At 34.5% G+C, this 63,487-nt stretch overlaps 5 protein-coding genes and 2 non-coding genes across 12 annotated transcripts in view; 5 read left to right on the top strand and 2 right to left on the bottom strand.

Annotated features, from left to right (window-relative positions):
- Positions 1-8,000: 8,000 nt before the first annotated feature.
- LOC132059751 (uncharacterized) lies at positions 8,001-15,326 on the bottom strand. Of its 5 annotated transcripts, none has more exons than XM_059452514.1 (10): positions 15,002-15,326; positions 13,899-14,090; positions 13,513-13,632; positions 13,376-13,413; positions 13,177-13,285; positions 12,081-13,027; positions 10,596-11,709; positions 9,972-10,127; positions 9,300-9,445; positions 8,001-8,537 (listed from the first exon to the last, which is right to left on the bottom strand). In XM_059452514.1, the coding sequence occupies exons 1-10, from the start codon at positions 15,077-15,079 to the stop codon at positions 8,291-8,293; spliced, it is 3,147 nt and encodes a 1,048-aa protein (XP_059308497.1). In that variant the 5' UTR covers positions 15,080-15,326; the 3' UTR covers positions 8,001-8,290. The 5 variants fall into 5 exon arrangements, with proteins under 5 accessions (XP_059308497.1, XP_059308508.1, XP_059308515.1 ...); XM_059452525.1 differs by having other exon boundaries at positions 8,001-8,534; XM_059452532.1 differs by having other exon boundaries at positions 9,300-9,379.
- A 30,422-nt stretch (positions 15,327-45,748) lies between these two features.
- On the top strand, positions 45,749-46,105 carry LOC132067536 (nuclear transcription factor Y subunit C-2-like). The gene has a single exon (XM_059460804.1). It carries the CDS (start codon positions 45,749-45,751, stop codon positions 46,103-46,105), a length of 357 nt encoding a protein of 118 aa, XP_059316787.1.
- Positions 46,106-46,583: 478 nt separating this feature from the next.
- Positions 46,584-46,657, top strand: TRNAV-AAC (transfer RNA valine (anticodon AAC)). Its single transcript has one exon. It is a non-coding gene; the product is annotated as a tRNA-Val (tRNA).
- A 2,063-nt stretch (positions 46,658-48,720) lies between these two features.
- Positions 48,721-52,522, bottom strand: LOC132059744 (F-box protein At5g07610-like). Of its 2 annotated transcripts, none has more exons than XM_059452502.1 (2): positions 52,473-52,522; positions 48,721-50,018 (listed from the first exon to the last, which is right to left on the bottom strand). In XM_059452502.1, the coding sequence occupies exon 2, from the start codon at positions 50,002-50,004 to the stop codon at positions 48,910-48,912; it is 1,095 nt and encodes a 364-aa protein (XP_059308485.1). In that variant the 5' UTR covers positions 50,005-50,018; positions 52,473-52,522; the 3' UTR covers positions 48,721-48,909. The 2 variants fall into 2 exon arrangements, with proteins under 2 accessions (XP_059308485.1, XP_059308475.1); XM_059452492.1 differs by lacking the exon at positions 52,473-52,522 and adding an exon at positions 52,349-52,466.
- Positions 52,523-53,093: 571 nt separating this feature from the next.
- Positions 53,094-53,167, top strand: TRNAV-AAC (transfer RNA valine (anticodon AAC)). The gene has a single exon. It is a non-coding gene; the product is annotated as a tRNA-Val (tRNA).
- Positions 53,168-53,785: 618 nt separating this feature from the next.
- On the top strand, positions 53,786-57,399 carry LOC132031329 (LIM domain-containing protein WLIM2b-like). Its single transcript, XM_059421249.1, has 5 exons — positions 53,786-54,030; positions 55,015-55,114; positions 55,241-55,260; positions 55,808-55,897; positions 56,937-57,399. Exons 1-5 carry the CDS (start codon positions 53,896-53,898, stop codon positions 57,204-57,206), a joined length of 615 nt encoding a protein of 204 aa, XP_059277232.1. The 5' UTR covers positions 53,786-53,895; the 3' UTR covers positions 57,207-57,399.
- Positions 57,400-61,328: 3,929 nt separating this feature from the next.
- Positions 61,329-63,487, top strand: part of LOC132067524 (uncharacterized) — a 10,804-nt gene continuing 8,645 nt past the window's right edge. The window contains exon 1 of the mRNA XM_059460796.1: positions 61,329-61,898. Within this exon, the coding sequence (XP_059316779.1) occupies positions 61,381-61,898 (518 nt within the window). The 5' untranslated portion in view covers positions 61,329-61,380. The remainder of the gene's footprint in view (positions 61,899-63,487) is intronic.

The following is a 63,487-nucleotide window of genomic DNA, read 5'->3' as shown; positions in this document are numbered from 1 at the left end:
GAAATCTACCGCAATGGTTCACATAATCGTTACTATATGTACCTCTATAGCAACGGTTCTTAGACTAAAGCAACGGTCTAATTGTAGAAGTGTTCCGTTAGGTAAAAGGGGATACTGCAACGGGTGTAACCGTTGCAAGAAATGTTCTATTGTAACGGCTTGATAACTGTTGCCAAAAAACCGTTGCTATAGGCCTATTTTTTTGATAGGTACCTATCTTGTCTTTTTAATTGCATTTTCGTTAGCATGTTTGAAATTCAACTCCATTAATGTAAAACATTTGTTTTGACGCATATAAATTGGATTTTCAGTTTTTTAGACCGAAACGTTTAAAACCTCAAATCCTATTATTACGATTTATTTCAAATTAATTATTTACAATTTGAGTTGCAAATCAAAATGCATATTGAGTTAGACATAATTTAATATTATTTGAAGTTTAATCCCACTTATGTATTATGTTCGATTCATCGTTGTGCACTTGTGCTATCAATGCGACAACTTGAGTAGAGTCATTTTATTTAAGTTTAAAAAGCTAAAAAGAAAAGCACTTTTATCCACTTGGGACAAAAAAGCTAGATATAAAAGGACATATATGTCATTAGGGGATAATGGGATATAATCATGGATTATATTAGTACAATAGCTAGTTATTTATTGGCTGATTGCATCATTGCTTGCTCATTAGTTGATTAGGTTCGATATATAGAAAGTGATAGTGACCAACTACGCATTACTTTTTCTATCCCTTTTTGAGTGGGAGAAATTAAGGTACCATGATGACGTCAAAAGGAGTAACACTCCACATTTTAATACTATTACTGATATTATATTCATGGTGACATTTTTTATCCTTTTGTTTTAACTATTTGCTATTCGAAATTTATTTATTCAATTAATTCATATTCTTGTTGCGTAAGTCCATTTAAAGGGAGAGTGTTCCCACCGGGAAATTTCCCATTCCCATTCTCGACACGAGACCTCTTCCTCTTCTGATTAAGGGGAGGGATCCCATCCATCAATCCCGGCCCGGCCACCACATCCTTTAGTGGTCGTGGTGACATTCGCTATGTCACTATAATGTAATTAAGACTACAATGGGTGCAAATGGCACTTTAGTTAGGTAAATCTCACATCGCAAAGTAAGAGAAGAGTAAATTTACATTGTACGAGTGCTTTTAGATTTAATACCGACAATTTAAAGGACGGAATCGTGAGGATTGCTGAGCCAAAAGTGGACACTACGTGTTATGAGCTTGAGCTATAACAATCTCATATACTAATATACATTCCGAGCAGCCCCAGTTTCATTTTTTATTTAAATTGTTTTCATACTTGTTTTTGTTCATAAAAAATTTGTGGAAAAGAAAATTAAATCCTTTTTACTTATATTTTATAATAGTCCAATGACTCAGTCAGCGCTCATGTCAAGAGAAAAAGCAACATGCATTCATTTCCGTGTACCTAGAGTGTTGCTTTCCCTTATTAATACCATTAGGTCTTTCTTGTAGGTGAGGGCAAGAAAATTAAATTGGCAATGCACTTATTATTAAAAATGTTTACCATTAGGCATTAGCTCAGCTAAATTGGTGACATGATGTGATTCATTGCACTTGTAAAGATGATTAAACTTCAAAAGTTATTAACTTTACTTTGGGTATGCATAAATGATAGATGAAAAATACTAACTGGACGCCAATTTCAAATAAGTTGAGAACAATTATATGAACCCTGACTGATCAGGTTTCTCAGTTTAAATTCAGGCAACATTATATAAAATAAAATAAAAATAAGAAAATGCTAGAAATATCTCTATTTTTATTGGCATAGATATCCTTTTCTTTTATTGACCTCGTTAAATCTATTAAAAAAGCATGTCAAGCTTTTTTTGTCTTGGACGGTTTGCACTCATATAAAAGGAAGACTTTTTGGAGTCCGGAGCCTAAATGGCATAAATTTGCCGCAAAAAAACCAAAATGGTATGCCTTTTTTTTTTCAAACCAAAATGGGTATTTCGTTGGATAACCAACGAAATACCGCATCTTTCTTGTTCATCGAATTATTTCGGTCAAAATTTTTTTTTTTTTTTAATTTTGGTGCATTTCGTGAAATGTCGAACGAAATGGCATTAAAATTTTTTTTTTTTTTAATTTCGTTTATACAAAAAACGAAAGTAAAAAAATAAAAATATTTTTGGCCTATTTCGTTAGCCCAACGAAATAGGACAAATTTTTTTTTTTTTTTAATTTCGCTTTTGTTAGCCAAATAAAAAAATATATATATATATCTTCAAGGGAAAGTCCGCCTCCGCAGACTTTTAGTTGTGTTCAACTAAAAGTACGCCGGAGAAAGAGTATTTTTTAGTTGTGTTTAAGTAAAAAGCACGGAGAGGCGGACTTTTAGTTGTGTTTAAGTAAAAGTCCGATAGCGAGCGTACTTTTATTATTCATACAAGAACCATACATATTGCGTACAAACTATAAGATTTTATTATAGCCAACCAAACCAAACACGTAATGTTGATAACCAAATTCATATCAACTTTTCAACATTATTATTATTAAAATTGTGCTCGGTTTCTACACGTAATGGGCATAAAAGTTTGCCCATTAAATTTTGCCTTATAAGGCAAACTTTTGTTATACCTTAATAAAACTTACGCCTTAGGGCATACTTTTAGATATGTTTTTATGGGACACACTTTTAGCTAAGGCATTACTAAAAGTTTCCCTCGAAAAGTTAAAAAAAATATATATATGCTCAAGGGCCCCCCCCCCCCCCCCCCCCCACAGATTTTTAGTTGTGTTCAACTAAAAGTACGCCGGAGGGGGCGTACTTAGTTGTGTTTAAAAGTCCGCCGGGAGGCAGACTTTTAGTTGTATTTTAAAAGTCTATTAAGTAGGAGCGGACTTTTAGTTATTCATACAGTAACCATACATATTGCAGACAAACTATATATATATATTTCATTCATGTACCAATGAAATAGGATGAATATATATATATATTTGTTTCTTTTGATGAGTATCCAATCTCAATGAATAACATTTTCCCACTCAATGCGGATAAGTATTTGCCTACCGTCGAGGAAGTGGAATACTAGAAATGACGTATCGAGATCATAAAGTACAAAAATATTAGTTGGTGCCATGGCAATAATGGAAGCCCTATCTCTTATGGAAGACACAACAGCCCATATGACAACAATGCAATTAGCCGTACGTTACTTCCACTCTCTCGTTTCGTTTTTTCTTCTTTTGTCCTTCTAAGAAAATTGCTTTACATATAGTTCAAAGTTACTTCATGTTTTTACAATATTTCAATCTTTATATATGTGGAGATTGATACTCATCAAAAGAAACAAAAATATATATATATTCATCCTATTTCATTGGTACATGAATGAAATATATATATATAGTTTGTCTGCAATATGTATGGTTACTGTATGAATAACTAAAAGTCTGCCTCCTCCGGCAGACTTTTACTTAAACACAACTAAAAGTCTGCCCCTCGGCGTACTTTTACTTAAACACAACTAAAAATCCCCCCTCCGCGTACTTTTAGTTGAACACAACTAAAAGTCCATCGAGAGGGGCGTACTTTCCCTTGAAGCATATATATATTTTTTTAACTTTTCAGGGAAACTTTTAGTAATGCCATTTACGAAAAGTGTGTCCCATAAAACATAACTAAAAGTATGCCCCTATAAGGCGTAAGTTTTCCTTAAGGTATAACAAAAGTTTGCCTTATAAGGCAAAATTTAATGGGCAAACTTTTATGCCCATTACGTGTAGAAACTGAGTACAATTTTAATAATAATAATGTTGAAAAGTTGATATGAATTTGGTTATCAACATTACGTGTTTGGTTTGGTTGGCTATAATAAAATCTTATAGTTTGTCTGCAATATGTATGGTTACTGTATGAATAACTAAAAGTCTGCCCCCTCCGGCAGACTTTTACTTAAACACAACTAAAAGAGTCCCCCCTCCCGTACTTTTACTTAAACACAACTAAAAGTCCGCCTCCGTGACTTTTACTTAAACACAACTAAAAAGTCGACCGCCCTCCGGGTACTTTAGTTGAACACAACTAAAAGTCCGCGGAGGGGGACTTTCCTCGAAGATATATATATTTTTTTTTTTTTTTTTATTTGGCTAACAATTTGGCTAACAAAAACGAAATTAAAAAAAAAAAAATTTGTCCTATTTCGTTGGTAGTCCAACGAAATAGGCCAAAATATTTTTATTTTTACTTTCGTTTTTTGTATAAACGAAATTAAAAAAAAAAAAAAAAAAATTTAATGCCATTTCGTTCAGCATTTCACGAAATGCACAAAATTAAAAAAAAAAAAAAATTTGACCTGAAATAATTCGGGCATGAACAGTAAGATGCGGGTATTTCGTTGGTTATCCAACGAAATACCCATTTTGGTTTGAAAAAAAAAAGGCATACCATTTTGGTTTTTTTGTGGCAAATTTATGCCATTTAGGCTCCGGACTCAGACTTTTTGGGTAGGATGTCAACTTCGAGTGTTGAGTAGTCATGATAAGGTTAAAAGACAACAATCACGTTACGTTGATGAATTTTTCTTATAAGCATTCGATATTTAGTAGCTTAATGACCCTGAGTAGTCTAAAATTGCATTGGTTACGTCTATTAAGGAAATACCCTATATCCATTTTTTCTTTTTATCAGACTTGAATCGAAGACCTTTAATTAATATTGAAAGATTTTTAACGATTATAAGTCTCTAATAACCATTAAGAAAGGTGGTGTGATGGATGAGACCCGTCCATTCTTAATCAGTGATCTTGATTTCGAGTTCAGGATATCGAGAAATTTTTGTTAGGGAGCGCTTTCCCGTAAATAAACCCAAGTCCCAACATAACGCAAATCTGAATTAATCGAATTTGTCAGTTCCAAATACCACATAGTAATGTCCAACTAATAGATTTTAGCATATATAAAGTTGATGAATTGATTGTAGTACTACTATACTATTTTTGGAAACACAACACGTTGAACTTATTAGAATTAGTGAACCATAGTCCACATATAAATAATGACAAGCTGCTGGACGGCCATCCTCATCCTATCGTGTTCAACCTTTTTACGACGTCCCTACTATAAGAATAGACACCATTAATATTGTAACGGGTATGATATTTTCCCATGAGAATAAGAAACCACACATTTGCTTTGTCTCCTAATTAGCCATAAGTTTGATATCCGTATAATACTACATAAATTGTCTCATTTATTTTTTCTTTTTTTGTTGGGGTATTTGTGTGTGTGTGGGGGGGGGGGGGGGGTGGGTTCAAGGTCCTGAGGTAATGAGGTAATACTTGTTAAACTTAAAATTAATCTGTTGAGGCATGATCACATAAATTCGCTTTAATTTTAGCTTGAGGCGTGTTGTCAAATGTCAATGATAATGTCTTTAAAAATATTTCACACGGTGTAGGTGTATTTCTCAAAATTCAATAAGCTCTATCAATTAGGAGCAGAAACAACAGAGTAATGCCGATTAGAACGAGAGAAAAAGAATATTTTCTTCTCACATGAACAATTCTGTGTATATATGGGTGAGATATTCAGAACGTTAATGGATTAGGCCTCACGTATATTTCACAAGGCAATTCACAGAATTGCCCTTCTTTTGGGGTGGTCTTTAAATTTTACCCTCATATTTGAAATCTTTAAATTTTGTCCTTTGGCTAAAACCCATGGGTTACAGGTTCGAACACCCACACAGTCAAAATTTAAAAAAAAAAATTCGCAAGGCAGAGTTTAAATTTCGTTATGCCCCCACCGGCATACACTTGTGAAGGAATTACCAAAGTTATCGATCCGCATACTTATGCCTTATGGTAGAGGATTGGCATAAGTATGCCGGTCCGGCATAACTTTGGTAATTCTTCACAAGTTTACGGTCCCAGATAAAAGTTTGCCCATTAAAAGTATGCCCCCACCGATAAACTTTTAAGGAATTACCAAAGTTATCTCGGAACCGACATACTTATGCCAAGTCCGCCCATAAGGCATGAGTATCACCGGTCCGGCATAAATTTGTAATTTGACAAGAGATCTCGGTCCGCATACACGCGACCCAAACCTTGCCTTGCAATTTTTATTTTTTAATTTATGCTTAAGCGGGGGTTCGAACTCAGAACCTCATGATTTCTTCGTGAACGCTCAGAGTTGCAATGCGAAGGGCAAAATTTAAGTTCGCAATTTTTTAATATAAGTGTATAATTTAAAGACCACAAGTATGAGGGGCAAAATTTAAAGACCACCCCAAAAGAAGGGCAATCCGCGCAAAAAAATGTATTTCACACGCAAAGGGGCAAATCCACCTTTTTTGCCTTTAGGCCCATGTTTATGTACACTAGCCCACCCTTCTTTTTCTAAACTCTTTATAAGTCCACTAAAAAGACAATCCCTTAGAAAGTGGCGTGGGGGGGGGGGGGGGGGTGAGGGGGAGAGCTTTCATTTTATTTTTTTAACAATAATTTGTACTTATTTATAACCATGATTCAGTTTTAAAAAAAAAAAAGTATATGCATGATATACATATATTGATTTGATATACACATTCGATGAGTAAATATTAACATTAAGGAAATGGAGATATAATTATAAGTGAGTCAATTAGTAGGATGATCAGTTCCAACATTTAGGTCGTATGATGAGATTAAACAAGAAAATACTTAAACTCAAGAAGTGCTCTCAACATTACTCTCCTGGCCACTCAATTAAAATGGTAATTAAAACTAGACTATCTTTGTAGGGCAATGCAACCTTTAATTAGTCGGTGAAATACAACATATGTCCAATTGGAACGGATTCAAGACTCAACGTCAATGGATTAGATTCAACTACTCCTTCATCTTTAATATGAGGTTTCGGATTCAACCCTGATTATGAAGTCATTTTTATTAGAGAAAGCGGTGGGGGCGAAACTACAGCTCTATGTACGGGTTCGGCAAGTAACTTTGGCCTCGACCAAGACTTTGAATGAGTTAAAAAGATAACTTTGGCCTCGGCCAAGACTCTGTATGAGCTAAAAAAGTCCACTTAATACGTAGAAATAATTTATCAAGAACCCAGTAAATTACTTTTTTCAGAATTCGGGATATATAAACTCAAAATTCCAGCTCTATTTTTCCTTTCCCGCTGCAATCCGTTTTTTTTTCAACCCCAATGTGGGTACCGAAAACCGATGAAAAACCAAAAAAAGTGATTATAAATGTCTTTTTTAAGAAAATAAAAATAAAAGAAATATCTGCCGTTGTTCTTTTTCGAGCTAAAAGTTTAATTTGATGAACTGTGACCATAACCACGTGTATTAGCTGTCTAAGGAGGTCTATTATCAACTTGACATCAAACATGTAATATGACGATAAGATATAACAGATATACAATTCTACAAATGTGTTCTGTGGATTCACTTGCTGTCTAGGATATACATCTCTTGTCAGCAATATAGAATCCAAATTTCCATATCATTTTTTTTTTTTTTTTTTGATGAATCACAGTCAAAGAAGTTGGTTGGCAATTCAAATCTGAAAGGAAGACATTAAGGGCGAGCCGTTACAGACGATCTGATGCTTCTGGAGTTCGCTCATATGCTTTCTCAGCAGGAGGAAGGAAATAATGCCAGAATCCCCCTTTTCTAAAAAAAATTAAAAATTAACTTAACTGTAGTCTCTTTAAAACGGTCATTCAATTACAGAAAATGTAAATGAAAGAACAATAAAAGAAAACTCTGTTTATGGTCTTTTTACGTATGAAAACTCACGCAATTCGATAACAAATTTAAGAATGTATTACTCAGTCTTGGCGTAATGATAGAAGTTATCCCATGTAATCAAGAGGTCAAGGATTCAAGCTTTATATATAATCTTTCACAAAAATGTAAAAATAAGACTGAATGCAAGACAGGCAATGAAATAATTGCTGCCTGAAAAAACATAGGTCTGTCCACAACACAATAATTAAAGAATCTCCTCATAGATACAAAATAACACAAGTCATTACTTACAAAAACAACTTGAAATGCTCTTAGATAGCATCTTATTTGACAATGAATATAAACTATATGCTAACACTACTCATACTTTTTGTATCTTATCTGATAGTGTTAAGTCTAGCAAGAAAAAAATAAAGAATATGCCAAAAAAAAAGAGAGCAATTTACATTATTTTGTTCAATTTTTTTGAGGGGCCTTCACATCTAAATCTCCCAGCAAAAAAGAACTTCAATCCATTAACTATACTTGTATCTATTTTACAAGCTCTTTTTTCGCGCTCTTAATGTTCCGCAGTTTCATATAAAGCTTCTGTCTTTCTCCTTCTACCTCTGCAAATTTGAGGCTTATTTCTGAATATCTCCCTTGCATTTCTTTTAGTTCAACTTCCATTAACTTGTTCCTCTCCCACAGTAGTTCCGTTTCTTTTGACAGTTCTTCGAGATTTCTGTTATTCGATGCTGGGCTTTCCATTTCCTCATCCGAACAACAGCCGTTGCTGCTGCATTAATATAGGCATTACCAATTAGGAATATAGAAGGGAAAACAATTATTGTGGAGACATCTTGAGTAATTAGTTTTGGACAAGTTTATTCGGAGAAAATGACAAAAATGGTCCCTTATCTTTGGTAGTAGGTTCAAAATAGTCCCATAAGTATCACTTGAGCAGTTTTGGTCCATTAAGTTTGCCAAAAGTGAGCACTATTGGTCTCCCTTTGGTCAATATCTGACGGAGACCAAAGAGCTTACTTTTGGCAAACTTAAAGGACCAAACTGTTCAGTTGATACTTAAGAAACTATTTTAAACCTACTACCAAAGATAAGGGACTATTTTTGTCATCTTCTAGTTTGTTTGCGAAAACGTATGGACCACCTTCAAATAGGGTGTTAAGTTATACTTGTTCAAGTTGCCTCGATCAACGACGATGACTACACCTCAGTCCCAAATTATTTTGCTCGGACTCTTCAAAAATGTCGTCCAGTGCGTATTGGATCTTCCAAAATTACTATATTTTTGGAGGTTCTGACAGGGGTGCGACAGCATTTTTGGAGTCCGAGCAACATAGGTCCCAAACCAGTCGGGGTACGGCTAAATGAATCCTCATTATTCCATTTAAGCTCAATTTATGTCATAATCACATCAAATAAAAATAAAAGTGAAAATAACTTGTTCAAGTTGAGTCAATAGTGTGCTATGAAATGATTTGAAGAATATAAAGTCATCTTTGTCAATAGTTATTTGAACAGGATAACGATCTCGTACCTCTCTGTAGACAATGTTTGACTGGGATTTTCATCTTTCGTACATGTTGTAGTTGCGATATTTAGATCTTCCGTAGCCACCTGTATCAATGTAACATCAGACAGAAACTCTTTAATACGAGTCGAACAGTGTGTGCCGATAGAGACCTGAACTAATTATTTCAGTCACAAACTTCAATCATGACTAGTTCAAACATCATTCATGCTGATACTCAGTAGGCGTTTGGACATAAAAATGTGATATTTTAAAAAAAAAAAAAAAAAAAAAGAAGGTTGAAAAAGGGTATTGAAAGTTGAAGTTGTGTTTGTCAACTTTGGACATGCATTTAATTTGAAAAAAAGTAAAAGATTTGTGAAATCGAAAAAAAAAAAAAATCACTTGAAAAACTGGTCAAACCCACTTTTTCAAACTTGAAACTCGTCTTTAAAAAATTTAGTCAAATGTAGAATCAAACATTGTTCTGGAAAAACATTGAAACGGGGAGGGGAGGCGGGGGGGGGGGGGGGGGGGGGGGGGGTGAAGGGGAATTCACGCCCAAACGGACTCCTTGTTTATCCTCACCAAATTAAGCAGTCAAATGGGACAAACTGTCTTATCTCTGATATTTAGAGAAGGGAATTAAATAATCTCGGTGACAATGCTGATGCAGAAGATAACATTCTTGCTGCTAACCTTTTCGGACTTTTGTTCGAAAAGCCTTTCTGTGCTCTGCTGGGGTTCTTCTAATCTTCTTTCTAACTCTTCGATTTTGTCTTGATGATCTTTCTCCTTCTCGATAAACGAATTAATTGTGTCATCAAGTGCATCTTCCTTCAGCTTGATCTGACTCTGCGATGATGGAACAAAAACTAAAGATTGATGATACTCATCAAGATCAACTTTTTATCAAACACCTATGCAGGAGTAGAAATAGCAAGAGTAGAGCACAATGGATTTCTTACATTAATCTTATCTTTGTCAATTGAAATAATCTCAATTATGTTACGAAGTACTCCCTCGTTCGTTCCAATTTATGTGAGGTGTTTCACTGGGCACGGAGTTTTAGGGTGAAAGAAAGACTTTTAAAACTTGTGGTCTAAAACAAGCCATAATGTGGCTATAAATCATTTCAGTAACAGTAAAATGAGAAGTTTAAAGTTAAATTGTTACTAAATATAAACAGATCTCATTCCTTTAAGGACTGACTAAATAGGAAAGAGTGTCACATAAATTAGGACAGAGGGAGTATAAGAATAAATCAACTTCTACGATTTACAACAACATTTAGGTGGATCAAATGCAGGTAAAAAATATTACCTCAAGCAACTTTATCCTCTCTTTTAGACTATTCGCATCCATGAGCTTTTTGTCCAAACAATTCAGCATGTCCTCTTTCTTCTTCAGATCGTCTTTTAACACGGACACCTGCTTTCTCAAATTTTCTTTCTCCACTTCGTCCTCGAACAAAGATTTCTTTGTCTCATTGCAAAGTATATCCACTTCCAAATACAGTTCCAAAATTAAATTCTCCTTCTCATCCATAAGAGAACTCGTGTTGTTTAATTCTTTTTCCACTAAAGCTAGCCTAGTTTCGAGTTCTCTTCTTTCACCGTGACCTTGCTCGATAAGTAATTGCATGTCCTCAATTGATTTCCTCGTCTTTTCCAACTCGCCCATTAGCGTATTCTTGTCCGTTAATAGATTTTCAATATCCGCTTCAAGAGAGATGATTTTCTCCGACAAGCGCTGCTCAGTTTCTTTAGCCAGCTCTTCTTGTTTTCCCAATTGCACTGATTTTTCTTCAATTTCCGAGTGCAACTTTTCCATTCGACCAAACATATCCGTTACTTGGCTAGAAAGCTCGAGTATCTTTGCTTTATAATCCTCAGATGATTTTTGAAGCGTCTCTTCCAAATACAATTTTTGTAGGCGGAGTTCATTAGCTTCATGGAACGCTTTAGTAGCTAACCTTTCGTTCGCTTCTAATGAGAATTCCATTTGCATGGAGAGCCCTTTAAGTTCTTCCTGAAGCCGCTCAGCTGTACAAACATTTTGCCATCTTGTCTTCCTCAATTCTTCTTCAGCTCGTATTGTTCTCTGCTCTTGTTCGACTTTATCACGAGAAAGAGTATCGAGATCAGCTTCAAATCCCTCAGCTTGCTTTTCTAGTTCTTCTTCGAGCTCATTTATAGTGGCCAAAGAACCGGATAATTCTTTTGATTGCTTATTCAGCTCATTCTCTAAACTCGTAATCCGGGATTCAAGTTCAGTTACGGTTGCATAAGAAGTTGCACATTCATATTGCATCTTCAGTTGTTCTTGAATCTCACTTTGCTCAAGTTTGTATAACATGTCGTGGTTTTCTTGCTTCAGTATCTCATTGTCGAGTGCGAGTTGCTCCATCTGCATCTTTAAGTCATCTCTTTCTCTCCTGCATATAGGTGTGGCAAAATTAGCCAATGAAAACATGACCCACCCAACCTGTTCAAGTTTGACCCCCACCCAAATCAAATCCCAATCTATTTCAGCCCATCTAGAAATTGGGCTGATATAGCCTAAGTTGACCCACGGTAATCTTATCAAAATATCTTCATAATAATAAGAAAAAAATTAATTTTATTATGTACTTAAAAAATTATAAAAGAACAAACTAAGAAATTAAAACTTAGTAAGAATTGGGCGGATTGGGTTATGACTCGTTTTTTAGTCCATTTCAGCCCAAGTAACTTTTGGTTTATTAACTCGTCCCATTTTAACCCGCCCAAATCCAGCCTAACCCGGCCATTTGATACCCCTACCTACCTGTATATCTCGATTTCACCAAGCAGGTCCGTGATCTTTTGCTCCAGCATATATGTGTCCTTTACATCGCTATGGTCTCTCACGAGCTGCTCTAGTGCCTTTTGCTCTTCATCGTCTTCATTAGTCATTTCATGCTTCGAGATAACATCCGGAAACTTCTCAGTATCAGAAGATGTAACATTTTCTTTGTTCTTCTGATCTAACATTTCGTCTAGGTCACGTACAGCGAGAATTAACTCGGAATTCGCTTCTTGTGTCTTCTGAAGTTGTATTTCTAGATTTGCATTAAGATCCTTTTGATAATCCAATTCTTGCCTGAGTTCACTAACAATAGTTTGAAGATCCCCTTTTTCATAGAGCAACTTGTCTTTGGATTTTGCATCATCTAACCGTCTTTGGGAGGCTTTAAGTTTATCACATTCCTCTTTGAGAGCATCTCGTTCTTTTTTCAGGTTCGCAACCTCTTTCGACAAATCCTGACCTTTTTTACTCTCCTTGACGATTTGTTTACGTAGGGTTTGAAGTTCCAAGTCCGACACTTCTACCTGCCTAGCAAAAACCGCAAGCTCGGATTTTAGCTTTGCAACAACAACATCTGACGCCTCTTGTGATGCTAATCTTGAAAGAGCTTCTCTCGGAGTGCTCGAAGAGCCGTCTGTACTTACTTCGAGAGCGGGACCTACCAGCCATTCCAATTGCTGATTTTCTTCAGAAACTGTTGTAGAGGCATCAATACTGGGCTTCCGTATAACCAAAGCGTGATTTGGAGAGAATGGGAAGTTTACATGATCCTGATGGCCAATGTTCCTTTCCATATTGATTTCCCGAGGCGTATAAAGCCCTGAGCTGCTTCTGGAACTGGACATGGTAATATCCGATTCACCTGATGCTTGGTGGTTGCCATTCAGTTTGCCATTCTGCAAAATAGGTTTGTTGATCCGACCGTCCTATGAATTCCAAGCCCAGAACAAGAAAAGAAACAATCTTATCAGTCGAAAAGGAAGCATAAATTTGCTTCAAAACAAACTCATGTCTGAGGACCAATCCTCGGATATTTTCATTTTCATACAATGAGACCGAAGTTTTTATGTCATACCACTGAAGAATTGCTTTTAAGGCTAGCTTCTATGTCATCATTGCTTAATTGTGTGCTCAAGATCATATTGTCGGAATTTGGTTTTGCATTTTCGATTTCTTCAACAAAACTGAAGAAGCACCAAAAAATATTTCAGAAAAAAAAAAAACTAATTTAAATTTGACAGTAACCATGGAAGCCATTGGGAAATGGACAGCACCTTTGATCAGAAGAATCTTGAATCCTCTGTATCGAAACCTATAGACAACGACATAATTTTAAAATCCAATAAGGTCCAAAAATCTCGCAAAATAGCAAGCCTATGCATATTCTTGCACGAACGGATGAGAGACTTACATGCAATAAAGCTCCCGATTTTGAATTTTTGAGTGGAAGAGAAACAGAGGATATCTTAGACTCTGCATAATTCGAGAAATCAATCGAAGCTTCTCCAACAACTCCTGATTTTGAAGACCCCTATAAAGTACACACAGAAAGAAACTATGTCAAGTCACTGATAAGGAAGCAATGTAGACAAAAAAAGGATTTTCACACTGTATAGCCGTCCACCAAAATAATAGCCGACAAATGTATTTGTATATTAAAATTAATATACAATAATATACATATTACATAAGAATGTATATTTTTTGTATACTTGGCTAGTGAATGTAATTATTTTTAGCCGCCCAGCCAAATGTGTAACTTCCCAAAGAAAAAATGAGAATTTAAATGCAGCTTACAGTTCCCAGGATGAAGTAATAGATCTTTTCATGAATCTTCCCTGACTTCGGTTCTTGAATGAACTTCACGGTTTCAAGAACTGTTTTATCCCAGTAACAGCTCCCATCACGAACTGTCGCCTTCTCTAATTTTAACGTTGGCTTCCCCACATCTGCGGGAACCACGGATATCATCACTGCATCCCCCGCTACCTATGATACATATACAAATTTATCCGTTATCGTTTGAATGAATGTCAATCTTTCAGCTACCCTATAGAAACTTGATACCAAAAGAAAGACAAAAAACAGAAGAACAACAAAATTTTTATCCATTGCCTCAAAGAAAGTGTCTGATTTGAAGTGAAGCAAATCAAAGGAAAATACAAGCAGAAAACAGCTATTTCCTAATGATAATGCAGAGGGATCAATCAATCTATTCAGCAACTATGTGTCAAATCCAAGTTAGTTGGGTCGATTATATGAATCCTCTATATCTGTTCCACTTTATTCGACCCCATTTCATCCTAATACTAAATAATTATATTCCAATGCAAATCACGGGCATGACTAAATTTAAAGGTATTCACAATATTAGCATGTACCTCGTAGAATTAGTTAAGGTGCACGCAAGCTGGTCCGGACACCACGATTATCAAAAAAAAAAAAAAGTATTCACAGTGTAAAACATAAATCCCTAAAAAGAAGATACAATTCCTATAATTCTATCATAGTATATAGCAAAGACAATTATTTCAATGGAAAAAAATGATTTGTGTCATAAATATAATCTATTCCAAGTTTTTCTTAACTATTTACTTATAGCCGTGTTATCCAGGCCAGCTTGCGGACACCTTGACTAATTCCACTAAATACCTATCACCTCCCACCAGCACAAATATCGATAACTGTGTCCACCAAGGCTTAGACAAATGGTAAGAAAGTTTTCTTAACCTTTTTACTGTCTAATCAAGAAAATGATATCATCCAATTCAGATTGCAAGCTCCAACATTTTCAATACTATAATTTCCAAAAAAAAAAAACTACCAAGAACCAACAAAAAACATTAAAAAATCAATTTTTGACTGTAATATATATTTATATATATTATTTATTTATTTACCTGAGTTGCATGAAACTGCAATTTGAAGACAACTTTAATCTTGTTTTTCTCACTCTTCCACCTTGCTGACTTAAACATTTTTTTTTTTACACTTTTACCCCCTCACTTTAACTCATTTATTCCAACACACCCCAAATTCACACTTCTCGCCGGAGCTTCACCGGAGCTCCGGCGAACACTGCCGGAAAATCACCATAAAACTAAAAAAATACCAATTTCAATAAAATAAATAATACCCAATTTGTATTTTTCAGTGTAGAACACAGAATTGAGCAAAATAAAGAGAATGTTAATAGAAATGAGCTAAAACAGAGTTTTTTTTATATAAAAAAAAATGATGAAAATTTAATGAATTAATGGGTTTATAGGAGAGAATAGTATAGATCTGAAGTGGGTTTAACAGTGTTTTTTTGAAAGATTTTGTGATTTGTGAAAATTTATTTCTCTATTATATGCTTTCTCTTTCTCTCTCTCTCTATATCTTGTTGCATGTAATAGTTAGAGAAAATTTCACATAGTAGTAATATATTCCCTTTTTTTTTTTATTAGCAAAATAATGATTTGACTTTTTTTTTTTTAAATGATCATAAATTGGGGAAAAGGGAAAGACAATAAAATAGTGGAAGTGATTTTTTTTTTCTTTATAAGTGTGGAGTTTGGACCAGTTTGTGCGCACCTCGATCAGGGGCGGAGCCAGGTAATGACTAGGGGGTTCAGCCGAATCCCATTCGGTGAAAAATTACCTAGTATATAGGAGATTAAAATTATTTTTTATGTATATATAGTAGATGTTGAACCCCCTTAGCTTCTTCGTTTGTTTCGTGCTATATATTTTTAAAACCTTTAGTGAAAATTCTTACTCCGTCACTGTCGCGGGTATCTCTCACCTCCCACTAGTAAACAGATATTAGGTAATTATGTCCACCTAAACTATGACAGATGAAAAGAAATCTCATTAATTTCAACAAAATAAACAATAGCCGGTTCTAATTTCTAGAGTATAACACAAAAATTGAGAAAAATAGAGAGAAAATGAGACTCGTAAGCTAATATAAATGAGTAAAACACATTTTTTTTTTTTTGAGATAATCAAAGTTTTGAGATTGAATAGAGATGAATTTAATCAATTAATGGTGTTTTTTAAGAAGATTTACACACACACACACTGGTTCTATGTTTCTCTCTCTATATCTTGTGCATGTGAATAGTTTTGTGAAAATTTCATAAAATATATTCCCTTTTTTCTTTTATTTTTTTATTACTTTAGCAAAATAATGATTGACTTTATTGTTTTTTCCTTTTTTGGTTTTTGTTTTTATGATCATAAATTAGGGAAAAGAGAAAGACAAAATAAAGTATTGGAAGTGAAGCTTCTTTTTTGCTTTAAGGTACCGACAATTCCGTTATTAGGCAAAATCATTGGAGTAAGAAAGTTATTGTAAATGATTGCAAGTTTACTTTTTAGGGTTAATACACTTTTAGTTTCTTGGTTATTGATTAATTTTGATTGTAATCTCTTTGATGTGTGATTAAGCACATTAAACTTTCGACTTATTAAATTATGCATTTTTATTCCTTTGCTTATAATTTATGTACAAATTTACTGTAAGAGTGTAAGTATTAAACGTTCTACCACTTAATTAATAATGTGTTATGGTAAACTTGTACTTACTTCATATTTAACTGTAATATAGTTCTATAAATAGTCAAATATAACATACTTTCTACCTAAAGGGATCAAAAATACTAGTACATATTTTTATTATAAGGTGAAATATGTTGAGTCATATATCACAAGAACCAAAACATAATTTATTAACCTAGGAATGCTATTATCACTTAATTTTAGCAAGGTATTCAATTAAGTATTTTTAATTTTTTTTAATCGAAAAATGTAGCTGCTATTAAATCCAACGGCAATTAAAATCCTACTAATTTTAGAAAAACATTCTCTAAAATATCAATATGTATCGGAAAGATATCAAAATGTTAAGCTAAATTATGAGTTACGAAGTTCTAGGAAAGTATACTTCTTATTTTAAGTTTAAAGAGAACGTTATATGTGAAGAAAAAAATAGTTGTAATAGGTGGAGTAAGTTGGGTAACAATGTAGAATTCTAATAACAGAGGATATAATACTTACAATTAGATATCATAAAGATTAAAATACTTTTTTTCTAATATTTGAGGGACCAAAATGTGATTATAATTGTCTCATTGAAGACATTGAATGGGCATAAATTCCCTCAAATTCTTCCTAGGAGATTTTGCCTTAATAGACACTTCAATGTGTCAATATCCTACTTTGGCCATATTCAATTTTTTCAAAAAAAATGGTTGGTCCAATATTGATATCCACTTATGACTTTGATTTTTATTAGATTTTTATTAGACTAGCATAGGATCTAATATACTACAAAGAAATCTATATTTTTTTAATGTATTTAATGATTTTTGGGATTGTAAATCCATTTTTCATTTAGCAATTTAAATGATCTTCTTTATAAAAAGAAGTACTAAATTCTTCTTCACTCTATTTAGGAAGCAAGGGATCGCATAATTGGTAAATATAAAAACTTACCCGCATCAGATATTTACATCAATTCATACAAATTTATTATGGTTAAGTTATATAATAAGGTGAGAATTTGTATCAATTAACTGTGATTTAGTAATGTTAGTTAACTTAAAACATGTATCATGTATCTATATTGGATTGGTTTAGCGATTCATCCTCCCCAAACACGGCATACAACTCTCTGTTGTACTGCGCTTCACTAAGTGTGCTTGCCCCCACCCCCCATCCCTCTTCTTTACCCTTGCAAGTCTTTGTGAAATAACTCCGATTGAACAAGAGAATGAAAAAAAAAAAGGTGGCAATAGAAGAAAAAAAAAAGGTGGCAAGAGACCCTCGTAACTGGATCTTAGTTACTCGAAACTCATTTTTCATACCCGCCCCCATTTCAAGTCAAGAAAAAAGGGGTTGATCGGTACGATCCCGCTGTCACCCCAGAATGAAAAGGGTGATCTCATAGTTCTTTGGCTTGTGAAAATGCATTGTTAAGTGCTCCATTTTATTTTTTCATTGAGGTCAAATTTAAATTTCAAGAGATAGTTATCCGTATACTAATAAGGAAAATGTAGATCTCAAGAAGCGAAAAGGTGTGGCGGTCTTCCAGACCGCCTGGATCACCAAAAAGAAATTTATCTGGATAATTAGATGAAAGGGGCATATCACCGTCTAGTTGAATGGATTCTAAAAACTTAACTTAGATTCACCAATAATTTTTTTAAAAAAATTACACTACTCGTATATTTTATCTGCAATTACATGTCTGTTACCATGTTTTCTTGTTGATTATCAAGCTATGTGTCACGCCCCGAACCATGGCTCAGGCGAAACACGCACTCGGTGCACATATCGCATGTGACCGAGCGAACCACATGGCTTGCCGAATCATCATGAGGCATACATGAGCGGAAATATAGCATGAACTTGATGAGCTTTTATAAAACATGAGATGTCATAATAATTAAATGAAATACTTGTTTAAATCATGAATGCGGAAATAACATAGTTGAGCCAAAGATGGCTAAACAACTTGCATGTCTAACATAACTAACTTGACTAGTCTATGAAACCTTTAATCGTGAATCCCGACCGAAAAACATACTTATCGGGACAAGGCCCCAAAGATACCTTTAGATGCAAACTAAATAAAGAAAGACAATGCCTAAACCCCGAATGAGATGGGGCTCACCAATAAGCCGGTACGTGCGATCCTATCGTGAGCGAGAGGCGTCGTCCCGTAAATCCGTACCGCATCGTGAAATGCAGCCCCCGGCAATAAAGGGGACGTCAAAGACACATCGAATGTCTTGGTATGTAAAGCAATCGAAAGAAATAACATGGGACATGGATAATCGTGATAAGAACCGAAATCGAAAACGGGATCATGAACATGAGCATGATACGAATACATATATATATATATATATATATATATATAACGTAGTAAAACATGATAGTAGGGAGAGCATTCCATAAACCGACAACATGTGATATCACCACGTGGGTACGTGAGTCCGGTACACTCATACCTTGGACCGCGAGCCCCCCATACCTTGAGATTTAATGGTAACGTGAATGGATCCATTCAATGTAAAATTAAGAGATCGTCCTAAGCGGGCGGAGCGATCCTTGTCCTACGGTGGCTACGTAGTTTCGTGCTATCCGAGCCTTCTCGGTAATTAATGCAACTCCCAAAAACATGAACATAATATAGATGGCTAAGAAGCCCATGATTTTCGTGAATTAACTTGTACTTGTCTTGTAATCATGATTTCATGAAATAACTTGTAAACATGGTTTCATGAAATAACTTGTAAATAGCATGTATGTATTTTGAGTCATGGCATGAACATAGTTATATAATATAATTGCATGAAAACTTGTAGACATGTAGGATATTCATGAAATAAGTATTTTATTTAAAACATGCATGCAAGAACCCATGGAATACAAGATATGGTTTTCATGGATTAAGCTAGGATTCTCAATAATCATAAAGAAATATTAAGAACAAATGATGGAATTATAACAATTCATACATAATATAATCATGAACATGGACCTAGGGTTATCATGAGTATGGTGTAGAATAGAAACCCTAGTTTTGTAAAGTTTCATACTTTATGGATTATGAGGCGTGGGGAAGAACAATGATGTTCCCACACGTAGATAGTAACTCTACATACCTGTAATGCTCCAAAATCTTGAATTAAAGACTTGAATTTTGGAGAAGATTTCCTAAATCTTGATTCTTGAACCTTGAGATGGGTTTTCTTGAAAACCCTAGTTTATGAACAATGATTTCTTGCTTAGATTATTAGATATATATATGTTAGAATTGAGTTGGAAGGGTTTGGATTGACTTACCTTGATGTTTTGGATTGTTGCTAGGGCTTGGAATTGTGAATAATGAAATAGAAGAACTCAAGACTTGGATTTATACAAAAATGAGGCGGAGGTTATATGGACATATTATACGGTCCGTATAAAGTTATACGGTCCGTATAATATGACCATATTTTATCATGGTGGAACAGAACGTCGATTTGGAGCGTCTATACGGTCCGTATAAAATTATATGGGCCGTATAACCAGTTCGTATAACATGATCGGTGAACGGACTGCACTGCATCTCTTCAGTAAAATGGCCATAACTCTTTGCACAGATGTCCGTTTGACCCCCATAATATACCGTTGGAAAGGTATTTCAAAGGGCTACAACTTTCATTCAGGAAGTTTTCCCAAATTCCTAATAAATAAAGGGGTTATGGTCATTGGAAGTAAGACCTTCTATAAACTCACTTGCAAACATGCCCCGTAGAGTGGCTTCCAACTTTGCTTTGCCCAAAGACATTTCTTATGACTTGATTAGTTTTCAAAACACTTCCTATAACCCTCATATTGGTTTCATTATGTTATCATCTTATGAGTCAAACCTTCGCCTTAAGCTACGAGGTGTTACAATATCTCCCCCTTGGGATCATTCGTCCTCGAATGATGGGTCATGGTTAAGAATATGGCTGGACATGGCTTGAATACATGAACGTGAAGGAAACATGACATGAAACATGGAAACTGAACTAACATGACATGGTTACATGGAAACGTGAATACTGAGACATGAACATGGGCACTGGATACATGACATAAGCGTGGAACATGAGGCATAACATGACATGGGCTATGGAAAGTTACCTTGAAAGTTCTCTACTTGCTCTTCAAACAAAAATGGGTACTTGGATTTCATATCCTCCTCGGCTTCCCATGTAGCTTCCTCAACTTTCTGACTCCTCCACAAGACTTTCACTGAGGCTACTTCCTTAGTTCTCAACTTGCGAACCCTCGACGGTCAAGAATTGCTACGGGGACCTCCTCATAAGTCAAACCATCCTTAACTGTTATAGTATCAACAGGAACAACCAACGATGGGTCCCCTACACACTTTCTCAACATGGACACATGAAACACGGGATGTACAGCAGCCAAATCTTGTGGCAACTCAAGTTCATAGGCTACTAGACCGACCTTTCTCTTGCATTCTGTAAGGTCCAATATATCTGGGACTGAGCTTCCCTTTCTTGCCAAATCTCATAACACCTTTCATGGGTGAGACTTTTAGGAACACCCAATCATCGACTGAAAATTCTAAATCCCTTCGCCTCACATCTGTGTAAGACTTCTGGCGACTCTGAGCCGTTTTCAAACGCTCCTGTATTAACTTGACTTTCTCCATAGCCTGATAAACCAAATCTGTCCTAACAACTCTGCTTCACCAACTTCGAACCAACCAATTGGTGATCTACACCTTCGCCCATACAGAGCTTCAAACGGTGCCATCCCAATGCTAGCATGATAACTGTTATTATAGGAAAACTCGATGAGAGGCAAGTGATCATCCCAATTACCCTTAAAATCTAGGACACATGCTCTCAACATGTCCTCAAGGGTCTGAATAGTGCGCTCTGCCTGGCCATCTGTCTGCGGATGAAAAGCCGTGCTGAGGTTCACCTTGGTACCCAATCCTTTCTGAAAGGATTTCCAGAAGTTCGCTGTGAACTGAGCACCACGATCTGAAATAATGGACACTGGGGTCCCATGCAATCTGACAATTTCATTAACATACAACTTGGCATAATCTTCTTTCGAATCCGTGGTCTTCGATCGGCAAAAAGTGCGCCGACTTAGTAAGCCTGTCAACAATCACCCAAATAGAGTCATGTCTCCTAGATGAACGAGGTAGACCTGATACAAAGTCCATATTGATCATTTCCCATTTCCAGACAGAATATCAATATTTCGAGCCAAGCCACCAGGCCTCTGGTGTTCGGCTTTCACTTGCCGACAATTCGGACACTTAGCTACAAAATCGCCACATTCTTCTTCATATCGTTCCACCAATAAATCTCCTTAAGATCATGATACATCTTAGTGGAACCGGGTGAATGGAATACCCGGAATTGTGAGCTTCGACATGATTCGTTCTTCCGAGCCCATCTACATCCGGAACACACAATCTACCTCGGTACCTCAAGGTACCATCATCTCCCCCTTGTTCGAAAGCCGTCGTCTTATGCTTGTGAATCCCTCTTTCACCGCAACAAAGGGATCATTAAACTGTTTCTCCTTGACTTCAACGACTAAAGAGGAAAGAGCCCTATTCTGAACAACCACACCACCATCCTCGGAATCCAAAAGTCGGACTCCAAGACTGGCCAAACGATGAACTTCCTTGGTCATAACTCTCTTATGTGTGTCAACGTGGGCTAGACTTCCCATGGAACGCCGACTAAGAGCGTCAGCTACAACATTCGCTTTCCGGATGATAAAGATATCCACATCGTAATCTTTAAGCAATTCGAGCCATCTCCTTTGCCTAAGATTCAGCTCTCTTTGCTTGAAGATATACTGCAGCTTTTATGATCTGTGAAAATATCAACATGCACTCCATACAAATAATGACGCCATATCTTAAGTGCAAAAACTACGCCGCCAACTCTAGGTCATGAGTCGGATAATTCTTTTCGTGAACCTTGAGCCGACGAGACGCATAAGCTACAACCTTACCATGCCGCATTAAGACACATCCGAGACCAACTCCCGAAGCATCACAATAAACAACAAACCCTTCTTGGCCTTCCTCCGGGCGTTGTCAAGACTGGAGCAGAAGTCAATCTCTTCTTCAACTCTTCAAAGCTTCGCTCACAAGCATCTGACCATTGGAACTTAACTTTCTTCTGAGTCAACTTAGTCAACGGAGCAGAGATAGAAGAAAATCCTTTTACGAAGCGTCGATAATAGCCTCGCCGGACCCAAGAAACTTCTTATATCGAAACCTAAGGTGGGTCCGGGGCCAACTCCTTACGGCATCAATCTTCTGAGAATCAACTTTAACACCTTCACCTCGAGATCACATGGCCTAAGAACGCCACTGACTTAAGCCAAAACTCACACTTTGAGAATTTTGCAAAAAGTTCGCGATCTTTAAGAGTCTGCAACACTATTCTGAGATGTTCTGCATGGTCAGCCTCATTACGGGAATACACCAAAATATCATCAATGAAGACAATGACGAATAAATCGAGATAAGGCTTGAAGACCCTGTTCATAAGGTCCATGAAAGAAATTGTACCGGCGCATTTGTCAACCCAAATGACATAACAAGAAATTCAAAATGGCCATAACGGGTTCTGAAAGCGGTCTTCAGAATATCAACTTCCTTAACCTTTAACTGATGATAGCCTGATCTGAGGTCAATCTTGGAATAACATTGGGCGCCCTGTAGTTGGTCAAATAAGTCATCTATTCTAGGAAGAGGGAATATGTTCTTAATGGTGACTTTATTCAACTGACGATAGTCTATACACATACGTAAGGAACCATCCTTCTTTCGGACAAATAAAATCGGTGCCACCCAGAGCGAAATACTGGGCCTGATAAACCCCTTGTCAAGAAGATCTTTCAACTGGGCTTTTAACTCTTTTAACTCTGCTGGAGCCATTATGTATGATGGAATAGATATTGGCTGAGTATCGGGAAGTAGATCAATTCCAAATTCAATCTCCCTATCAGGAGGGACTCCTAGAAGATCTTCGGGAAAGACCCTCGGAAATTCATTTACAAATGGGACGGACTGGAGAGTTGGAGTCTGGGTATTTGAATCCTTAACTCGAACTAGGTGGTAGATATAACCTTTGGAAATCATTTTTCTGGCTTTTAGGTAAGAAATAAATCTACCCCTGGGTACTACTGAATTACCCTCCCATTCTATGACTGGCTCATTAGGAAACTCGAATCTTACAACTTTAGTTCTATAACATACTGTGGCATAACATGAAGCTAACCAGTCCATACCCATGATCACATCAAAGTCTACCATTTCTAATTCCGCTAAATCAGCTATGGTTCTGCGGTGATAGACTAAACCGGGCAACCCCTATAAATACGTCTAGCTATGACCGATTCCCCCACCGGGGTGGACACCTCAAAGGGTTCATACAATTTTTCGGTTCAATACCAAATTTTTAGCAACAAAAGGGGTTACATAAGATAAGGTGGATCCCGGGTCAATAAGGGCATAAACTTCAAAAGTGAAAACCGTGAGCGTACCGTGACAACATCCGCTCTAGCCTCTCGTATCCCGACGACGACCGTCAATGCATACAAACGGCTTCGACCACCGCCCGTATTTTCGGACCTTGTCGTTCCACGCCCGCCGGGCCCGATTGTGACGAGGAGCCGCCGAATTTATGGATCGCGTCACATTACCTCCGCACCTTGTCCTATTTGATGGACAATCTTTCGAAAATGGCCCTTTCCGGCCAACCATAGCAGCATCCGTACCCATACGACACTCACCCGAATGTCTCTTGTTACACTTGCCGCATATCGGATGAATATAAGTCGACTGACCCACACTAGCCTGAGAGTAAGAACTTGATGGCCTGAAATTCTGCTTCTTATCATTACGAAACTTGGGGAGTGGGGCACTTGCTGTGGACGGAGCAGGTCCTGCTGACCTGTTCTTAAAGAATTTCCTACCTTCCCCGAACCGTACCTAGAAGATTGACCCTCTTGTTGAACTCCTTGTCTTTTCTTTCGCAAGGCTTCCTCCTCCTTTAGCCTTGTCTCATTACCTTGTACAAACGCAACCATCTTGGAGATGGTCATTCCCCCATTCCGTGCAAGAATATTGGCATCATCTATACAAATGGGAATCAAGTCCTCCAACAAACCTCCTCACTCTCGCCCTCATGTCGGGAACCATATTTGAAGCATGCTTGGGATAACGACAAACTCCAAATAGATAGTCCCGAACGGTCAAGTTATCTCGCTCAACCTCTCAGAATTGCTAGCTTTAGCTTCCCCGACCTCGATAGGCATGAAGTGGTCTAGGAATGCACTTGCAAACTCATCCCAAGTAAAGATCGGGTGCATCCTCACCTCGGGACAATTCCCAAGATTCATACCACGTGTTAGCAATGCATTTGCAAGTCGATGAGCTCCAAAGTCGCGCTTCGTCTCAGAATGTCATAATACGAAAGATTTTTCGAAGAGCATCAATGTAGTCCCGAGGGTCCTCGTCTTTCTTTGTCCCCGTGAAAGGCGGAGGATTCATCCGAGGAAATCCTTAGTCTTAGAAGACTCTCCATCATAGCACCCGAACTTGACCCGATTCGACGTTGGGCCCGAGTTGGCACCAAGTTGTGTGAGCATATTGATAGCATTCTCTAACATCCATGTCGGAGGTGTTGAGGGGAGCGGTTGGAGCCGGGCCGTTGTCCGAGTCGGAACGGTCTCTTCGCGAGTTGCTTCCGCAGAGCCCCTTGGCTGGTGGCTGTAGCCTTTCTGGTGTATTTCCTTTTCGCAGGCATTTTCTGAAAATACGTACACGCACAAATTAGAAAGGCATCCTAAAAGTATCGCTCTAATCGCACGATCTAGAATATGAAAGAAGCCGAGACAATCCGAATGTCTTGGTGGTCAACTATTTATATGTATGGGGCCCTCACACATATAAAAGTGACCCCACCGGACACGGTTTCATAGACTCCCTAAAGACACTTGAACCTAGGCTCGATACCAAGTTTTGTCACGCCCCGAACCATGGCTCGGGCGAAACACGCACTCGGTGCCATCGCATGTGACCGAGCGAACCACATGGCTTGTCGAATCATCATGAGGCATACATGAGCGGAAATATAGCATGAACGTGATGAGCTTTTATAAAACATGAGATGTCATAATAATTTAATGAAATACTTGTTTAAATCATGACTGCGGAAATAACATAAGTTGAGCCAAAGATGGCTAAACACTTGCATGTCTAACATAACTAAACCGACTAGTCTATGAAACCTTTAATCGTGAATCCGAAACACGAAAAACATACTTACCGGGACAAGGCCCAAAGATACCTTTAGATGCAAAACTAACTAAAGAATGACAATGTCTAAACCCCGAATGAGATGGGGCTCACCAATAAGCCGGGTACGTGCATCCTACCGAGCGCAGGCGTCGTCCCGTAAATCCGTACTCGCATCGTGAAATGCAGCCCCGGGCAATAAAGGGGACGTCAAAGCACATTGAATGTACTGGTATGTAAAGCAACCGAAAGAAATAACATGGGACATGGGATAATCGTGATAAGAACGAAACCGAAAACCGGGCATGAAACATGAGCATGAACATGAGTACATATATATATATATATATATAAACATGATAGTAGGGAGAGCATTCCATAAACCGACCATGTGATATCACCACGTGGGTACTTGCGGTCCTCGCCGCGACCAGAACCCTCATACCTTGCCGGGACATGAGATTTGGTAACGTGCCCGATGGATCCATTCCATGTAAAATTAAGGTATCGTCCTAAGCATGGGTGGAGCGATCCTTGTCCTACGGTGGCTACGTAGTTTCAAAGCTATCGAGCCTTCTCGGTAATTCGTGCAACTCCCAAAAACATGAACATAATATAGATGGCTAAGAAGCCCATGATTTTCGTGAATAACTTGTACTTGTCTTGTAATCATGATTTCACAAAATAACTTGTAAACATGGTTTCATGAAATAACTTGTAAATAGCATGTATGTATTTTGAGTCATGGCATGAACATAGTTATATATATATAATTGCATGAAAACTTGTAGACATGTAGGATATTCATGAAATAAGTATTTTTATTTAAAACATGCATGCAAGAACCCATGGAATACAAGATATTGGTTTTCATGGATTACGGACGGATTCTCAATAATCATAAAGAAATATTAAGAACTAAATGATGGAATTATAACAATTCATACATAATATAATCATGAACATGGACCTAGGGTTATCAGCGAGCATGAGTATGGTGTATAGAAACCCTAGTTTTGTAAAGTTTCATACTTTATGGATTATGAGGCGTGGGGAAGAACAATGATGTTCCCACACGTAGATAGTAACTCTACATACCGTAATGCTCCAAAATCTTGAATTAAAGACTTGAATTTTGGAGAAGATTTCCTAAATCTTGATTCTTGAACCTTGAGATGGGTTTTCTTGAAAACCCTAGTTTATGAACAATGATTTCTTGCTTAGATTATTAGATATATATATATATTAGAATTGAGTTGGAAGGGTTTGGATTGACTTACCTTGATGTTTTGGATTGTTGCTAGGGCTTGGAATTGTGAATAATGAAATAGAAGAACTCAAGACTTGGATTTATACAAAAATGAGGCGGAGGTTATATGGACATATTATACGGTCCGTATAAAGTTATACGGTCCGTATAATATGACCATATTTTATCATGGTGGAACAGAACGTCGGTTTGGAGCGTCCTGAAGTACGGACGAGTTATACGGTCCGTATAAAATTATATGGGCCGTATAACCAGTTCGTATAACATGATCGGTGAACGGACTGCACTGCGTCTCTTCAGTAAAATGGCCATAACTCTTTGCACAGATGTCCGTTTGACCCCCATAATATACCGTTGGAAAGGTATTTCAAAGGGCTACAACTTTCATTCAGGAAGTTTTCCCAAATTCCTAATAAATAAAGGGGTTATGATCATTGGAAGTAAGACCTTATATAAACTCACTTGTAAACATGCCCCGTAGAGTGGCTTCCAACTTTGCTTTGCCCAAAGACATTTCTTATGACTTGATTAGTTTTCAAAACACTTCCTATAACCCTCATATTGGTTTCATTATGTTATCATCTTATGAGTCAAACCTTCGCCTTAAGCTACGAGGTGTTAATTCACAAAGATTCAAATCTTGGCTCCGTCTCTATTTACAATATCAATATATGTTAGTTAAACTTATTATTAATTTTTGATATATATATATTGGGAAAACATAAATTCACTATCAAAATGAAGTGGATGAAACTTTCTAAGGTGGCACTTGCAAGTTGCAACAAATGCACGCCAACGTTGAATAGTCCAATATGTTATTTTCCCCTTTTGGTGATTACACTTACATGTCCAAATCCTATGTCACTATCAAATTTTTCTTCATTAGATAAAAGCAATTAATGTCGTCACAAAAATTTAGCAGGCAATGTTTCCACGTTTAGAAGATTGAATATCCTTATCCTGCCTCACCTAAATCTAATTATACAAATTAACATGCTTTTCTTTTAATTCGTTTAAAAAAGGAATGACATATTTTTAAATTTTGGATAATAATTTTACACTATAGACTTTTACTAGCAATTTGATATTGATAACGATTATTGAAGAGGTCAAGAGCTTTGATCTAATAGTGAGAGTATAAGGCTTAATGTGATTAGGGGGATTACATTCACAAATGTCACTTTTATAATGATAGTACTTGAAAATAGTCACGGTTACGAAGTTGTTATAGAATTTCATTTGTGGAGTTTGAAATTTCATAATAATGTTTATTTTTCAAAGATGGAACCAAAAAGTGCTCAATGTGCGCTATTTCAAGATTAGGTGTACGTTTGTTTTTCAAAGACAGAACTGAAAAATGTCATGTGCGTGTTGTTTCAAGATTAGGCGCGCATTTAGTTATCAAAGATAGAGCATAAAAATGGAAATGTCGCTATTTTAAGATTAGGCGCATATCTGTAATGGAGTTTTAAATTCTATAGGTGACTATTTCTTCTGGATGTCTCATTAGTAGAATTAGAAATTCCGTGACAGCTGCATCAAGTAAAAACTTGAAATTAAGTGAAAAATGGTACAAAGACAGGATTTCTGGAATTTGAGAAAATGATTATTTAATAGTTACAAGTTAGAGCTGGATCCAATTGTTCTTCATCATCCAACTATGACTACTACTATATATGCAATAATAAATATAAAGAGTCAGTATTGATTCCCAAACTCTGACTTTTTTGGCCTATGGTACTTATTTTTTGTGTTAGGTAGAAAACTTAATTAATTAGCATAAACTACATGTAAGAACTAGTACTTAAATATTGCATTATTTGTTTAATCAGTAATTAAATATCGAATATTTGTTTGACATCGACTGAAATTTTATATTTTTTTTACTGAACTATGTCATAAATTTTATTTTAATATCAAAGTACAATAGAACTACAGTGAATGCTGCCGAATTTTTGTCTATCTGGAATGCATGTTTAATAGAATTGGACAAGTTCTATTCGTCAAGTATAAGAATAAATTAAAGCCTTATTAACAAATAATGAAATCAGAAATTAACAGCAAATTAGAATCTTTTTTCTTTTATTGGCTAAAAGAATTTGAGCATCTATGGAATCTTACTGAAAAATATAACTTTCTAAAACTTATTTTTTTTCTAATCTAATTATATATAGTTCAACCCAAATATAATGAGTTGTGCACTTTTGCATCCACGGTGAACAATATACCTCAGCCACAAATTTATCTAATATACACTGATAGTGTAAAATATTTTTTCATTATCAATCAAAAGCGAATGTTAGACCTGAAGTTTATGATTTGTACGACGACCTCAAGTTAATATTTAATAATAACTAATTTTACAGTTAAATATTTAGTAAATTTCTTAATACATATACAGAATTTAATTTGGACAATAACTATTGAATTCACGTGAAGCTGTAACTTATAAGATAGCTCTGCTCCTTATCATTATATATATGCTAGCCAGTTATAACAGGATGTTTACTGCATTTTTAGGTTACCAAATTAGGATAATTATTTTAAGATTACCTATTATATTGTGGGTTTATCTTAACCTGATAATATAAGAAAAAATGTATACTGTCGGTGTACACTAATTAAAGTCCCTCTGCCACATATTAGTCATATATATAAATCTTTTAAATCACCATCTTCTTCATAAGAAAAGGAAAATCATACACATTCCCTTTCATTTACAGATGTCCTAATACGGTACATAACTGCAAGACTATGATAGGATGATAATGATATGAAGTTTCCAACGTTTCAATGGAACCTGTTTCCCACCATTCATTTTTCCAGTGAGCTGATTCGGTGGGAATGAAGTAGAAAATCATGTTTTCTATCACAAATTTTCCACTGAATTTCGGTGGAAAAACCTCTATTTTTAATAGTGACTTTCGGCAATAATTTAAAGAGTTAAAGCGACATATGAAACATCACTTCTAATAATTAATTCTTTGCCACCAAACAGAATAGACAAATACCCTTTGGCCTTCCAAAATATTTGTATATATATGTATGGTTCCATTTGTGGACTCCGATTCTGTATAGTAGTCAACACTTTTCTCAGAAGGCAAGTCGTCGTTGTACCCCAAAAAAAGAAAAAGAAAAAAGGCAAGTCGTCGTCATCTTTTGCATTATTTTCATGAGTTTAACCTCCACACAATAACAGTGTAAAATATTTGTATTCCACCAAACCACCAGAAAGATAACTATAAATAATCATACGCTCGTAAACAGTATAGTAGCCTGAAAAAGGATTTATGTTATTTATATACACCTGGGAGCAGTTTAGTTCGCATACTAGTTATACGAAAATTGTAACGGAAAAGGTTCAAAAATGCCATCGAACTATCGGAAATGGCTCATTTATGCCACTCATCAATAGTTTTGCTCATTTATGCCACTCATCAATAGCTTGGCTCATTTATGTCATCGCCTGTTACCAAACTGATTCATCCATGCCATTTTTCATTAACACCGGTTTTATAATACCAGATATGACATGTGACCTTCAATTACAGGTCTACATCGTTTAATTAAACCAGCCCAATTTTAAATCCCACACTACAAGAAAAAATATATTTGGCAACAAATTTTTTTTTTTGTTGCCATAGATTGATTATTGTTGCAAAAAGTACTTTTGGCCAAAAAAAAAAAAATTGTTGCATGAACTTTTCCCAACGGCTGTTATTGCAACAACGTGCAACAACTTTTTTTTTTTTGTTGTCAAAAGTACATTTTGCAACAAAAATCAATACTATGGCAACAAAATTAAATTCTTTGGCAATAAAAAAATCATTTGCCAACAATAAAACTAAGTTGTTGCCAAATATCAATTTTTTTGTTGCGATTTCTATACTTTCTTGTAGTGCCAAATTAAAAAAAAATCCGACCCACACACCCTACCCACCCACAACCATAATCTAGTTGGAAGCCACGTGTCATATCTGGTATTGTTAAACCAGCATTAATGAAAAATGGCATGGATGAGCCATTTTGGTAACGGGCAATGGCATAAATGAGCCAAACTATTGATGAGTGGCATAAATGAGCCATTTCCGATAGTTCGATGGCATAAATGAGCCAAACTATTGACGAGTGGCATACATGAGCCATTTCCGATAGTTCGATGGCATATTTGTTCCGAAATTATAATCTAGAAATTTTTATGTGGAGATTGTTGACATAGGCAGGGGCGAATTTATGTATAAACAATGGGTCACGTGAACCCATGGTCACCCGACTAAACTCGGTATATTATGTATATAATCCTTAAAATATATCTAATATTAACTAAAGGGATTATTGGCCAAACAAGAATCGAATGGAAAGAAATGGTTAAGTGTTGAGTTTAATCCCTTAAGGTTGCGGGATCCAACCTTACTAAATGCACTTTAGTGTGGTCTTTTTTTTAAAAAAAAATTCTAAGCAGCCTTCAACGTTTTGCGACATAGGGATTTTATGTAATACTAATTAATAATGAAGAACCGTTGCATTAATTATGTGGAGATTATTTTTCTTATGCGGCCAAACCAAGTACGGTATTATGTTATGCAAAATTTCATGTCGGAGTTAATTATTTCAAACCATCAAAAAAATGACTCCTGAGAGTGAATTTTTTTTTATACTATCAAATACAATTTAACATGTGATAACATGTTAGTACCATTTTGATCAAGTTATCGGTAAATGTTTTTCATAGATATTTAATATTACCTTAATTTTAATGACTTGATTATATAAAAATATGTTATAACGTCAGTGAATAGAACATAACTCATACTAATAAGATAGGTAACTTACTATAACATGCTAATTAAAATATATTCATGACCGACCTGCTACCATCTTTTATAAATGGGGCCTATGTTTTGTCAATATTTCTGGTATATATGGAAGGTCCTAAAGATTTTCTTGTAAGTAAATAAGTAAAAAAGGTCATCTTTAACCTAGCTAGGAGTTTGCTTTGTGGGTACAAATGAATGAACAAAATTAAACACATGCTGGTTAATGGACCACTTCCTATTTATATTGTCAGTTGTCCTTCTGTACTACTCCAATAATAAAGGAGCATTGCAATTTACAATAAAGAGTTCATGTGTGAGGTAGGTTTCCTCATATTGAAGGACAGCTAGATTATTAGAGCTGCATTTTAATTTTGTACCTACTCTTAGAGGGTATTTGGATTGGCTTTTAAAAAGTAACTTATAAGTTAAAATCCAAAAGACATAAGTTGATAATACTCAACTTTTGGCTTATTGACTTATTTTTATATTTTTCATGCCTAAAAGTAAGTGCTTTTAAGCACTTTTTTATCATTGCCAAACACCACAAATACTGAAAAAATGCTTAAAAGCCAATAAGCCCTTAAAATAAGCCAATCCGAACACCCTCTTAAACAAAAATTGAAATCTTTAAGTCATCAGAAGTACAATGGTCCACTCTGCTACAAATTACATGCATCATAGTTTAATCTATAGTTTAATCCAATTTTTTTAGAAGAGGCTGGCCTTTCATTGGAGAATAGTTTTAGGTTATATACACTAATTATATAAAAAATATCTATATTATCAGTTAATTTTAATATGTAATAGCAAATTAGTTATATTTTTACTAGGTTAAGAATGAAAATGATTATCATAGATATTTAATTGTCTAATTAGCTTATAAGAAATCTTGTTGTGTAAATATTTTCTTATACTGTCAATTAGTGCATATTACGTAAATTCAGGAACTTACTTACTAGGCGATACATACCTGCTCCGATTTTTATATAAAAAAAATCTGTTGGTTATATCTTTTTTTTTGTATTTGTCAAACCAGTTTTTGAAAACGCTTTTCTTGAGCCAAGGATTTATCGAAAATAATCTCTCTATCTCACACAAGATAGGGGTTGTGTACACTCCACCCTCTCCATACTCTACTTGTGAGATCTCACTTGGTATGTTATTGTGGCCTTCTTTTTATTTTTGTTGCAACTTATGGACATTTTAGACTACAGTTTAAAGATATCTTTTTAGCAAACTAGAAATCTTGTGAGAAAAATGTCAAACTACATGATCTAAGATTTTGTAAGTTACTGCAAATATTAAAAGACGACGTACAGTTTAATGTTTTATTTGTACGGTTGAACATTATATGAGCAAATCTTAGATTGAGTCTATTATTGTCCGGAAGGGTAAATTTTAAAAAATATATTTGCACAACTTTTAAAATAGGAATAAAATCTAAATGATGGTCTACTAAACAAATATTTGCACAAAATGAGACTGCAGAATGACATTCATTGGAAGTCATTTGAACATTTCATTTGAGACGAATCTTCAAAAGTTTTATGGTTTGAAGGCTGAAGCAGTGTTAACCTAGGTAAATTGATGTCAAAATCAACCAATTCAACTTTAGTAGTTAAAAAAACTAAAGTGCAAATACATATCACTTAATTATATTATAATTAAGTAAAACATGGATGTAAAAGACACATATTTTACATTTATTGAAACAAAGCGAGTATGAGTAAATTCTTGCCTACCCTCTAAAAGGCTGTATCTATACTAACCTTACGACATTTATATCCTTTCAGAAACTTCATAATATATACTGAATAATTCAACTTAGAGTTGTTGAAATATTGAATGTGGCCAACCTGTACATTTTCCATTACTCCATAGATTTGGTCTACATGCTGAGACGGACAGAGACTTTTGTCACGTGGAGTTTTACAATCTCTGAACTGTCTTGCACATGCTAATTATTTTTCTCACTCGAGTAAATTTTATAAAATTTATAATAAAGTTCATATTAAAATGCTACCATATCTTTGCATCTATCTTTGGTCACACTACTCTTTTCTCTTGTTTTTTTTTACTTCTTTTTTTATGTTAATATTAATTATAAAGGCAGAGAAAGGAGCAACTATCAAATCATGGAAGAACAAACGTACTGTTAGACTAATGTTCTTTTTTTCAGTTACGAATTCAGAATTTAGGATTCGTGCATTATGTTCTTTATATATAGTTATATACCCAAATTTATTTATATTCACACACACGTATATTTGTTAATGTCAATTTTTTTTTCAATTATCCATAAGTATTGAAATTAAATCGGATTTCAGTATCGAAAGATACCTCACAAACAACGTCTAATTTCAGCTCCATTTGCTAACCTTACGAATAATCACGTCCTTCAATGTGAGCTTAGATACATGCCTTTAGAGCGCTACTCGATTAGCTGCTTCAACACTAATTGACAAATTATCCTAAGTCAATTTTGTTCTAAAATTCCTGTCCACTAAACTATTGTATAAATCATGTGTATATATATGTACGTATGTATATGTGTAAAGTCCGAATTAGACATAATAAGTTTCGGACAAATCCATTAAGTCTACATTAGATCCTTCACTGACTTTTCTTGAAATATATAGATTGGACCCTACCCACTCCTTGCTGTAGAATGTGATATTGTTCCTGTCATCAACTATGAAAGAAAATGGTGGGGGTTGGGGTGGGGAACCTTCATCACACATGAGTATACCTTATGTTGTCTCCCAAATAATGTGCAAATTAATTTATGATTGTACCTTTTCAACTTGTTTTGCTCTAGTGAAAGAAAAATCTATATGTGATTTTTTCCTTCTTTCTTTTGTTTGTTTCATCATTTATTCTTCTATGGGGTCCTGTCCACTAAAGATTTTTGTTTTTGCAGCTTTGATCTTTTGTTCTTTCACTATAGGGTAGCCTCCTCTACACGTAAAATGAAAGCTTTAATGACATGTTATCATGTGATCCAAAAAAGAATTTTTGTTGGTTTGCATCTGGTGTCCACTCGCTTTGGGATCCGACTAAATTATTTGAATTGCGCGGGAAGTTTCACATTTGGGAGGTAAAGCGTTCCCTAACAAAGGCGACTTCGTACCCAACAGGACTCGAACCAGAAACTTCTAATTAAGGATGAAGTAAAACTTATCACTTCACCACAACCCTGTTGGTAATCCAAAAAAGATTTTTAAAAAGTCATGACTATTTATAAGCTCTCCTAACATGAGTTGTATTGGAGTAGTACTCCATTTTGGCATTAATTCTCTCACTGTGAAGTTACTAGGATAATCAATTGCACTAACCAAGGCAATTAGTAAGTTAATTAGTGTTAGTTATCTATGATAAAAATATAGGAATGATGGTCTAATTATTAGCTAAAAAGCCATCAAATCCTTCTTTCCCTTTTGTGCAGGAGTATAAATGAAGGGTTAGTACCACTGAGGAATGTTACGAGACAAACAGAATCCCTCTATTCTTGACAAAAGATCTCAAGTGCGAACCTTTAGAATGGAAAACCTTAATACGGAACTAACACTTCCTCTTTAATGGATATGCTAACAGAAATTTGGATTAATTAGACCAGTGCTACCAAATATAGACCATATGTTATAAAAAAAATCGAAACAAAGACTAATAAGGATTAGATTTAAGTGTAAAAATCGAAATGAGGATGAGCGCAATATAAAAGGATGGGCTAATTATTAGCTAAAAAGCCATCAAATCCTTCTTTTCCCTTTTTGTGCAAGAGTAGAAATGAAGTATTAGTACCATCGAGTGATGTGTCGGGATGGATGGACCTCTTTATCCTTAATTAAAAGAATCAGATATTCGAATCTTGAGAATAAAAAAATCCCTAGTATGGAACTAGCACTTCCACTTTAATGGGATACGCAACAAAAATCTGAATTAATTGGATCAGTAGATACTACATATATATCATATATAAATTTAAAAAAATTGGAACAAATGATTATGAGTAAGAATCAGATTTAAGTGTGTAAGTAGAAATGATGATGAGCAACATAAAAGGAAAAAGGTTGATGAAAGTAGAAGGGAACCATCTAATAGTCATAATCATGGTCTTTGATATTGTCACTATAGTAAAGCCTTGTAAATATTAGCGGATGTAGTGACACTTTTGTATTCTAACAAGTGCATCTCAACTTTGCTTTGCTAATTGCTATATTCAACTCAAATATATATTTTATGAGCTTAAAAGTTTAATAAAATTATTTTATTATATCATTTGTGCTAAATCCATGCAGTCATTGCAAATATTATTGGATATATATATATAGTGGTACCTTGTATTTTTCAAGAATCATTTCATACCAAAACGAAATGGGCCATTTGCACTTTTATCCTACTTTGTGCTGGTCTTTAATTTTTGTCCCTCAAGACAAAGCACTTTTTTGCGGGGCATAAATACATTTTCGCATCATAATATCCCATAAATTATGCCGGATCCTTTAAAGAACTTAACCCCTGGGTCTAAGTTTGATTTTGAAGGACCAAAATTACTGACCAGCCAATTTGAAGGACAATCCGTGCAATTTCTTCAACGAAATGTGAATAGAAACCCAAAGTAGCACCAGATAATCTCTTTTAGATATGGCTATTTAAAATTTAGTCAGTTTTTAAAAAATATTTACAGTTTAGTCAAATTTGACTAACTTTTTTACTTCCCTCTCCTCTTCATCTTCATCTTCATCTTCTTTCTTCCTCCTCCTAGTTCGTCTTAGTCATTCTGTCTGAAATTTTGGCCCAATTAGCTAAAGCCCACTCATCAGCAGCCCAATTATTGAACCAATTTTTTGCACGGATTGCTCTTCAAAGGCACTGGTCTTTAATTTTTGTCCCTCAAATTGCTGGTCTTTAATTTTTGGCCTTCCTTAAAAAGGTGGCCGAAAATACCCCGAGGTTCTGGGTTGGAACCCCCGCTCAGTAAAAAAATTTTAAAAAAAATCGATAGGCAGGGCTTTGCAAAAAGTATGCCTTATGCGGCAAAATTTGCCTTAAGGCATGACTAAAGTCTGTAGACGTCATTTTTAATAAGATAACTAAAAGCCATTTTTATAAGCAAATCTGCAAGATCCCGCAGTAGTTTTAGTTATGCCTTAAGGCAAAGTCTGCCGCATAAGACAGGCTTTTCACGAAGCCTTGCCTTGCGATTTTTTATTTTTATTTTTATGATTAAGACAAGATTTGAACTCAAAACTTCAGAATATTTTAGGCGAAAGAAATAAATTAAAGACCAGCAATTTGAGGGATAAAAATTAAAGACCGGTCCCCGCAGAAGGACAATCGTGCAAATTGTCCTTATTGAATCTTAGCCTCTTAGGCCATCTAAAGTCAAAAGTTTCATGAGTCAGTCACTATATAGGCCCAAATTTCTTTACATTTTTGCCTAATTCGCCAAAGGCCAAAATATTAACTTGACGATTTGCTCAAATTAATGACTTTCTTTTTTGCGCGGATTGTCCTTCACTTGGGATGGTCTTTAATTTTTGTCCTTCAAATTGGTGGTCTTTAAGGTTTACCCCTCGCCTAACACCCCGAGGTTGTGGGTTCGAACCCCAACTCAGTAAAAAAAAAAAATTTGCAAGGCAGAATTTTGCAAATCTGGCCAGCGCGCACAGGCAGAAATTCTGCCTATGCCATGTAACCTGAAGGGCAAACTTTAAAGACCACGATTTTGAGGGATAAAAATTAAAGACCACGTCCAGCGAAGGACAATCCTGCAAATTGCCTAGTTAATGATGATGGAGTAAATTCTATTTTTGGCGTGGAATATCCTTCATTTGGGGTGGTCTTTAATCTTTGTCCTTCAAATTGGTGGTCTTTAAGTTTTGCCCTTCGCCTAATACCCTGAGGTTGTGGGTTCGAACTTCAGTTCAATTAAAAAAAAAAATTAGCAAGGCAGAATTTTGCAAATTCAATCCATGAAATTTCTGCCTTGAGAATCTAAATCTACCTTGCGAATTTTTTTAAATTTTTTGACTGAATAGGGGTTCGAACCCCTAGCAAAGGGCAATCATGCAAATTGCCCAAGTAAATTCACTGAAAGGTCACCCATATATTGAGAATTGTCTTCTAATATCATTTATGTTTTTTTAAGGACTAGAATATCACCCAACTATCATTATTTTCCTCATAATATACTCAACACACAAACCCCTCATTCTCTCTTAGTTGGCATGCCATGTCACATAAAATTCTATTTTTTAATAAAAATTATTTAACTCATTCAATACATTGAACTCAACTCAAACCTATTAAATCAACCAACCCATATCTTATACCCATTTAACCCAATTAAAAAACATCAAAGGCCAAAGTCATAAGCGGCCCCCTAAACTTGTCCACAGATTTCTCATGGCCACCTAAACTGACGCTTGTATCTATTGAACACCTAAACCACTCCGAATTTGTACCACTTAGACACCTTTTTAACAATCAGTGAAAAATATGAGTGTGTGTAGTTCACTAGCGTATGATGTGGCAATTTTGACAAATTAAATTATGACACGTGGCATCTGGCCTCAAAATAATTATTAGAAAATGTTAACTAATTAAAAAAAATTAAAAAAGAAAGGACTAGACCCACACCCCAACCCAAACAATCAGCCCCTTTATTCTTCTTCCTCACCAATCCACCACCACCTTCCGCCGTTCCCCCACCCCTAGCAGCCATCCCCTTCCCCCCCAACAATTATTCCCCTTTTCTTCCCTCTCTTAGGTCCAGCAATGCCTTTCCAAGACCCACCTCTCTTTTCTTATCCCTTTCTTTTCCCTCTCCTTAGGATCCCTCTTTTCTTTCTTCACTGTCGAAATCCACCGGCGGCCACCGCCGGACCACCACTATAATTATGGCCCTGCAATCTTTAAAGTTCTTGCGAAATATAAGTTAATCAATGAAAGCTGAGAATGCACACTTAAAAAAGAGAGTAGTAGTAGTGGTGAGCATTTTTCCGGTGAACAAGATGGTGGTGGTGCTTTTCAGATTTAGAAAAGATAAAGAAAATGGTGATCAAAAGAAATATCTAATTCACAAATTATTTTTATTTAAAGAATAAAAAAAAACAAAAACAAAAGAACAAAAAAAAAAAAAACTGAAGAAGACGAAGTGGAGAAGAGAAGAGATGGGGGGGAGATGACTGTGAGTCTGTGACTGACGCAAGGGTTAGATGTAGGGGCCAATTTTTATTTAATTTTTAATTTAATTAAAGTCATGTTTTTTAAAAGAGGTAAGTTTTTAACCAAAAAATAAATAAATTAATATTTAAGAGTAGTTAACGCGCTCAAGGAAAGTGTGCTTCACTTTTTTTGCCACATCAGTAAAAAGTATTTATGTGGTACAAATTCAGAGTGGTTTAGGTGTTCAATAAGCTTTGCGTTAGTTTAGATTACGCAGGAATACGTGATTTTTTAAGCTATCTGATTTATAACTTCTTTTTTCTTTGCAGCAATAGAGCTTGTGGTTTTATCTTCGCCATGAGGCCCTACGACATGCAGGTATAAATATTTGAATTTTCAAAAAAGCAAAAACAAAATTAAAATCCCTTTTAAAGCTAAACAAAATAAACATTTTGAGAACAACCAATTAGAAAATGTAATTTGAATCTATAATGCGTATCCAGATAGAAAAAGCTAAAATCAACTTAATAGGCCAAAAAAAATATTTCCCCATTTAATTCTTGAAAATTTTAATCCAGAATCAGATGCACCAAAATCCTGTTTTTATATTAGAAGTGAACTTGATAATTACATTAAAAAAAACCCCAAAACATTAGAACTTTGAATTTCTTAAATTAAAGCTTCAAGCTGAATTCATCAACACATAAATACCAATCTAACATAAATTGAAAAAGAAAAAAAAAAGAAGAAGAAGCTGAATTCCAGGGCTGTCTCAACAAGATTGGGGGCCTAAAGCCAAACTTTAGCGAGGGGCTCTAATTTTATTTTATTTTTAAAGAGAAAAATCGACATTTTTTTTTAATTTAAAGTCTAGTTTTCTATTTTTTTTTTTTTAGATGTGAATTCATTAATTACTGTTTTATAATCGTCAATGCAAACTTGTTAACATTTTTTTCAAATCAACTAATTCGAAAAAAAATTAAACTAACAATATGGCTAATCAACCACGCAACTAAAAACATTTCTTCTCCTTTTTTCTTTTATAAATATTGTGAAATTTAAATCAGAAAAAAAAAAATCAATTTATGTACACAATTTATTTCAAAAGTCCAACTTTTATTTTATCGTGAATTCGGACAGAAAAACGATTTACATATTTAGAAGCTACATAAAGTCCCATGAGTCATAATTATTTTTTAAACAAATTGGCATAAAACTTAATAAAAAACGGGGCCTAAAAAATCTGGGGGCCCAAAACCATTGCCTTAGTGGCTTTGGCCTTGGGCCAGCGCTGAATTCATCAAAAACATAAATACCAATCTAACATAAATTAGAAAAAGAAAAAAGAAACAAAGAACTTTTAGCTAATTTCATAGACATGGATTGGAGGTGTTAACTAAATTTATTATTAAAAAATAAAAATTTATGTGACATGACATTCCAACTAGGAGAAAAGAAAAATGTTGTGTGTTTAGTATATTCAGAGGAAGATAGTGATGGTTAAGTGATATTTTAGTCCTAAAAAAAAACAAAAGTGATATTAGAAGGCAATTCTCAATACATGAGTGACATTTTAAGAAATTTACTCAATGATGATGTGCAAATTGTGGGAAGGAATATCATCAATCACTCGACAACCGAACAAATGCCACATCTTTCTCTCTTGTTTGCCAATGGATTTTAATATTTTATTTCACATTTTTGAAGTTAAAAATGTCCAATTTGATGAACATCACGCAAAGGAAAGATGAACTAGTAGCGGACTTCGTCAATATGTGATGAACATTAAGTTTAGATTACAAGAATAGCTTTTTAAAAACTTGTGTTGTCGAGATGTACTACCAAGGGATGCATTGGGGTCTAGTGTATATCCCAAGGAATCAAGCCACACACTTTTGAAGAATTGGCGACACAAGCTCAAGACATGGGGAGCATTATGGATTTCCTTGCTTTCCGTCTATAGTCTTTTCATTTAATATAAAGAACTTCATTCAAGAAAATAGAGAATTTCGACTGGACTCAAAGTTGCCTAAGAAAAAGGGAAAACTACATATATATACATGTCAAGGAGAAATATTTACGAAATGTGACGACAGTTTTCTTTATTTACAAAATATATTTTTTTTTTCCAGAAAATATATATTTTTTTAAAAAAATAATTTTTATATTTTTTTGCCCAAAGGCTTAAAAAATTACCTCAAATTTTTGTGTATGAAAGCTGTATGAAAAATGTATGAAATGTGTATGTATGAGCGAAATTTTAAATATAATTTTCATACACAAAATTATGAGCCAAAACTTTAAGCCTTGAATATTATATGAAAGTTGTTACAATGTTGTTGTAATTGTATTAATTTTCTAGAAACCTAATATGAACATTATATACGAAAAATGTGAATGAAATTTTAAGTCTTGAGCGAGATATACACATTTTATATCATTCTCATGCATAAAATTTTGAGTGTAATGTTTAAGCCTCGATCGAGATATACACACTTCATACATAAAATTTGAGCGAACTTTTTAAGCCTTGAGTAAGATATACACATTTCATACACAAAAAGTTGAGCGATTATTTTAAGTCTTGAATATTGTATCAAATTTGTATACAATGTTGTTATAGTTGTATTAATTTTACAGAAATCTAACATGAACTTTATACACAAAAATGTGAGCGAAATTTTAAGACTTGAGCGAGATACAAATTTTTATCTTGTTTTCATACACACAATTTTGAGCGGATTTTTAAAGCCTTGAATGAGATATACACATTTCATACATTTTTCATACCGTTTTCATACACAAAATTTTAAGCGAACTTTTTAAGCCTTGAGCGAGATATACACATTTCATACAACTTTCATACATAAAATTTTGAGCGAAAAAAATATTAAAAAAAAAATATTTAATTTTTTTTTTTTTTTAAAAGAAGCATGTTTTGTATAGGGTTTGTAATGTTATATTTTGTAAATATAAAACTATCGTCACTTTTCATAAATATTTCTCCTTAAGATGTATATATACGTAGTTGAATTTACATATATATACATATTTAGGGAGAATATTTATGAAACGTAACGATATTTTTTTATTTACAAAACATAACATTACAATACCTATACACATACACATTCTACCAAAAAAACCCATTCCAACACCCAATTCCAACAACTGCTAATGGTCTTGAAAGCCACCGTAGAGCCAACCAACACTAGAAAGAGAATAAACTCTCTCGCACAATTGCACTCACAACAGAATATTGTCAATGTGTCCCATGATTAGTGAAGTATTTTCCTTTTCTTTTCCGGGAAGCAAATTGCAATAAAATCATCTTTTCCTACTCATGCTGTAATTCGCATAGACTTTGCAAGGAGAGAGCAAGTTGATTAAACCAAGATAACACTTGTTAATTTGTAAATTGCAAATCCAAAAATTTATGTAGATGAAATATGCTTACTGTATTCATACACTAATCATACACTCTGCAGAGAAAAAATAAAATTTTCTGGACTCAATATACTTGACTTCATACAGTATTCATACACTGTCAAGTTTTTTAATTATTCTTTATGTTTTGTAAGTAAGGAAAACTATCGTCACGTTTCGTAAATATTTACTATCGTCACGTTTCGTAAATATTTCTCTTTAATATGTATATATACATAGTTTTAGTCAAATTAGTTGAATGAGATCCCACCTTAAATACATTTTTTTTTTGTCCGGAGTTCCCTTCAAATGCCCGGGCTTTAATTGTTGCCCCTCAAATTGGTGGCCTTTAATTTTTGCCTCTTTCGCCTAATACCATGAGGTTTGGGGTTCGAATCCCGGCTCAGGAAAAAAAAAGAAGCTAATTTTGCAAGGCAGAGTTTTTTAGCAAAGTTAGGTCTGTTCGGGCCAAAGTTAGGCCTTAAGGTAGAGTTTGAAGGCAAAACTCTACCTTAAGATAGAGTTTGCCACAAAACTCTACCTAAAATCTGCCTGATCAGGTAGAGTTTGACTGCAAACTCTCCCTTAAAGTAGAGTTTCAAACTTTGCTTGCATGCAAATCTCTGCCTTGAGATTCCAAACTCTACCTTGCGATTTTTTTTTTTTCAATTTTTGACTGAGCAAGGATTCGACCCCAAAACCAAAAGATTCTAATCAAGGGCAAAAATTAAAGACCACCCCAAAATAAGGGCATTCCTGCTAATTGCCCCCTTAAATATAACTTTTTGAGGAGAACAACAGTGATTATGAGATCAATCGATTTCTAACTTATATACATCACGATTTAAAATTTTAACCTCTTGACCATTGAACTGCCTTACTGACAGGCGGCAATAGCATGTCTAGAAAACAACTTCAAAGTGTCCATTATAATGTTTTCTTTCTAACAACTAACAAGATCATCTTAGATGTTAAACTCCCGAGAGTTTATACTTTTCAATTTAGTCCCCCCAAAAAAAAAGTGCATTTATAATAAAGTTTTCATGGTTATTTTTCCTCCAACATTTGATACTCTTTTTGGGTCCTAACTAATTTGGAATTGCGCAAGGATAAAACACTCTATATCAGATGATTTTTTTTTTTCATTTTGAGGGCTCCAACCGAGACCTTTAATTAAAGATGGAACGGTCCTATTCATCTCACCACAATCATTGATCCTAAAATAAAGATTCATGAAACTACCATTAACTATATATAATGTACAAGAGATACTCCAGTTTGAAGAGTGGGAATTTAATAATGAAGGTTAACCAATAATTATATTTGTCCTAAACAAATAATTTGGATCCTCTTAAATCAAAGGTGACATTTGACCACACAATTTATTGTAGGAAAAAAATAACACCATTAGTCCATTCCTAATCTCTTTAAGCATGATTCTTAGAATATGCTTCTATCATATTTAACAAGTATGTGATTACATATTCTATGAAGCAGTTCTAAATAATGATAATCAACCAAGCTCGTTAAATTAAATATCCTGTCAATTTCACAAAAAGTAGTAGTTTGTCCTGATGAGCAATAACATAATTGCAGATTCTAGATTTAGTCAACTTCAATGTATTATTAGATGATGCTATCAAACTTACAAATAAAAATCAAATCCCCTTTACTGGAAGATTCATTGTATATAAGGTAAAAATTACTATGTTTTATGTATATACAGTAAGTATTGAGTTATGTTAGCTTTTTCTTGTGTTTACTTTTATAAATTTTAAATTCGCTTAGTGAAAATCTTGTCTAGTTCGATGTTCTATCCCTCTCTCTGTCGCAACAATCTAGAAGAAATAATGATAATCATCAAGGTTAATTAAGTTGAAGTTTTATAAACGTTACTTTGGTGATTAGTAAAATGTTTAAGTATAAAAGAATTATAATCGAGAAGGCTCGTTAAATTAAATATCCTGTCAATGTCACAAAAAGTAGTAGTTTGTCCTGACAAGCAATAACATAACTGTAGATTGTATATTTAGTCAGCATCAATGTATTGTAATTAGATGATGCTACTGGCATTTTTCAACTTTCTTTTTGGATGTGGTCATCAAAGATCAATTCAAAAAGGTCCTGTCGCACTAATAAGTAGAAAGAATTTGAAACTTATAAAATTTGAATCTCTTTTGTTGGTTGACAATTTGAAAGCCTCTTCCCTGATTTAGAAGCATTTTGAGATAACAAAAGTCATGAATTATAACTCCAACATGCATAGCTTCTTCATCTTCCTTCTCCCATCACTTCTTTATTTTTATGTTAACGAGTCAGCTTGCTCTCATCTTAATTATTTCACTGAATACATTCTATATATATTTATATATATATTTATATATATATATACACCTTACACAGATTATAGGTACCGAGTTACTATGCTCACCAATTTAGGCAAACAGAAAAAAGTCACCGGACAACCTATCCTTTGAAAAAAATCTGAGGGTCCGATCCAAAACCTAAGGTAGGTGGTGAAATCATCCGGAACATGCATTATAAACCTCTTTAAAAAACTCTTACATAACCAAGAAGGACAAGTATATTTCATAACAATTAGAGGCGGATCCAAGAATTGAAATTTATGGATTCTGAAGTTTATTATATGTCAATATTCAGTGGATTTCTCAAAAAATATATAGGATTGAACAAAAATTATACTAAATTTTGCCGGACTTGTACTTCTCATGCTACCTTCGCCTCTAATAACAAATCCCCAAAAAAACAAAAACCAAAAAACCGAATGCACGTCCCTAGATGGCACCCGTTATGACAAAAATGAAATTGAAATTTAAACAAAAAATTTATCAAATTATATACAAGGGACATCCAAATACTGAATAAGAATTGATTTTGTGAAACAGTCTCTAAATATACTCTCTAGCCGGCCAAACCAGCCGGCCTATACGACTTTTTGCTCTTATGCTCCACTCCATATATCTATATATATTCATGCAAATATCCCTCTTGAAATAATTCAACAAATCATAAACTTGTTTCTCATTTTTCATACAAAACTCTAAATTCACTCCTATAATTATCCAAAAAAAAAAAAGTACAAAAAAATCACAAAGTTCTATAAAAAAAAATGAGGCAAGCAGGGGCATATTCAAGAATTCTTTCAAGAAAAACAGGTCCACACTCATTGCCACTAGCAAGAATCAAGAAAATAATGAAGAAATCAAGTGATGATGTGAAGATGATATCTGGTGAAGCTCCCATTGTTTTTTCAAAGGCATGTGAATTATTCATTGAAGAGCTCACAAAGAGGGCATGGATTAATATGACCAATATGCATGAAAAAAGAAGAAGTACACTTCATAAAGAAGATGTTGCATCTGCTGTTATAGCCACTGATGTTTTTGATTTTCTCGTTAATTTGGTTACTCATGATAATAATTGTGAGTTGAAGGAGGACTCTCATCAAGTTATAATGGAAACATAGAGTTTTTGGGGACAACGAAAATTAGCCTTCTAAAGATTTATGTTGCTCGAACTCTTCAAAAATGCTGATAAGTGCATGTCAGATCATTTAAGTTAGTGCATTTTAATTTGAAGGAATATCGGACACAGGCACAACAACATTTTAGGAAAGTCCGAGCAACATAACTATAAGCTACATTTATAAGTAATTTGAGTTCATATGAATGTCCAATTAATTAACAAATCTTGTCGCCCCGTTTCGTTTTATGTGATACTATTTTCTTATTTGTGTCGCCTCTTTTATAGCGGCACACATGTTATGACATATTTAAGATTACAAGTGTTAAAGGTATTATAGCATACAAATATTAAGGCATGTTTAATATCACATGTTTTTAGAAGGCTCTATTTCTTTCTTAAACTTGATCAAAGTGGAATGATGGCAAACAAATTGGAACGCAAATCTATATTTTAAGATCTGATGCAACTAATAGCAAATGGGTTTCGTGGTGTAGTTGGTTATCACGTCAGTCTAACACACTGAAGGTCTCCGGTTCGAGTCCGGGCGAAGCCATTTCCTTTTTTTTTATTTTTTTATTTTTTATTATCTCTTTCTTTCGTTTGTATTTTTTGTTTGGCAGATAACAGTGAGCATTCATCTTTTTTTTTTTTTTTTTTTATGACTTCTTATTGTACCTTTGATGTACTTCCCACTCTAGCCATCATCTTTTTATATAATTTTATTCTTTTCAAAATTGAGGTAATTTCTTTTGACAACATGAAACAAATTAAGAAAGATTGTCCCGTATAGCTAGCGATCCCGCTTTAGAGTGTCCAAACTAATCCAGATTCGCGCCTTATAAGGCCTATTAAAGGGAAGCATTCTCTATTATGATTGTTTTCATTCCCAATGGTCGAATTCGAGACCTTTAGTTTAAAAATAGATGAATCTTATCCATTCTACCGCAACCCTTGATAATATGAACATTATAGGGAAGTCACTTAATTTATTAGCTTGGATAGTGCACATATTACTGGATATAAGATAGATGTCTTTTTACTTGGCACAGTGTATACGAATGGAATTGAATTGGCTGTGCTATTGGAAACATATGCAGAAGCAATATATGTCATATCAATAAGAAAAGAAAGAAAATGTCTTGTTGGTTCATAAAACTAATGATTAATTGGTTGCTCGTTAATTTATTTCAAATGAGATACTTCATATATATGACGAAGTCCTATAGATAAGTAAGCATTATCACCAAAATATTGACTTCTATGTTTAATGAAGCAGTACAAGAAGTGACAATGGTTCACAGAAAACCAGCAAATTTCCAAACTTATTACTCCATAAAAGGTGATACATAACCAACCAAGATTGAAAGTTCAACAACTCTTTACTAACAGAAAGGACTTACCCTCTAAAAACCAGAAGAAAAAAAAAAAAAAGAAAGAATAAACATACATTCTTTTGATTTTTTTCAAGAAAAAAAAAAAAGAAAGAATAAACATACATTCATTTGATTTTTTTCAAGCTTTGTAACACTTTGAGACCCTTGTTTGTCAATAACAATTGCAAAGCCAACTTTCAAACTCATTATATTGCGCGATATCCATGTTTGTTTTACTAGAAGCACGGGAATCACAGTTAATCTTATAATCTGATGTAACAGGATCTACTGTTTGTGACCTTAACATTGTAAATGTATCATCTACAAAGGGGAATATGCTATGTGCAAATCATATATACTGTTACATAAAAATGGTTCATTTATAAATATTTTGTTCTATGCTAGCATTCTTGGCATAGGAATGTTGATACTGCCAAGTAATTATATGCTTGTAGCTGAGATGTTGCAGATTCAGTATTTGGATAAACACTCAGCATTTCTTTTCAGTTGCTCTCGGCGAGTTCAGAGACCTTATTTGCGGAAAATGTTGTTCACTTAAACACAAAGATTAATTTTGTTACATTATATCAACCTGTATTGGCGGGAGGTAGCAGATACCCCGTGAATTACTCGAGGTGCGGGCCCAGACAACACGGTCATAAAAAAATTGACATCCATCTCACGGAAAATAATCTGACTGACTCAGTCAAAGTTAATATTGTTCTCCTCAGTATAAGAAGAAATGTGGAAGGACATAAAACAAAGACTTTTAACCATAAAGTGCTAATTTCTAATTGATTAGGAATAAGCTGTTGGTATATAATAAGGTGGCCTTTCATTAAGGCACAAAAGGGATGAAAGATAAAACATAAAAAAACAATACTACTAATATATGTGAAGTTCCACTCTAAGAAAACAGGATCATAAAAGAGCTTCTAAATATGCTAAAGCATAATTCTATATCCAAAGTCAAACCTCTCTATAACAATGTCGTTTGTCCGGATACTTTTGGCTGCTATAGCAAAATGTTGTTATAGAGAACATATTACAACATAAAATGAAAATTGGTTACGGAGAAAACTTAACGATTCGATGAAATTTTGCTATAAAGGATGATCGTTATAGAGCTACGACCTCAAATAAATCTGTGATAACAAAAAACATCGCTTGTCCAGATTGTTTTTGGGCGCTATAGCGAAATGCTTTTATAGTAAACATATAATATAACATAGTGAAAGAACGGTTCCAAAGAAAATTTGATCATTATAGTGAAATGTTGTTATAGAGGGTTTGATGATAATACTAAATGTCACATACTATGACAACCTTGAGACTGTACCTAGCCCTATCAGATAGAGATTTTTCTTTCGATTGTTTATACGATATGTAGAGACCGCTACTACAAAGAGTATTACACCATATATCCTAAAAGTTAGATAGCCAAGAATGGATTCTCAATCAAATGATAAACTCTACTTGCAAATGTAAGGCCAACAGAAGCATGTATTGGCAAGACCATGTTGCAAGTATTATCTTTTAAGTTGATAAATTTAACTTGGTAAGGTACGTAGACAGCCATAAATAGTTCCTGATCATTCCCTTCTCTTGTCATAACCGAAAGAATGCTACTCTGAACTTCCAGTACTGGATCAACGTGATACTTTAGGCTCCATGAATAGTCGTTTCCCAATTCAAACACGTCAAAACCACGGATCCATCCCCTGTCCGAATGGCCAACTAGATACAAACGCTCATCGACACATCCAAACCAGTAATCTGTAAACGTAATATCCATTTCTGGCATCGGATAATCAGAGTGAAGAATCTCCTTATCCATATCAAAATAGCAAAAGCTACGGGCTAACACCCAAAAGATTGCTCCGTTGAAGAAAACTCCCGTGTCTTCGTCTTCTCTCAAATGGAATAGAATTTGTCTTGGAAACGGATCTCGTAATTGCCTCCAGGAGTTTGTCTCTGAAGAGTACATCTCATTGTAATGAAATCCAACATTGAGAATCTTGTAGTGAGGGGATTTTGAAGGGTCAAAAGCCAAACACAAGTCTCGCGAGTAATGCCTATCTGGACTTGGAAGAAGGGTGAATTGCTTGGTAGTGGGGTTACACACATAGTATTCTCTGATCCATGGTTTATAACAGCAACAGAAAAGTAAACCACCACAGGAACTCATGATTTCAACCGTGTAAGTGAAAGAGTCGCCTTTTAAAAAATCCAAGAGTCCATGAGGAGAATCCTCGACTGCTGCTGCATCTTTGAGTGGAATGTAAGAGAAGTTGTCACACTTGTTCCCGAACGACCAAGACAAATTCCGGGCAATGAGTGCACTCGGGAAAGTTAGAGGCCTCCAGAGGGATGAAAAATAAGGATCAGAGATTAGAGATTGCCACCGTTTAGAAACTAATTTGAATCTGAACAGAGGTCTTGCTGGGAGGAGCAGTAGAATCTTGACTACAAGATCATCACTTCTTTCAACTGCTTCAGCACTTTTGATATGTTCGGATGAAGCCATAGTAAGTGATATTCCTTTCAAATTTAGCAGATACTTTAATATATAAACAACAACACAGAGAAGAGAAAATGAATAATACAATTTGGTGTTCTGGTTTGAGGAACAAGAAGATCCATTAAGTGAAAGATTTATTCTAGAGAAAATCATAGCAGTTACAACCAATCACAAACTACACGAAAGTTGTTGGTGGCACTTCAATTGGAAGTTGGTAACCAAGTGACAAAATGGCTTTAATGAAACTAACTATATTTCAGCTCGCGCATACATAGAATCATTCTATCCTTTCGTCCCTCGCTGCCTTAAGGCACACCTTTATACCCAAGACCGGATTCATTCCCCTCCCTTGCTTCGCCGTTCTTCTCGAATATCATATATTTCACTTTACTGTAAAAGCCTTAAGATTTTCATGTTATGATTTTAGTGGTTTTGACGGGGCGTATGTCTATCAAAACTCCTCCCACAAAAGAAAATTTGATTCTTTAATTTAATTATTTTAAATGAACCCTCGTTTCCAAATCTCATCAAATTGGAATACTTTCTTGAGTATCAATTCTACCTCACCACTCTCCTACAAAGAACTCATTCACCCTCTACTCAATCAAAATCAAAAGCATGTATACACACTAAATATGGACCTATATATAGATCTATCTACAAACACTCATACCCGAACAAGAAAAAAATATACATGGTAGCACAATTAGCACATAAAAACATGATCTGCTCAACCCACTCAACCGCTCAAGTTTGAGCTGGTCATTGACCCGCCCATTTCAACCCAACCCTTTCAGTCCATCTAATAGTTAAGCTGATATGTAGTCCAAACTGACATATGCGAAAATCAAAATAATTTAATATATTCTCAAAATCCATTTTCTTAATTTGATATGTTATAAGTATAGTCATTATAAGAAGGAAAAAAATAATTATATTAGGTACTAAAACTTATAAAAGAACAAACAAAGAAATTAAAATTTAGTGAACTGGGCGGGTTAGGTTATGACCCGCTTTTTAGTGCGTTTTAGCCTAGCCCATTTCAGCTGAAGTAACTTTTGGCAGGTCATTTATTGACTCAGCTCATTTTGACCCACCCAAATTCAGCCCAACCCGCCCATTTGAGACCCCTACTTGCATGTACAAATTCATCAAGAAACTACCCAAACATAAGAAAAAAAGAAACCAAAATGTTGAAATTTTGAAAAGGAAACAATACAAGTAACAACAGCTATTTTTGTTGACAAAATAAACGCAACGGAGACCATTGACATGTGCACTTCACGTGAGCTAATAAACTACAAAACAAAGGTACCTCTTGTATCGTTCAATCCGATTTCAGAACCCACATGAAAATTCTTAACCCTAACTTGAAAGACCCCCGGGAAAACTTTTGAGGCACAAGTAGAGCTCGAAGAAAATAGCAATTTTATGGAGAATATATTCAATCTAGTATGGAAGGAACCCTAGAATGCCTTTGATTAGGCTTGGTTAGGTTGTGTATGTAGGAAGATGTCGAGGGCCTCATTTTATTTTGACATTAAAAATAGCGATTGTCTTTACTTAAGGACCCTTTTCATCATGTTTATACATTAGGACTAATGAGCCAAAACTCATATATTAAGAGTGTGTCTGGTATGGAGGAAAATATTTTTCAATTTTCTCATGTTTGGCCGGTCAAAATGTTTTGGAAAACATTTTCCTTAGGGAAGTAAGTTCCTCAAAAATGAGAAAAATGACTTCCCTAATAGAAGTAGGGAAAATAAGTTCTATAGTGACATTCCAAGTTTATTGTCTCCTCCCCACCCACCCAACGCCCCAACCCCAACCCCCACCCTCGCCACTACTGAACCCTCACTCCCCCAATCCCAACCCCATAGTATTTTACTAGATTACATATAAATACTTATGAGATAATATTTTATTGCGTACTTACCAAATACTAGAAACAACTACAACAACATACCCAGTGAAATCCCATAATGTGGGGTCTGGGGAGGGTAAAGTGTACGCAGACCTTACCCTTACCTCAGAAGATAGGGAGACTATTTCCGAAAGACCCTCAGCTCAAGAGAAAGCATGAGGAAAAAAATGTCAGATAAGCACAAGCAGTTCAAAGCAATATGAAAATAAACTAACGAAAATGAAAAAACCATAATAAAGCAGTCTGGAAAAAAAAAAAGCAGTAGCTATCACAGATAAATAAGATAATTGAAGTACAAGAAATAACATATAGTAGCAAGAATCAAAGAACAATAAACTGTAGATTAAAAACTAAACACACCCTAAGAGTTATTTTACAACAATAGTACAAAAATTCAAAAGTGACAAATTTTTAATGAAAACTCACCAAATTAACAGACCCCAAAGACAAATTGGAAATAAAGTTGAGAAATACTGAAGTGATGATATGCAAAGGGCAAAAAGCAGAGAGAAAAGGAAGTGTGGAATATAAGGGAAGAAGAAAAACGTACAGGTAAGTCTAATGACAAAGTTGCAATTGCACCAAAATGAAACATCAAAATTACTGAACTAGCCTTGTTCGTACATCCCAACTGCCATTTATATACAGGGAGGAAAAAGGGTGCAATATACCCCTCGACTTTGTAATATTAAACAGATATACCCTCGTTAACAAATGATGCATATATACTTCCGCCGTTACATAAATGGGCCAAATATAGCCTTTTCGCTAGCATATTTTTTTTTTAAAAAAGAAGCTATGTAGCTTGTTCATTAAGTAAAAAATTACCATGTATTCTCTCCGTCCCAATTTAAGTATCTTATTTTTCTTTTGATAATGTCCAAAAAGAGTATCTCTTTTTTATATATTAGTAAGTTGTCGATTCGAACATCTCATATGACAAGTTTAAAATCACAAGATTCAAAGGAAACACATCTTTAATTTATGATTATAACATTCAAAAGTCTTTTTGTATTCCTTAAATCTTGTGCCCCGTCAAACTAAAACACATAATTTGAGACGGAGGAGTAGTTTTAAAAAAATAAGTTTGCTCCAACTCTTTGAGGGAGTAGCTTAGTTTAAGGTTGTACTGGTCGGTCTTATTACAACTGAAGACTTATAGAACCAAGCAGGTTTCGTGGTGTAGTTGGTTATCACGTCAGTCTAACACACTGAAGGTCTCCGGTTCGAGTCCGGGCGAAGCCATTTCTTTATTCCCTTTTTTACCTTTCTATTTTCTGTTTTCTGTTTGGCAGATAAGCGAAACCGATAACCCGAGCCGAGAAAAAAATATTATTGATTATTGATATCATATTATTGACTATCGGGTTATTTGTTTAGGACCCAGTTTGTCCGATTTTATCCGTATCATATATAACTCGATAAGCTTTATGAAAAATTATACTTCTACCCTTGAGCAAATCTCGAGCTTGAATGGTGCTAATGTACTGTGTTGTTTCTCTTGAATGTTGTTACTTATCAGCCGGTTTGATTCGATTTTAAAGTTATCCGTTGCTAATATTTTTTTTTTTTTTTTAATAATTTGAATATTTTTGGGTCCAACATAAACGGCATTGTATCCGATGATATAAAATCGACTTATATAATTGTTTTATTTTTCATATTCACAATTTATTCAAAACGTTCTCTCTTTTTTCCATCTTCACTTTCTTTGTCCCAACTGATTTAACCACTTTAATATATTTCAGTGCATGTCCTTAATGTTAGGCAAATTTTGGCCTATCCATTCATTCAGGAAATTGGTTCCTAGCCACTAAAATGAAGAATAAATCAACTACTTGTTCATCATAAGTTAAATCATGAGCTTTTTTTTTTCATTATAACTTTGGGGATAGAGATTCATTCATATATTGTAAATGATCTCAAATCTCAATTCCCAAATTGAAAAATAAAAAAATAAAAAAATTAACAAAATGTCAAGTTTTGGAACCCAAACAAAATGCAAGGCATGTGATAAAGCTGTGTATGCTGCAGAGGTGATTTCTGCAGGTGGTGTTAATTATCATAATACTTGTTTCAGATGTAGCCATTGCAATGGAAGACTTGCTGTAAGATTTTATAATATTTTTACTTCTTGACTATTTCATGAATTTTTCGAAGGCTCGTTTATAACGAATCTGATCGACTCGACTGATATGATAGATGGGATGGTAGTTTGTGTTATGCTTAGTTAGGACCTTGTCTCCTTTCCATTATCTTCCGCTCTGGTTGTATTCCATGTACAAACATATCATCACATATATATTGCCCCAACTATTCACGGAACAAATAAAAATTAGCTACGAGATTAGATGCTATTTACAGCTAAATAATTCGTAACTAACATGATTATTTGATAATTTGTTGCTTATCAGTCCTTAAATATTATTGTAATGTATATTATTAATAAATAGATATAATGGTTATGTACTTTGAAAATTCATCATAAATGGATGAATTTTACGCCGGTTATCAACCTACTTCAACAATCCTCCTTTATTTGAGATAGTGACTACTAGCCACGTTCGCCCAACATTAATCCTTTGTACAGAAAATATAGAGTGCATAGATATGTTTTATGTCTATATGGAAACCTTCCAGCACATGAGTTATAGCGACTCCCGCCTCAAGGGGACATGGGGAAATAGTAAAGTTGTCTTTGTGAAATTTGTAGGTCACGCATTTGAACCGTGGAATTAATGACTCTTGTGTTAGGATAGGTCACCTACAGAACACTTCTTAGGGCATGACCCTTCCTCGGACCCTTTGTGATCACGAGATGCTTCGTGCCCCGAATTGTCCTTATTCAACTCCACCTTTACATTTCTTACACAATTTTTTTGAATCCCCTTGTCTCCAATCCAACCTATGTCCCTACTTGAGATGGGTAATGTGAGCAAAGCTCGCACAAGGTAATTATTATCAAATAGATAGATACAAATGGAAAAAAAAACACATAAAGCAAATTATTAATTTTGTATGGAAATTATCATATCAACTTGAAGCTTCTAATTAATGTATTTTTGTTGATTTTTCCTTTGAATTATATATAGTTGAGCAACTACTCTAGCCTCGATGGAACTTTATTTTGCAAGCCACATTTTGAACAACTCCTCAAGGAGAAAGGAAGTGGAGCCTTGAAGTCTTCGTCACGTTAGTTTTTTTTTTCTTCTGAATTTTAATACATCTATATATGTTTTTAATTATATTCCTAATTAACCTAAATTTATTTTTATTATTTTCATAGCCTAATTATTTTTTTCTTATATCAATGTGCAGTGGGGAGGAACAATGATCTGGTATGTATCTCATGTCAACTTTAGTGAGACTTTTTAATTACTCTTGTCATTCCGATTTATATGACATAGTTTAGATTAGCGCAGAATTTAAGAAAAATAAAGAATTTTGAAATTTGTGGTCTTAAACGTCGGAATGTTTTTGTTGTTTTAAAACTTTTAAAACTTATGGTCTTAAACATGTTATAATATTTGTGTGGTTATAAAAGTTAATGGTTTCTAACTATAGAAATATGCCATTGTGTTAGAAAATTAGTCACATAAACTGAAATGTCGAGAATATAAAGTTAATGATGCTGTCATAACAATTTTAATTCTAATAAGCAATCCATCCATGCATAATATATATTGTCGTTTATTTGTATACTTTTGAATGTTCTTTTACTTTATTAATTATGAGGAGATATGATATATAATTGTTCTAACAATTTCAACATTAATCTTTTTACTATATTCCCTCCATGTATTTATTTGTTACGAGGATTTGTTACTGATTGTATATATAAAAAATTTGACCTTTTTTTTATTTTTAATATCATTGTGATTACAGAACAGATGCCCGAGCAAGCTGTCCTCTCTATTTTCGGGCACTCAAGAAAAATGTGCAGCATGCAAGAAAACTGTGTACCCATTGGAAAAGGTAAATAATTTTATCGAGTTTTTGGATTAACTAGACATATGAATTTCGGATATCAGATGATTAAACCAAAAAATAAAAGAAATTTTAATTTGTTATGTTATAGAATTAATTCAGTTTTAACAAGTAGAGATGACTCGTAATCAATCCAATTGTTTAATCTGAACCCACCCAATTTATATGTTTTTATAAGATATGTTCCGTTTGGGAGGATGAAGTACTATCTCGCGCAAGGCAGATGGAAACAAAGATTTTCCAAATAATGCTTTTATTTTCCCGGCTAGAATACTGATAAAGAGCTCTCTTTCTTCTTTTCCACATGGTTATTGTATGATCAGACACACTAAGTAGTATTTGGAAAGAAAAAAAAAATGTTACATGTGTACAAAGAATATTTAGATATAAGATTCTTTCTTTTTTTGAGTTTGTTTAACCATTTGGTATTTTGTATCCGCTGACCCTGTTAATTTAGATTTGCCCTTCATAAAGCCCATTAAAAGGGGGAAAACACTCCATACGAGGTGTTTCTTCCCTATCTGTACATGTGTCTTTGGGCGGACCTCCTGGATTAGCTGTGGGTTCATACAAATCCAATAGCTTGGCTCAAATCCTTACAATGTGTTAAATAATCCACTAAATTAATAAAATAGATTTTGAACCCAACAAATTAAATGGTCTTGAGGTAGAATCCTGAACTCGAACTAATAAAGATCAAATTCATCCGTCTCTGTGTGGGCATTAGCCCATGGGATACTTTCGTTTATGTCTCGTCGGCCAAAACTTAGTTACCGGCAGTAGCCTAAATATACAAAACTTATACATGGATATGTATATTATACGTATGGCATATGTATATTATATGTATATTATACACATAGTATATGTATATTATATGTATAGTATACTAAAATATATAAAAGTTATACATTTGTCTTCTATTTTGTAGACTAGATCACCCAAAGGTATCAAGCACTTCTTTTTTTTCATCTGTATAACATATAATTAGATACTTTAATCTATATTATGTGATTGAAAAAAACAGGTGACAGTAGATGGAGAATTTTACCATCAGTCTTGCTTCAGATGTGCTCATGGTGGATGCAAACTTACAACTTCATCATATGCAGCATTAGATGGACTTCTCTATTGCAAGCCTCATTTCTCTCAATTGTTCAAAGAAAAAGGTTCCTATAATCATCTCACAACAACTACAAATAAAAAAAATAGTGGATCAACTGATGAACAAGAAGTTTCAACTACTACTGTTGATGAGCCACAGCCTGCTGAAGAGATACAAGAAACTCAAGATTAGTCATAATGCAATAGTTAATTGATTTAATTATTGTTAATGAGACTAATCAATCATCTTGATGAAAGACATGTTAATTGTTTTTCTTAATTGTTTGTTTCTTCATTCGAAAATTTTGTAAAGCCTATCAAGGCACCATATGTTTGTAATGCTTTTTTCCTCAATTTTGCTTTAATAAGAAACACATTGTTGCCTTCATATTTTATAATTTTGGTTTCAAAATCCGTTGACACGATTGATTTGGATGCTAATAGTGTATTTGAAAAAGATCTTCATAGGAATCTTTAAGGTAAATTGCGGTTCGTAAAGAACTCTCTAGTCGTTACTTTTCATATAAATATTGCGTCCAATATGAACTTGTGATTGGTAGTAAATTACTAAATTGATCTTCATAGAGTTCTCGAGATATTCTTACAAAGTTTTCTTATAGCATCCATAATCACTTTCGGTTTAGATGAGCCCACTAAAGAAGTAAAGTACTTCCTACCGTAAGGTTTTCAATAATCACAGTTCGAACATGGCATCACTAGAAGAGACTTAATATTAGTCGTGATGGATAGTTTGTATTAATTATTTTTGTCAATGCGACTAATTATCTTGATGAGAACATGGTGATGTGATGACTAATTGGTTTACTTAATTATTTGTTTCTTCATTTGAAATTTTTGTAAAGCCTATTAAGGCACCATATATTTATTTGTAATGCTTTTTCCTCAGTTTTGCTTTAATAAGATTATTATTATTATTATTATTATTATTACTATTATTATTATTATTATTATTATTATTATTATTATTTTACTTTTATATTTTTTGGTTTAACCATATTCCGATTTTCAAAATTTGTTGGCATGACTAATTTAAATTTGGGTTTGGTATTGATAGGTGCACAACAATCCACTAAATGAGTAAAGTACTCGATAGTGAGTTTTGAGGGCCAAGTAAAGAATTGGATTGAGAGAAGAGTCACAGTCCTACCGGAAATGGCGACGTGAGAGGGCGCCGCTATGCCCCTATATATAATGAATCGAATGATTCTTCGATTTTCGTTTGATTTCAACGGCTGACATAGATCTCATAAGACCTGCCCTCCTACCGAAAGGTTCTTAATTCTCGAAGCTCAAAACCTGACACCACTATTTAAAAATAGACTTCACTCAAGCTTAGTCATAATGAATGTAGCATCCCCTTTGGGAGGATACCACTTACGAAACAAAAGCTAATTTCACACTTACAAAGTTTAGAAGAAATTTATGCCAAAAGATATTCACAAAAATATTTAATAGTGGAAATAGGCCCCATGCGAAAAAGGGTTGATACTGCGACATTTTTTTTTTCCATTATACCCTCCGAAAAATTTCTTAGATGAAATACAATATCAGAGTATCAATTTAAAATGGTAACGCCCTCCTCAAATGGTCAACACATTTGAGAAACTTCGTTTTGAAATTATATTTTCAAATCAACACCACTGCAGGTCCATAAGATACACGAAACTCAAACTTGCGATTATCACAGAAAACTAGTATCTTCCTTTGTACATAATTACAAGGCAAAATGTAAACCCAGTACATGGCATGACTTGGGTTAAAAGCACACCTAAAAACAGCAAAACAAGTCACCAAGTTCAAGTTACAAGCTTATGGTCTTGTGGTCCAACAAGCCTCCAAAATTTCATACATAAGTGTGACATATAGATCATGTACAAGTCCCCAAAATTTTACAAGACCTAGATGCATATGCAAATGTGATCTTCACTAAGGCTCCCAAAAAGTCTACTCCAAATTGCCATCTTCAAATCTCCTCCCGAACATTAGCTACGATAGAAAACAACTATTGCAAAGCATAAAGCTTAGTGGCGTATAAACTTTGGGCTTGGAGCCATTAGATTCTCCAATTCCCTTATCTGTCGTAGGTAGCTCAACAAGATAATAATAAATCAAGTAAACAAGTATATCAAAGTATCAAATATCAAAACCTTGAAGAGTTTCCAAATGTCGAAATCAATATTTGAAGGCTCAAGTGTCAAGAAAGCTTATAGATCAATTCAAGAGAGTTTGTCAAATAACCAATTTCGCCCAATATGTACGTCATGCCATCAGACCAAACATAATCAATATCAAGATGGACCGAAGCCCCAAATCAAGTAGGGTCGTCACCCAATAATCAAGAGAATCAAGAGCCATGTTGAAAGTGGCTTTCCACTCATACTTGAAAATGGACAAAAGTCCATCATCAAGACGAAATGTAAATCCAAAGTCAAGATGGGCAAGATCCGAATCAAGAGGCATGCGATGTGGGGTGACAAAGTCACCGCAACAAGAAGGACAAAGTCTCAACAAGAATGCAAAATGATCAAGCAATTCGTACAAGTGGGCGATTTAGCGAATATTTTGCAATACTTGAGATAATAACCATACAATGATATAAGATGAAGAGAAAGGAAACAAAACATCAAGATACTTCAAAAATTCCAGAAAATAAAGATATTTCAAGTTCAAGTTTATACACAAACCTTGGTGTTTTACCACACAACAAGTTCTACCACAACTCGAGGAGTTCAAATCGTCTACGCCATAGACCAACCAAAGTTCACTTCGTCAAACAATTCTTCTTAGCTTGTACAAGAGCATATATACCTTAAATACACAATCAAATATCTATTTAAGTTCAATGGTTTCAGCATGTCAAAACTAAACATGAAATCAGTGAAAATCACCCTAAACTATCAAAACATAAATTATGGACAATACTACTGTCTTGTATTGTGGCTCAGTTTCAAAGGGGTAAACGACAAAAATAGACTTTGTGGCCTTAATGAAAGTTGTAGATATATGTCTTGGGGTTTTAGAGAAATTTAAATCACTGCTATAGCAGTTTTGTACTACAAGATATGCTCAAAATACTAACAGTAGTACATGTAATGTTGCAAAACAGAAATCTGGGCAGCACTTGCCTTGTACTTCATCACCCCTTTTAGAACAAATACAAGCAAAATTGGGTTTTGGGGCCTGAACAAAAGTTGTAGGGCTATGAAATATCTTTCTAGAACATCTTGGATCACTTAAAACTAAATTTTATACAAGGAAATATCGAAAACACTAACGATTGTCCGCCTAAAAACTAGGTTTTGAACTTACCTCAATCGTGTGGAGTAGTTTGTGGCTCAACCAAAACAAGTCTTGATGATTGATTCAGTGGATGAATATTATGAGAGGAGAGGAGCTTTGGGGTTTTATTTTGGTGGAGGAAACGAAATTGTAGGTGGTGGAGAGGATAAGAGCCCCAAAAGGATATTATATACTCCCAAGGATAAGGATGAAAGAAAAAATAATAATAGAAAAAAAAGTGGCTGCCCACTTTTATACATATCTATTGTATTTCATAATAAATTTATCACGAGGATCATAAGTGGTAAACATAACAACATCACGAAACTTCCTTGTAAATATTAACACAATCTAAAGTAAGCAATTTTCATATATCGTCAGATTCACGTAGGGAGGGCGAAGTAAATATATCCTTACTATAAAGATATGATCAATAGAAAATTCAAGTATTAGTTTAAATTTTTTTTGGGGTGTTACAATGAATATATTATTAATTAATATTAGCGGCAATGAGACTAATCATCTTGATGAGTGAACATGGTGAAGTGATGATTAATTAGTTTTGTTAAGAAATTATTTTAACTCATCTCGCCTAAAAGTCCCCATCCCACCCCGTCTAAAGGTTCTCCCACCCCTTTCCATCTCGTATAGTCTTTAACTTGTCCATGACCTGTCCTGTCCCATTTTATTTCTATTCCCACACCTCAACCGGTATTAGATAAAATGGTTCGCCTAATCGCTTCGCGCCCGTAACCTTTAAACCACTTGTTTCAACTACTAACAATATTTGTGAAGAGATTATTTAAAATATATTCTTTCTTTTTCCCAAAACTTTAAATTAGAATGGATTATGATTTTTTTTTTTTTTTTTAAAATAATCTAAAACTACAATAGTATTACTTCACGTGCCAATCACGTGACACCCCTTCCGCCCACACCACCAATTGCAAAACTCTCACTATCTCACTACAAATTAACTCAAAAGAGAGGATAAACCAAAGGCAAAACCATATAATCTTCAATGTTATTCAATAATATTTGATGAAATTCACTTTGTTTTTTCAAGAATGAACAACCTTAGCCTTGACAAAACCTTAACAACCAACCCCTTCTTGTCAGTTTCATCTTTACACCATTCAAGAACCTCACAATCCCTTTCTTTATCCAAAAAATCCAATAAAGTACTTGTCTTTTCTGATAAACATGATAATTCAAGCTCAATAACAAATGAGTTCTTGACAAGAACTCATTTTTTCTCCAAAAAAACTGGTGTTTTTGCTTGTAAAGATGATAATTCAAGCTTAATAACAAGTGGGGTGTTTTCAAGAACTCATTTTTCCTCCAAAAAATTTGCTGTTTTTTCTGCTAAAGATGATAATTCAAGGTCAATAACAAGTGGGGTTTTTTCAAGAACTGTTTTTTCCACCAGAAAGACAAAGAAAGTTATTGTTTTTGCTTCTAAAGATGATAGTAATAGTAGTAATAAGCTTGACCAATGGGACCAAATGGAACTTAAGTTTGGTAGATTGATTGGTGAAGACCCAAAATTGACCTTAGCTAAGGTTTATTTTTCTCCTTTAAACTTGCATTAACATGTTCATTGAGTTCTTTTTTTCCCTTATTCATTTCAGCAAATTATGTTTTTTCTTTGCTTAGTTAAGAAAATAGGTACTCCCTCCATTCCAATTTATGTGACATTATGTGGCTAATAAAATGTCATATCATTTGTGTGGCAATAAACGCTTCTCATTATATTGTTTCCGAATATAGAATGTGCCGTTCTTTATTGGTTTTTTAGTTTTTTTTTGCTTAGCTAAGAAATTTGGTACTCCCTTCGTTCCAATTTATGTGATACTGTGTGGTTATAAGACTTTTTGACACTTGTGGTATTAAACATGTAGTGTCATTTGTGTTGTGGCTATAAAAGCTTCTGGTTATAGTTTCTGAATATAGAATGTGTCATTCTTATTGTAACGAACTGATAAGGAAATAGTGTCACATAAACCGGACGGGAGGAAGTATTAAGATTCATAAAGCTGACCCAAAAACTAGTCTAATTGGGATATAGTTGGTAGTATATGTAGTTAAGAGATTTTTTGAATGAATGCAATTCAAAGTTTGAGGAGTCGAGTGGCTTTTCTACTCGTGTGTTGATAATAAAGTTTTAAAATTTGATTTGTTTACCAACACAACGAGGTGTTCCAGAGGAAAAGAGAACTAATCCTGCATCTTGAGTTGAGACGTAGTTGATAGTATAGATAGTTAAGAGACTTGTCGAGTCAATGCTATTCAAATTTGAGATATAGTATTCATATAGCTGATCGAGACATAGTTGATAGTATGGATAGTTAAGAAACTTTTCGAATCAACGCAATTCAAATTTGAGTTGTAGGATTCATATAGCCGACCCAATAACAAGTTTAGGATTGAGACACAGTTGATAGCATAGATAGTTAAGAGACTTTCTGGATCAGTGCAATACAAATTTGAGGAGTTGAGTGATTTTCCTGTCCGTCTGGTGAGAATGGAGAGTTTTATCCCTTCCAAAGTTTTAAACTTAGCTTTGGTTACCAGCACAATGAGGGTTATTATAGCAAAAAAAGAACTTATCCTGCATCCGGAATTGTACAATCATATATCGTAATTTGATATCTGCTAACATATTGTCAGTTTCTTAGTATTGACCTTATCTGTAACTTAAGCTTTAAAATTTCAGTCCTTCATGACAAAGTTAAATGTCCCTGCTTTACTATTGTATGTTCTTATTTGCTAATTGCATCGAGTTATATTTGCACTCGGAAGAGGAGAAAGGAAAACTTGTGGTAGTTAATAATTTGAACGGAACTCTTAGGAGCCGTTTGGCCATGAGAATTATACAGTTTTTTTCCGGAATAATGTTTCACTTTATTTCAGAATCAAAGTTTGTCTATAAAATTCCAAATCCGACTTGGAGGGGATTCCAAGTTTGGAAAGTGCTCCAAACCTGTTTTCCAACTCCCTCTCCATAAATTTCAAATAAGCTGCTCTCTTCTCTCCATTGCAAAAAGTATAACCAATCACAACTCCAGCTTAATAAATTCCAAATAAGGTGAAAAATATTTGGAATCTATGGCCAAACACCTGCTTAGATTGTTTCCTTTGTGTTCTTGCAGAACTGCTGAATGTGGTGTGTTG

This window comes from Lycium ferocissimum, chromosome 1, assembly GCF_029784015.1.
Source record: "Lycium ferocissimum isolate CSIRO_LF1 chromosome 1, AGI_CSIRO_Lferr_CH_V1, whole genome shotgun sequence".
NCBI classification, from domain to species: Eukaryota; Viridiplantae; Streptophyta; class Magnoliopsida; order Solanales; family Solanaceae; genus Lycium; species Lycium ferocissimum.
Note: the sequence above shows the minus strand (reverse complement) of the source record. Positions and strands in the feature narration are given on the sequence as shown.

Excerpts from the sequence above, each read along its gene's own strand:
- LOC132059751 (XM_059452514.1), bottom strand. The coding sequence starts at position 15,079 with ATGTTTAAGTCAGCAAGGTGGAAGAGTGAGAAAAACAAGATTAAAGTT. Across the intron at positions 13,633-13,898 it reads ATTACTTCATCCTGGGAACT|GGGTCTTCAAAATCAGGAGT; the intron begins GTAAGCTGCATT and ends TGTACTTTATAG. Across the intron at positions 8,538-9,299 it reads CAAACATTGTCTACAGAGAG|CAGCAACGGCTGTTGTTCGG; the intron begins GTACGAGATCGT and ends ATATTAATGCAG.
- LOC132067536 (XM_059460804.1), top strand. The coding sequence starts at position 45,749 with ATGAGGCAAGCAGGGGCATATTCAAGAATTCTTTCAAGAAAAACAGGT.
- LOC132059744 (XM_059452502.1), bottom strand. The coding sequence starts at position 50,004 with ATGGCTTCATCCGAACATATCAAAAGTGCTGAAGCAGTTGAAAGAAGT.
- LOC132031329 (XM_059421249.1), top strand. The coding sequence starts at position 53,896 with ATGTCAAGTTTTGGAACCCAAACAAAATGCAAGGCATGTGATAAAGCT. Across the intron at positions 55,115-55,240 it reads AGCCTTGAAGTCTTCGTCAC|TGGGGAGGAACAATGATCTG; the intron begins GTTAGTTTTTTT and ends ATCAATGTGCAG. Across the intron at positions 55,898-56,936 it reads CTGTGTACCCATTGGAAAAG|GTGACAGTAGATGGAGAATT; the intron begins GTAAATAATTTT and ends TGAAAAAAACAG.